General features: G+C 41.7%; 1 protein-coding gene across 2 annotated transcripts; it reads right to left on the reverse strand.

Moving 5' to 3' along the window:
* Window positions 1-20,079: 20,079 nt before the first annotated feature.
* Window positions 20,080-52,400, reverse strand: WASF3 (WASP family member 3). Of its 2 annotated transcripts, none has more exons than XM_065421171.1 (8): window positions 52,268-52,400; window positions 39,944-40,078; window positions 36,461-36,614; window positions 34,376-34,493; window positions 25,225-25,391; window positions 24,079-24,342; window positions 21,651-22,030; window positions 20,080-20,237 (listed from the first exon to the last, which is right to left on the reverse strand). In XM_065421171.1, exons 1-8 carry the CDS (start codon window positions 52,398-52,400, stop codon window positions 20,080-20,082), a joined length of 1,509 nt encoding a protein of 502 aa, XP_065277243.1. The 2 variants fall into 2 exon arrangements, with proteins under 2 accessions (XP_065277243.1, XP_065277235.1); XM_065421163.1 differs by lacking the exon at window positions 25,225-25,391 and adding an exon at window positions 28,274-28,449.
* Window positions 52,401-72,089: the final 19,689 nt, after the last annotated feature.

Genomic DNA, 72,089 nt, shown 5'->3' on the forward strand with positions numbered 1-72,089 from the left:
CAGTTTCTCCCTCTTTGTCCTCTTGGAGGGGCTGTTGGGAATGCTCCCCGCTCAATCACACTTTAATAGTTGAAGGTTTCCTACTTCAGAGCTGTTTGTGCATTCAGAGCTATTTGTTTCCAGGGATAATCCTTCAGGATGAAAGATGCTATATAGATATTATTTCACAAGAACATTTAAAGATTTTAAGCACATTGGAGTCATATTAAGTTGTGTAGGAACAAATATTTCCAATTAGATGGTGTGTCTTGTGTCATGGAAGAAGAACTTGGTAGTGCCTGAGCTGTTGGTTGCATGTATGACCATGGCCTCATCTCTGCCGTGCACTGCTGCTCTACTCTGGGCCTAACAAACAGCTAAATTTTGATTCTGAATAAACTACTATAATTGCCCCATCTGGCCACTGGAGGTCAGTGTCTTTCCATTGAAACACAGCTCCTTTTACCTGTTGTGTTTGCAGACAAGTCTTTAATCCTCTCAGGCCAGCGCTCAGATTTTCTGGTACTGGAACTTTTTAAGGCTGCAATCTCAATGCAGTGAAGACAGCAGACAGCAGTTTTTGGAGATGGCCTCCACTACAGGGACTGCAGTGGGATGGATTCCAGCTGCAATCTTTCTCCTTCAGTTTAAGGACCTGTACTTGCAGACTGGACTCATCTGAGCAGTATCATTCAGTGCGACTCAGTACTCACGTGAGTAAGAGCTGCAGAATTGGGCCCCACATTTGTCCTATTCCCCCAGCTGTCCCATAATAAATAGAAACTTCCAATCAGAATTCCACAGACAGCTGTGTCGTTCCCCATCCCCCACCCCACGCTTTCCTAGTTTTATTTCTATTTTTTAACATTTCAAATGTCTAGTCATCCCAACCCACCCCCACCCCGCCATCCCCCCCGTGTCTCTTGAGACGTGACATCTAGTGTGGCAGAGGATTCCATGGCGTGGTGAACATATGTTCACAAATGTTTTTCATGCTTCCTGTAATACTTATCCTCATGAGTATTTTCAATCAAATAATGTTGTAATTACTAGATCCTTGATGCTTCCCAGCTTCAGTCTAATTAATCCTGCTTGGCTCATTTTCTAGGATTAGCTGCTGAGAAGCTGCCTGCTTAGGTGGCTACACAAGATGTGTACGACAGCATTGCTCCACTTCTAGAAACACTTTTTAATATTACTATTGTTTACTCGCTGAGTGTCAAAAGTGTGCTAAGAACATATAGCAAATACACGGTCCATGCCCCAAACAGCTTACAGTTTAAATGATGCAATGGGGAGACAAAATAAAAGGTGGGGCAGGAGGAACAGTAATACAACAGCAAGATTACACAGTTACTCAGCAAAGCCAAGTGGACAGTAAGGTTGAATCATTATTTTAAATTACCACCAGACCTCACCATTACTGGCACAGAACTTATACTTAGCTCTACAATAACACTTTTCATCTCAAGATCTCAAATCAATTGGGATCAGAGGGCAAGCATCATTACCTCTGTTTTACAGATGGGGAAACCGAGGCACAGACCACTGGCGTAATTTGCCCAATGTCAACCAGTGGGTTAGTGGCAGAACCTGGAACAGAAGCCAGATTTCCCAAGCCGCAGCCCAGTGTACCATCCACTGTACCATATGGCAACCACACTCCTATTTTATATTTCATTTACTTTTGGTGCTCTCTGTATCCTAGTATTTAAATCTCCAGTCTATTTTCTGATTTAACCCAGGCCCAGTTACATGCTATATTTACAGTACCTTTCAAAATAAACTCAAACCCCAACACATCAAGCTTAGAACCTAACTCAGATTTTGTATGCTCCCAAATTGTATATAGTTGATACTTAGTTTTGAACGGTTTATAGCCTTTATTTGTGTTACCCTCTTAACTCTGTCCTGCATTGTTTGACAACGTATTGACAAAACAACCTGGGACTTTCTTTCCTTCTCATCCCTGATTAAAAAATTGAAGGTAATTTGCCTAATTCTGTTCTGACCTACACTGATGTAAGCTGAGATTTACTCAACATAGATGCATCGATTTGAGGCCAGAAGGGACAATTATGAGCATCTCATCAGACTTCTTGCATAACAGATGCCACAGAAATTCAACCAGACATTCCTGCATCAGATCCATAACTCCTGGTTGAGCTAGCACATCTTTTAAAAAGATAGGTTTCAGAGTAGCAGCCGTGTTAGTCTGTATCTGCAAAAAGAACAGGAGTACTTGTGGCACCTTAGAGACTAACAAATTTATTTGAGCATAAGCTTTCGTGGGCTACAGCCCACTTCTTCAGATGCATAGAATGGAACATATAGTAAGGAGATATATATACATACAGAACATGAAAAGGATGGAAGTAGCCATATCAACTCTAAGAGGCTAATTAATTAAGATGAGCAATTATCAGCAGGAGAAACAAAACTTTTGTAGTGATAATCAAGATGGCCCATTTCAGACAGTTGACAAGAGGTGTGAGGAACTTAACATGGGGAAATAGATTCAATCTGTGTAATGACTCAGCCATTCCCAGTCTCTATTCAAGCCTAAGTTAATGGTATCTAGTTTGCATATTAATTCAAGTTCAGCAGTTTCTCATTGGAGTCTGTTTTTGAAGCTTTTCTGTTGCAAAATTGCCACCTTTAAGTCTGTTACTGAGTGACCAGAGAGGTGTAAGTGTTCTCCTACTGGTTTTTGAATGTTATGATTCCTGATGTCAGATTTAGTCCATTTATTCTTTTGCGTAGAGACTGTCCGGTTTGGCCAATGTACATGGCTGAGGGGCATTGCTGGCACATGATGGCATATATCACATTGGTAGATGTGCAGGTGAACGAGCCCCTGATGGCATGGTGAAATTTTATTTGAAGAGTTCAAGAGGGGAAACCGAGGCAGGCTGCCTGTAGTGTGACCCTAGGCCACGAGGGAGCACATAGGAGATGGCTGGCCTGATGTCAACTTCATGTCTATAAAATCCCCTCTCCATAAAGAAAGTGCTTAATATTTTTGTCTTATTCTCCAATCTACATGATTTTTTTCTTAATGCAGCCACACGCTCTATGATATCACACAAAGGAGCTCCATTTTTTAAACATTGCTATAGTTCCGAAGCAAAAGAAGAGAAGTCTTTATTCGGAGTTATTGTGGAGATTTGGCCTGGCGTTAGTGCACTGCAACATGGCACAACCACAATTAGGAGGAAGATCCAGACTCCAGTTCTAGGTGTCTGGAGATCTAGCATTCCAAGCGGACTTTCCTTGGCCCCTGCACTAACAAATTCATGCTGTTGGCAGTAACTTTAGTGCTGTCCTGCCAAACAGATCGGTTCTGGGGTTAGCTTGCCTCATGGCTTCCCAGTACATGCCATCTTCTCTATTACATGAGAAGTTCTTTGAGGCAGTGAATGGCTTCATTCTGTGTCCTGTACACCGGGGAATTTATTGTCAGCACTTGACAAATAAATAATAGATGGAGAAGGATAAATAGTGTCTCAGAATAAGAGGGGGAAGAATGCCAATGTAAGGTTGGGAGCTAGAGCAACTGCAGTAAAACTCACCCTTGGAAGCTTTAAAAATAGCTTTCCTTTATGAATTCAGAGCATTTTCCCTCTGTTCCTGAAATGACAGACATTCCTGGACGCCCATATTCTGACAATTTTTCCATGAGAGAATCTGCCCAGATTACTACACTCTCCTCTTTAAAATTCATGACTTAAAAAAATTGATGAGGTATTTCTTTTTAATGTCATCTTTAAAACTGCATGTCCCAATGGGGTAGCAAGGCCAGCAGTTACTGCCAATGCTATTTGCCCTCTCATACATCTCAGCTGATTGATGAGAGAAATAACAGCTGAAAGAGGCAGATGGGTGAACAGGGAGGAAAAAATCATTAAGTACTGAAACAGATCAAGCAGACAGAATAAAAAGGGGAAGGTGATCTTCAAGAAAGAAGGTTTAACAAATTAAGGTTATCACTTAAAGGGCAGAGTTTCTCAGCATGTAATAAAATATACATGAAATAAAACGAAAACATATGAATACACTGTTCACTCTGATGTCCTTACGGTCCTTAGCATAGCATGAAGCCTGGTCTCTCTCTTATTCCCTGCCTCACTCCTTTAATCTCTGCCTAATATGTTTTCCTCTCTCACACTTATTTATTAAACTGACTAAAACCTACATAGTTCCTTTCATCAAATTGCTCAGCAAAGCTGGGTAAGCATTATTCTACCAATCTTATGGATGAGACACTGAGTGGCTAAATGACTTGTCTAAAGTCACCGAGTGAGTCAGAAGCAAAATTCTAAGGAGACCCCCTTATATCCTGTGTGTGTTCATTCCAATACTTCACAGGTGCCTGACAGTTCTCTATATTGTACCTGGATCTGAAGCTCCCCAGGGCTAGGGGCATTCTTCTATTTTTCTGCAGAGCACCAAGCACATCTCTGGTGCCATGTGAATAATTAATATGAATTCCAGAAGCGTAGCAAAGAATATGGCGCGACTAGAAGCACCCGGGCGATCTCTTCCTTTGTTTAAAAAGCACGCTGCTGTGGGAGCCAAAATCAGTCTCTGAGACAGACTATTTAAATAAACTGAAAAATGGAAAGTGAGCAGATGGTAAAGGGATGGTTTGGAATAAAACTCAAACAGGAGTCTTTGAAGGGAATCGAGATAGGCTAGAAGTACTGTGGCTCAAAATGGATTACAAGAAGAGAGAAAGTCAGTACTACGAATTTTCCTTACACAATCCAGTTAGAAGAGATATGAGACAATTGGAGTAACATTTAAAAAAAAAAGGTGGAAAAAATACTAGTGAGAACAGGAGATTTCAGCAACCAGGACAAACCAGGGACCCACTGTGTCAACATGGACAGGTGACAAGAATTGATTCAAGAAAACAAATTCAATTGAAAATCCTGCTAAAGTGCTGCTCATAGAAAGGAAAAATCTTTGGCAGGTAACATGGAAACTGAGGCCCTTGGAGGGCTAAAGGTCTGTCTACACTGCAATTAGACACCCGCAGCTGGTCTGTGCCAGCTGCTCAGGCTTGTAGGGCTAACGAGGGGTTTCATTATGGTGTAGATGTTTGGGCTTGGGCTGCAGCCTGAGCTCTGGGATCCTCCCATCTCGCAGGGTCCTAGAGCCCAAACGTCTACACTGCAATTAAACAGCCCCTTAGCCCAAGCCTGGTGTGCCTGAGTCAACTGGCATGGGCCAGCTGTGAGTTTTTAATTGCAGTGTAGACAGACCCTAAGAGGAAATATAAAGAACTAAGAGTCCAGTCTCCAGCTGGTATAAATCACATAGTTCCATTGACTTCAACAGTGTTACTCCACTTTATACCAGATGAGGAGCTGGCCAAAATACCTGAAAGCTTAGAAGTAGGATGTGGACCCAGTCAGTCCACCACATTATAAAAGGGACCAAGATGATGATGGTGGTGGTGGTAAGGAGATTGCTGGGAAGTTAAATGCACTGGCAGAAATGGAAACATTAAAAATGTGATTGAATGTTAAAGAGTTGTCAGGACTGGTTGGCATTCAGAGACTTTCAAATCACAGGCAAGAGACTGAAAAGACCTAATTAAATCTTTTCAGCCATTTTCCCATATAGCTACTGGGAGTAGTGTAGGATTAATCCTTACTATCTATTTTTTCATCCTTTGCTTACCCTAGCGTAGCTATAAATGTCTCAAGCAATGATTCTTCCCTCAGTTCTCTTGGAAAATAAATCCAAAGATCACCTAGAGATCAGCTGCTCCTGGGATAATGTTGGGGTTCATAGACTGGTTAATATTTGTTACCATTAGGCTGATGTGTTCCCATTTTCCCATGCTCCCATTTAGCATCTAAGATGAGAGGCAACTGTGACCACTGAAGGGGTCAGAAAAACATGCCAATGGCTTGCCCTCTGAGTTCAAGTCACTTGTTTTTGACCATTACCAAGCACTCTGGCACACCAGGTATTTTTATCTCAGTAACCTGCCCAAGACCTCAGATCCTCAGCTTCCAATTTCAACTCTCCAGCATACTTTTTACATGGCCTCTGACTCAAGATCCAAGCACAAACGTATTCCAGACCACAGCTAATCAGGTAAGTATTTCTGTATTTAACTATAACAAAGAATTAATCCTCCAAGAGACTTTTCTGTATTTAACTAAGAATCCCGTAAAGGCTACTTGCTTTCTTAGGTAACTGAACAAAAAATCCAATGCAATGTGAATACGTGAGAATTCCCTTTATGTGTACAATAATCACAAGTGTTATCCATAGACAGGCACACTTGTTTCTCCACTACTCTTTCATTGTTACAGAACACATGGGCTTTCCTCAGTAAAGTCAACAGCAATCCTCTCCTCCTACTCAAGCAAGGTTATTAAAACACACCTTTTAGATCATGAACACTCGTGGATTCCCTTCTCCAATTCCTTTCTCCATAGTACATTTCCCCACACTGCTGTCCATGCATGGAACACCCCTTCCATTCATCCCAGTTCTCTAAGCCACCGTTATCTCTTCATTCAAGTCCTTCAAAAGACCTCACATCTTCCACAAGGCCCACAAGAGCTGAGTTATCCTTAAACAAACCTCTAAAATAATCACATCCTTGATTTCCCAGTGCCTCCCATCTTCTGTGCTCCTCTAAGGTCTTCAGGCCGGGACTGCCCCTATTTTTGTGTACTGTACATCATCTGTGCTAAACAAATAATAAACAAATTCCAAGTCTTGCACAAATCCAAGGATTCAAACTGTTTGGTGTTTGTAACCAATATCCCAGAAAAAGCTGTTTCCATTCCTGCTCTGTCAGAGGAATCTAAAGTGATGTTAGAGACTCTCATCATGCGCTCAGAGTGTAAGCTCTCTGGTGCAGGGACTGTCTCTGTTGTACCTGTGTACAGGGCATAGTAGAATGGGGCCCTGATCCCTGACTGGGGTCTCTAGGCACTATTACAGTATCACTAGTATGAATAATAATGTTCAGGGTCACAAATTCTCTAGCACGTATTAGTTGAGGAACAAATAAAAACTGTTGTTTGTGTGTCCTTTGCAGGCTTTTCTGTTACTCGCTGCAGTTTGGCTGGGGATTGCCAATGCTATTTGGAATCTTTACATACCTTGTGACAGAAGCGGCTTGTGCCCTACAATATTGCGATCTGGGTTGTGCAGACCATCACAATGGGTCCCCATGACATGTCCCAGTGCAGCTCCTTCCTCATGCTCATCAGCTTTCCTGATAAAATATATATTTTATTTTCTTAAAAAACAGAAAACAAACAACATAAGAATGCACTTACCAATAACCTAAAAACCATACATTAGGTGAATCAAGTAAAACTATCAAGAGCTACACTACAAACATTATTAGAAACAAAAGAAAGAACAACTAAGCTCAAATGTAGGTCCCACATAGTCTTAAATGTCTCTGAATGACCTTAGAGAGGCAAAGGGGGTGAGGTAGTAGCTTCTGTGGGACCAACTTCTGTTGGTGACAGATACAAGCTTTTGCGCTTACCCAGAGCTCTTCTTCAGGTGGATGACCTGGGCATTGATTAGTAATTTGTTCTAACATGATGCGTGCATTCATACCCTTAATCCAGTCTGACCTTGAGGGAAATGTCCTTTGTCCACTAAATCATTATGCATGTTCTTGCTAGTGCCAATACTTGTCCCATACATTTCTTTGATGCCTGTTTAGCAGGACTTCTAAATGATTCAGAATGCATACATCTGGATTAAATAAATAAGAACCATCCAGTAAACCTGCCTGGCTCTGACTTTTCTTTTTTTCTGGTATTTTCTCAGGTGCCTGGCAAATTCTCTCATGGTTCATTGTACAGGCTATGTTACTGCTTTCATGGCTAGATAAGGCCTCATTTCCCCCCATAGGACACAAAATTGATTCCCTGAAATAGCTTCCCTTTGGGGTATCTGTTTTTTACCCCAGAGACCAACATAAGGGACCCTTCATGCTCAGATCTATTCTTGACAGAGAAAACAAGAAATCAAGCATCTTCACAGTGTTATCGACAGGAGAGATCTCGACAAGCCGCACACATCTGTCTGAGGCTGTCTTGAGTTGCCTCTGGAGCCCCTCTGCATTGAGGAACCCTCCCTCCTCTGAAAGGATGGCTTGTGGCAGAGGAATTTCTGATACTCTGATGCCAGTGGAGTCACACTGGCCAAGAGCTGGAGGGAGAAGCAGCAGAGCCCGTAGCTAAGGCAGAGTTCCCATCTTCCTTAATTCATTTGCATGTTGCAAATTTATTTCACTTTGAGGGCTTGTTATTTTTTAAAAAGAGAATACACATCTCCTCCTAAGAAAGTCAGATTCGATCCCTTCGTTTATCCAGTTCAGATGAGAACCGCTGGAGTTGTTTGATGCCTGTTAAAACAGACAGACATGTCAACATAATCATGTTGGATTGGATCCCCAAATATTCAAAAAAACTAGAGGCTAACATTGAAAATGGAGGAAACAACATGGCATGTGGACGTGGGCATCCGTACTAATCAGCCGTCCTAACTCCAAACCACAGCTGATTTACACAGCTTATGTTGTTGCTGAGAGGACACCAGCCCGATTGTATTAAAACAGCCTTTAAGTGCCCAGAAAAGCCTAGTTTATTAGGTAAGTTTGCATTTAGAATAGGTGTCTTTGTCCTAAATTATTTGAATTCAGTTTAAATCAGGCATGGAGAGGGTTAACCGAATAAAAGTAAAACCAGAGCTGCGTGCCAGAAGGGCAGGAATTGTCAGGGGAACAGACCTGAGATGAATTAATTTTCCCAGTATGTTATAAAGCCTTGTCTACACTACATAAATAATCCCACTTAATCACAGTTGGGCCACAATCACTTTTCACAGACTGTTTTATGAGATGCATTCTTCTTTCCAGAAAAAAAGCAAAAGACCTATTACCATATCAGGGAATAAGGTTTTAGCCTAGGGCTTGGAGCTCTGCCATGCTTTACGACCATGTTTATTTAAACATGAGTTTTGCTAATGCAGCTAGGCATGCGGGGTTCATGATCTGGGAAGCTGTTTCTGGCTGCCATTAATAACCACACCCTTCCCTAGAGAAAAGGCTTTTGCAGCTAGTAATTTCATCCCCTTTACACAAATGTTGGCTGCAGAAAGCCACTTTTTTTGTTTAGTTTATTTAAATATTAAGGAATCTTTGGCTGAAAGATTAGAAAGGGCTCTGAAAAGAGCTACCAGAATGATTCAAGGGCTGTAAAATGCCTTATAGTGGGAGACTTAAGTATCTCATTGATGTCGTTTGTCCGACAGAAGGGTAAGAGCTGACTTAATCACAGTCTGCAAGTACCTACCTGGGGAAGATTTCGGATAGTAGAGACTGATCTTTAATCTAGCAGAAATAGGCATAACAAGATGCAATGGTTGGAAGCTGAAACTAGACAAAAGTCAGATTATAAATAAGACACAGTTTTAACAGCGAGGGTAATTAAAGCATTGGCTGGCTATGCCAGAATAAGGACACAAGACACTGGATGTGGTGTAATTAGGCCACAACTTTATTCCTAAATATCTGGGGGTGGGGAGGACCCAGCAGATAAAAGTGTATATTGCAGGTAATTCCACAATCATTTACATATATCCAGGGGGAGAGGGTATTGTCAGTTCTCCCCCTTTACCCATCTTGGTCCCCAGCCAACCCAAGGCTGGGAGACCCCCCTTGAATGAGGCTTCGGGGGGAGGGGTGGATTGGCTCCCTGCTGTACCAGTCATAGAAGCCCCGGACACAGTTTCCATGCCTTCAAAGAATACCTCCTTTAAATTCTTTACCAATCCATTTTATCTGATCACCATATTCCTGCCCTAGGTAGTACCTGCACTGGACAAGGAGACACCAACAAATAGCTTGGCTGCCTCCCCTCCACACCTAGCCAGATTCCCAGACATCTACTAATGCCCTCTTTAATATTGGCCAAAAAAGTGTCAGTTCCCATGTCTGACAGGTGGACTCCATCCTCTGAATAATTCTGGTGCCCCATATGCTATGTCCAGAGGAGAAATTGCCAACCCTGCTATGCCACCTATGAATTTGGCCACCTCCCTATTCATATGTCTCCTACCATTGTCAACCCAAGGGAGCTTCACAGCTCTCTGCCACACCCTGCCCAATACACGCTCTGATCATTAATTCCACCCTTTACACGTTCCCAAATCATTTCCCCCAAGGTGAACCATAATCATGTCATACCCTGACATTATCATCAAAGAGGCTGATAAAGGAGGTGCTGTTGTCATCATGAACAGGTCTGACTACCAGAAGGAGGCTGCCAGACAACTCTCCAATACCAAATTCTACAGGCCACTTTCCTCAGATCCCACTGAGGAATACACTAAGAAACTGTACCATCTACTCAGGACACTCTCTACACTAACACAGGAACAAATCAACATACCCTTAGAGCCCCGACCGGGGTTATTCTATCTACTACCCAAGATCCACAAACCTGGAAATCCTGGACGCCCCATCATCTCGGGCATTGGCACTCTCACTGAAGGACTGTCTGGATATGTGGACTCCCTACTCAGACCCTACGCCACCAGCACTCCCAACTATCTCCGTGACACCATTGATTTCCTGAGAAAACTACAATGCATTGGTGACCTCCCAGAAAACACCATCCTAGCCATCATGGATGTAGAGGCTCTCTACACAAACATCCCACACACAGATGGAATACAAGCTGTCAGGAACAGTATCCCTGATTATGAAACAGCACAACTTGTTGCTGAGCTCTGTGACTTTATTCTCACGCACAATTATTTCAAATTTGGTGACAATATATACCTCCAGACCAGTGGCACCGCCATGGGCACCCACATGGCCCCACAATATGCCAACATTTTTATGGCTGACCTGGAACAACGCTTCCTCAGCTCTCGTCCACTCACGCCCCTTCTCTACCTATGCTACATTGATGACATCTTCATCATCTGGACCCATGGGAAGGAGACCTTGGAAGAATTCCACCATGATTTCAACAGCTTCCACCCCACCATTAACCTCAGCCTGGACCAATCTACATGGGAGGTCCACTTCCTAGACACCACAGTACAAATAAGCGATGGCCACGTTAACACCACCCTATACCGAAAACCCACCGACCGCTACGCCTACCTTCATGCCTCCAGCTTCCACCCCGGACACACCACACGATCCATCATCTACAGCCAAGTGCTGAGGTACAACCGCATCTGCTCCAACCCCTCAGACAGAGACCAACACCTACAAGAGCTTCACCAAGCATTCTCAAAACTACGATACCCACACAAGGAAATAAAGAAACAAATCAACAGAGCCAGACGTGTACCCAGAAGCCTCCTGCTACAAGACAAGCCCAAAAAAGAAACCAACAGAACTCCACTGGCCATCACCTACAGTCCTCAGCTTAAACCTCTCCAACGCATCATCAGTGATCTACAACCCATCCTGGACAATGATCCCTCACTTTCACAGACCTTGGGAGGCAGGCCAGTCCTCGCCCACAGACAACCCGCCAACCTTAAGCATATTCTCACCAGCAACCATGCACCGCATCATAACAACTCTAACTCAGGAACCAACCCATGCAACAAACCTCGATGCCAACTCTGCCCACATATCTACACCAGCAACACCATCACAGGACCTAACCAGATCAGCTACATCATCACCGGCTCATTCAGCTGCACGTCCACCAATGTTATATATGCCATCATGTGCCAGCAATGCCCCTCTGCTATGTACATTGGCCAAACTGGACAGTCACTACGCAAGAGGATAAATGGACACAAGTCAGATATCAGGAATGGCAATATACAAAAACCTGTAGGAGAACACTTCAACCTCCCTGGCCACACAATAGCAGATGTAAAGGTAGCCATCTTACAGCAAAAAAACTTCAGGACCAGACTCCAAAGAGAAACTGCTGAGCTCCAGTTCATTTGCAATTTTGACACCATCAGATCAGGATTAAACAAAGACTGTGAATGGCTATCCAACTACAGAAGCAGTTTCTCCTCCCTTGGTGTTCACACCTCAACTGCTAGCAGAGCACCTCACCCTCCCTGATTGAACTAACCTCGTTATCTCCATACTGATTTATACCTGCCTCTGGAAATTTCCATTACTTGCGTCTGATGAAGTGGGCATTCACCCACGAAAGCTTATGCTCCAATACTTCTGTTAGTCTTAAAGTGCCACAGGACCCTCTGTTGCTTTTTACATAATCATATCTGGTGCCTTCTCACGGGCCACCAGGGTGTACAGAAGGAGCATCTGTTAGTCCCGTAATATGCCCCTCCTCTCATGCCAGCTCAGGACTGCTTCATGACTAAGGCCCAGCGGCAAAACTCCAGACAAACTGGAAGCCTGCCTATGTGCCCAGTAAACAATACTGCGCCTGAAGATCCACACCACCTTCTGCCAGGCCTGTCTGCCAGCATCTGGAACGCAAACACAAACACGGATTCTCCAGCAGGGTTCTCCCGTACGTTCTGTGTGCTCCAGAATGCCAACATCCAACTGCCTGAATTGTGCTAGGCCTCAGACCCAGCTGGGCCGCACCTTTTGCCCCCCGATCCTGAATGAGTGGGAACCAAATTCACGTGCTGAAAGCCCCAACTTCATCAGTCCCAGTCTTAAAATGGTAACAAACTGCTATGTTGTGAGGAGACTCCTGTCACCATCAATCCAGAGGAACCCATCCCTCCCTGGCCTTTTTGCCATGTATGCCCTCACAGCCTCCACAGGGCAGCTCCTGGGCTCGCCACCCACCAGTAGAATAATGGATTCACCCTGGCCTCTGATCCGTTTTGACCTCCTCAAGATTGATGTCACCGATCGCCCCTCCCAATGTATATCCCTTAATTCCAAAGCCTGTCCAGAAGAGTCCCTACAGGACCCAGGTATTAGTCTGCTTATCCTAAAAGCTCCAAAAAACGCTTCCAGAAATGCTGCCCTTAACAAGGCCACCCTTGTCACAATGACATATGGTCTCTAGGATCCACACCAGATCCATAAGCGTATTAACATCAGTGGGATGACGTGCATCTTCCATATGGTGCTTTGAGACCACCCAGCTAGAAACCTCAAACTAAAAACCTGAAACATTCCCCTCCTAAAGTATATGCTGCCTGAGTATAGCCATACATCTGAACCATGCTGGGCTTCTCTCTGGGTAAGGCTCTGCAATAACGCTTGCATAGATCAGGAAAATGGCTTCCCAATTTTCCCATGTTCCAGCCACCCATAGCCACTTGGGCATTTCATTGTCCAGCTGGTTCTGTCCCAGATTACTCTCTGTCAGCACCTCCCCTGTGCAGCAATGAGAACATCTATATAGTCACCTCTCAATATTATATCTTTAGTAGTACTGAACAGGTGAACTCCCATCGGGTCAGCCACCCCAGAGTGACTGACCACTGGGGCACCCTCAGGGCCCTGTTGCTCCCAGCTACTACCAGACCACAAATTCTAGCCCATGACTTCACATTACCCATCAGTTGGTGAGGTGCAGCATGCTCATAAATCACCCCCACCTCCATTAAGGGTTCCCGCCCCCAGACAAGGGGTCTGCCCTGCTTAGCACCTGTCTCCCAAACTTGAGCCCATGCTGGGTTTCCATTATTTCCACTTCCTGATCCCCACACTCCTGGAAGATCCCAGCTGCTGCAACTAAAGGTTGGCATTACACAGCTGTTGCAAGCTATTAGCTTCTCTAGGCATGAGTAACCCAGTCATCCCTGACGCAGCCCCTAGGACACCAGAGCCCTCCATAGCCTATATGCTAGTTCTGCTATTGCAACAGGTTCAATGTCTCCTCCCCTCCAGGCCCGGGGGAGGGTAAGTGACCACCTCTTCCTCCCCCACTTAAGTCCCCCGAGAACTAAAGTGAGCAAGTTACCTGAACTCCACCAAGGACCCCCCCTACAAACATCCATTGCAGCACTGGATGGAAGGGACACACTTGCACCCCCTGTCCATGCAACCTCCATCTGGCACTGGTCACACTCACCCTGGCCAGCCATGTTGCTCTCCTCTTCTTCAACCTGTTTGTTCAAACGTCCTGGCTCTGGGCTACCCACTACACTTTGTAAGCCTTGTAGTGCTGTGGGAACAATTTTGGAAGCAACTTCCCAGACTTAGGGTTACCAGTTTTGATTGGATGCATTCCTGGAGGTTTCATCACATGACAATCTTTAATTCCTGGAGACCCCAGGACAATCCTGAAGGGTTGGCAACCCTACTCAGGCTACTTGAATCAATTCTCTGTTGGCTCCCCCCACCCCCAAACGCAGCTAGTTCACCACTGGGAGCATTTGCTTCCTCAGGATCCATGCTACTTCCCAGTAGGGGGGAATCCATTTGGTAGAGAGGCAGACCATACTGGGATCTGCCCATCCCAGTCCTGGGTCCAACCCCTTGCCTGTGTGGCTAGGATCCTAGCCCTTTATCTCCCATGGCCCCTCAAGCCCCACTCCATCCACCCTGAGCTGGGTTTGGAATTCCCAGCCAGATTTGCTTTCCCACAACTGGTATGGCCAGCTGGCAGGGGGGTGGGCGGGGACATCTCCCACCTCCTGTTTTCACCAGCCTGCTACAGCCCCACCCCTGATGAGTTTGAAACTCCCTCTCCTTCTGCTACCAAATGCCAGAAAGGAAGGAGGGGGGGGAGGGCTCTTTCTCACTGGTCTGCTACCAACTGGTGCCATGGGAGAGCAAAGCTTCCTGTGCTGCTGTTCCTATTGCTCTGCCAGGCGCAGGTAAAAGTGGGCTTTTCCTGCACCAGCATGGCCTTAAATAGCCCCCCTTCTCTTCCAGTCACGTGCAGGGGGATGGGTCAGTGTCCCTGCTGATGCTACCACACTGAGTCACTCTGGCTCTCTAGTCCTTAAAGGGACTACACACCTTTTCCTATAAGCTAGACGGTCCCCACCATTCAATGCGCGGTGAGTTCATTGGAACAAGTTACCTTGGGATGTGGTGGATTCTCCATCACTTGAAGTCTTCAGAAAGACACACTATAGCTCAGACATCATGGGCTTGATGTACAAGTTACTGGATGAGGTTCTAGGGCCTTTGGTTATGGAGGAAGCCAAACTAGATCATAATGGTCTTAAAAACCTATGAATCTATATTCTAAGCTCTAAGTTTCAAACCTGAACTACTGGAAGTTTGTTAGGTTTAACCACGTTCTGAAAAACCCCAAAACTTTGGACAATTGAACTCTTAGGCCTTGTCTACACTGGCAAGTTACTGCTCAGTAAAGCAGCTTTCTGTGGTGTAACTCCCGAGGTGTACACACTGCCAAGCCACGTAGTGTGCAGAAACTCCACAGTTGCAGCGTTGCAAAAACACCACCTCAACGAGAGTTGTAACCCTTAAAGTGCAGAGGCTCCAGCGCTGTATTGGCAGTGTAAACACATTACAGTGCAGAAAGCAATCAATTGGCCTCCGGAAGTGTCCCATAATCCCTCAAGTGGCCGCTCTGCTCATTGTTTTGGACTCCGCTGCCCTGGAGACATGCGCTCCTCCCCTTTCAAAGCTCTGTTTCTGACAGCCTTTGCATGCTGGGCTGATCTGCTCTGGGACACAAAGCAAACCATTAATGTGGAATGCTTGTGCTGTTGAACACACAGGCAGAGGGGTGTGTGTGTGTGTGTGTGTGTGTGTGTGTGTGATTGCTGTGCAGAGAGCTGGGGAGGGAGCTGATGTCTGGCCTCAGGACTGGTTGGTTCCTGCCGCTGTCTGAACTTACAAGACAGCATGCTGACACACTTTGCCCCCCAAAACACGTCTCTCTCCCCCCTCCATACACACACACACACACACACACATTCCCTGTCACACACTCTGGCCCGCCCCACACTTCAGTTGAAAAGGAGCTGGCGATGAAGTAGGATGCCCATGAAACTATGGGATTGAGAAACCTGCATCATGTGACACTGTGCCTGCCCCATGAGACACTGCAAACCCTTCCCAAAGCACCTGTGGCTAGTTGCACAGTGGGATAACTACCACAATGCACTGCTCTCTTTGCCATTGCAAGAGCTGCTAATGTGGATGTGCTCCACTGTCACAAGGAGCACAGTGTGAACACACAAGAGTGGTTTATTTCCAACGCTTTAATAAAAGTAGTATAACTTGTTGCACAGAAACTTGCCAGTGTGGACATACCCTTAGATGACAAATATTAAATTGCCATCCAATGAGAGTTTGGCTGACCTGTCCCGGAACAGAATGTTTTGGTACATTAACTTACCCTTTTGTAAATTACTTATGTGCCACCTGAAATGTTTTAGAGAGTCCTGTGGCACCTTTAAGACTAACAGATGTATTGGAGCATAAGCTTTCGTGGGTGAATGCCCACTTCGTCGGATGCATCCGGATGCATCCGACGAAGTGGGCATTCACCCACGAAAGCTTATGCTCCAATACATCTGTTAGTCTTAAAGGTGCCACAGGACTCTCTGTTGCTTTTTACAGATCCAGACTAACACGGCTACCCCTCTGATACTGAAATGTTTTGAAATCTCCCTAAGAAGCATCGGGTGTTTCTATTTTGCAATTTATCCAATAATGCATAATCTTTACGTAAGGCAGTAGAGTAAGGAAGGTATTTTCTCATGTGGGCAACCTGAAGTCCAGATATATATTGTAGCCTGGCAGCAGGTGGCTAAAGGAAAGCTCTGTAAAGAAGGGATATTCTGAAAATCAAGTTCCCATTATTTGAAATGAAAGTTTGGGAAGTGAGGCAGAAGTGCCACCAAGGAAGACGACATTAGCTGGTGTGTGAACAGACAACTTGTTCCTGCTGCTGCTTGAATCAGGGTGGCAAGAGAAACAACAGCCCGGGAATTCCCCCTGCAGGCTAGTAGAAGCAGTTGTCCCAACAAGAGTCTGGTTTCACAGGAGGAATGGCACTCATTACAGAGAGACCCCTCCCCCAACCAGTACACCCAACTCCTGACAGTGGTGTTTTCTGGGCTGTGGAAGAAGCTTGTAACAGTACAATATACCTATTGCTTCCTTCACCCAATATGATCACTGATTAGAATTACAAGTCAAAATGATTTAGCAGACTATCTACATTGTGTGTGTGCACAAATTTTTGAATGTCTTCTTTGAAACTAATGTCAAAGGGCATCTTTCTTACTATGCTAATTATTAACTCAGTTAGAAAGCAATTTTCCTCTGCAATAAAGATACCCCAAGCCAGTTGCATTCTTTAGTATTTGTTATTAATTAAATTATACTTTTTTGGCAACTGGAAAACACAACTGAGTAGCTATTTGTATAGGACAAGTTGGTGGAAACAAAAATACTATAAAACGGATGAACAAGTATCCCGATTAGTCCATCTTTACAAGAAAGTGAGGCAGGAGGAAAAATTAAAGGGGTATAATAGGAGCATAACTATTACATAGTAGTTAACCTGATACTTTTGATCAGTGATGCTATTATTTAGCAAACCAAAAAACTAATCAAGCTAAAAATAAATTAGCAGCAAAACTCATGCAATGTATTCCAAGAAAAGAAACACAAAGGCGCAAAAGTGATACTTTATTCATATTTGTTACTTTTACATAACCCAGAGTAAGATATACAAACAGATAAAAATGACCTACGAGTGAGTTAGTTTACACATCACTAAATTCAATTTAAATTTGTATTGATAAAATACTGAACGGAGATGTCAAAATACTCCAAGTTCAGAAAAACAGATTGGCTACTATGGCTGAAAAATTCCAGTTATCTTTAACTGATCACAAATTATCACTTGTTTTATATTTTATCATTTAAAACTAACTGATGCACATTACAAAATTCCCAAGGTACACTCAGTCTCTGTGCTCATAAAATATATTTTAGTCATATCAAATTTCATTACAATGGAAAGAATTATTTGTGATGTCAGAATATTTCACCTCAACACAAATCAAAAGAATATTGAAAGTACCTCTCTCACCCATATAGCGACACTGGATAATACTGCAGTATTCGCTGGACTTTTATCCATTTTATTTGCTCACCCACAGAATCATTTTGGTGCATTCTGCAAACTACTGTATAACACTTATATCCTTATGACCAACACAAACAATGTCTCTCTCATGTTAATGAGGAACCACCAGACCAGAAGTAGAATTTAGCCCCGTGTTTTAAGGCAAAAACAATCCTATAAGGTGCCGAGTGCCCTCCTTTCCCATTGGCTAACCATCGTTCAGCACCTCACAGGATAAGGCCCTTAATGGGCAGTAAAACACAAACAGGGAGGCAAAGGCATTTTTGCCACACTGCTATAAATCATAGTCGAATCAGAAACTCACATGCAGATTAAACAGTAATAAAGTAGCCAATAATGTAATACGTGAATATTGTGACAGGCTGAATATTATTTTCTTTGGACAAAAATACAAACTGCTGTGATTGGACAGGAAGGGAAGTTCAGAGTGAATGAGGATAAAGGCTAGATGCATGTTCTTCCCTTCCTTCTTAAGAACAGAAGGGCCTTGCAGAACAAAAGAGCTTTACCAAATATTTGACCTGGAATTATACAGATCTCTTCTGTTACAAAGATTAAAATTGTAATCTGGGAAGGAAAAAAAAGACCAACCCTTCCCACTCTCACACACACCATAAAAAAAGCTTTATTAGGCAAGGAAGCAGTCTGAGTCGCAGTGTACAAAAGAAAAATATATATGCAAATTTCAATATTGTATTGAATAAAGTATGAATTATTTTTAAAGGGAATAGAGAAAGAGCAAAAGCAGACTGTATGGTAGCCTTCTTTTCTAGAAGAAGCTGAAAATATATACAGCATGGTAACTAAACACCAATTAAGCCATTTTAATTGTCAGTGTTATATAAATGAGATATACTGGGATAGAAATACATTCAAAAATCAAGGGCCTTTAATGAGTGAGTTATAAGAAACTGAAATGACATTCATGACTACACACATTCCATATAAGCAAAAGTCTATCCACATATATTTATATCTACATGAATAAAAAACTAAGTTTAGTACTTGTGAAATGTATCCAATTGCTAGCACTGAACTGACGCCATTCCATTCATCCACATAACAGACATAGTATTACCAGTAGTCGAGTAAGCGTCCCACTCTGTACTGACAAAGTGGCTCCACTCAGGTATCTAAAAACTATTCCTGAGTGTAACAGGGCATTTCAAACTTCAAGTATAGTCAATCCATGTCCAGAGACTGCCAAAAAGAGTGTCAATTCCAATTGTGGTTTCTGTAACATGAACATGTGTCTACTACATACTGAACTGAGACCATCCTGTTATTTTACTATCAAACCACCAGCCAGCAACCTCCTGTTACTGACTGAGTCATCCAGTCCTCTCAAAAATAACTAGTAAATCCTGTGAACTGACTCTTCAAACTTACATTTCATTTGTGATTTTTCAATGGCCAGAATGTGTAAAGGAGATTAAAATAATACAAGCAACTAAATCAAGAAATTACTTAAAATAGTGTAGTAAGAAGACATTTAGTTGCTGTCTGTTTGTTATATTTTAAGGTTACATGATTAATTTCTGAAAAATGCTAAAAAGATGACATTTAAGGACCTGAAGACATTGCCCAGTCATGTATCATTGACTCTCCTCAAAGACCTACATGACTAACAGCCAGACAGTTTCACGAGTATCTAGATTGCAACATTATAAAGAATAAGATGTAAAGTAAAAGTATAGTTATACCTTCATGATCAAGAAAGTAAAACAAAATGCTGGTTTTGTAACAGTGCAACAACTGCAGCTTACTTTGCGTGCAGCACACGATTTGCTACATTTAGTGGCACTTATGTATTATGCAGTAAATATTGAAAATAAGACTGAATTTTTGGATCTGCATCAGCATAATCACATTATTACTACAAGAGTTGCTAAGCTACAGCATTCTGAATACCACCAATTCATTTTTAGTACTTAGATCGCTAGTTTTAATACATTTCAACACCCTGCCGTCTGTCCTGCTAATGGTGTAATTATTGGAGCAAAGCATTTCATGAATTCTGCTTCTGCACTTGGATCAGGTCTCAGTCTGACCAATCATTTTCATCAAATTCTGAATCATCATCAGAATCACTGTACTCCACAGCAATGCGCCTTGAAAGAATAGTTGCCACATCATTTCCAACAGGTTCTCGCTTTGCTTCTTGTTCACGTTGCTCTTGTACCTTTTTCAGCTGAATTCCTATAGACAGGTAGACAAGTCTATTCACAAACAGTTCTTTACACCTAAAATATAATTTACAGTTGTTGCTGCATTTTATACTTTAACTAAAGTTGAGAGGCATTTCCAACAGGCGAAGGAAAAAAGACAGATTGGAAGTCATGAAAACTTTCTTGATCAAGAAAGACAGACACACACACAAAGTGGACTGACATCAGTCTTTCCAAGAGCACATGCCTGTAACTTTCTGGCTGGTCTACACTAACCCCCCCAATTCGAACTAAGGTACGCAACTTCAGCTACGTGAATAACGTAGCTGAAGTCGACGTACCTTAGTTCGAACTTACCGTGGTCCAGACGCGGGAGGCAGGCTCCCCCGTCGACTCCGCGTACTCCTTGCGCCGAGCAGGATTACCGGAGTCGACGGCGAGCACTTCTGGGTTCGATTTATCGCGTCCAGACAAGACGCGATAAATTGAACCCAGAAGTTCGATTGCCTGCCGCTGAACCAGCGCGTAAGTATAGACAAGCCCTCTCAAAATAGCCTGCTATGGTTTAAATTAAAGTTCTAAATGACTATAGGACACTTTCAGTAGGAGTGATGTCAAAATTCTGTCTGGAAGCATTTTAAAGGGTTATGCTTTTTAAAGCAAGCATAACTGAATGAAGGCTGCAGCACCTGATTACAAAATATTTTCAACTGTTAAAAAAAGCCAAATCAAATGCACTGGAGTCAATGTTTGGATTTCACAGCTGTTGCAAGGGACCCCATGGAACCTGCACACTTTTTAAAAGGATACTTCATATACTGAAGATGAGTAAAAGTTTTCATTTGACTTCATTCAAACAAGCACCTGAATTCATCTTAAATCAGTTGTAAGCCTTGGACCGTATGACTTGGTGTACAGACCCCACCCCAAGCGTTGCAAGGAGGTTAACACCCTGAGGGCTTGTATTCACTACCAGGGTAAGTCGACCTAAGTTACGCTACTCCAGCTACATGAATAACATAGCTGGAGTCGACAGAGCTTAGGTCTTCACTGCACTGAGTTGACAGGAGATGCTCTCTGGTTGACTTCCCTTACTCTTCTCGGAGAGCTGGAGTACTGGGGTCAACCGGAGAGTGCTCTGCCATCGATTTAACGGGTCTTCACTAGACCCGCTAAATCGATCCCTGCTGAATCGATTGCAGCGGCATCGATCTCCCCGTAGTGGAGACCAACCCTCTGTCAAGGCATACCAAAAACGCATGTCCAAAGAGCAGGGACTGTCAAGATACCTAGGCTGGGCCAATTGTAGTGAAGTATTTCTCTCAGCAAATTATGAAGATGAAATTGTGGGTTGTGGTTAACAGCAGCCATGAACACAAATCATAGGAGACACTGTAGTCTCACTGTGTAAAAGGAATAGCTCTTAAACTCTGTGTTCACTTACCCATTCGAATAGCAGCAAGAAGATCACTTCGAGCATCACTGATCGGCGGCTGTGTGGATTCATGTCGTTTTGCCTCAGGAACTGTAAAAGCATGCATCGGGGAGGACGTGAGAGATGAACCTGCAGCAGGAGGACCTGGTGGGGGAGGAGGTGGGCCAGGGGGAGGGGAAGCTGTAACAACAAGCCCAGAAGGAGGAGGAGGAGAAGGAGCAGCAGCAGCAGCATAGATAGATCCAGTCACTAGTCCAGAATGGGAAGGTGGCACAGGAAGTTGAAGAGGACTAACAAAAGCAGTTTGTGCTGAAGGAATCATAGGGGGAAGAGGATTGGGGGGAGGTCCAGTAGGATTATAATAATCCACCATCTGAGTTGGGAGCATCCTACATAAAAAAGAACAAAAATAACTTTAAAGAACTGAAATATTTGTCAGTAAGAAGAGTGCTTTTCTGAAATGACTGAAATATTTAAACACTTAGCACTTACACAGTGGTCACCCTTTAAAATGTGCTCATTTTGCCTCAGGTACCATTAACTCACTCTGCAGCTTTCCCCAGCCAATTCCTTAGATTTTCATATAGGAATATTGCAAATACTGAGGGGTAGTGTTATATTGTTATCCAAGGCAGTTAAAATATTTAAGGGCAAGCAGTATATAGGGCTTTTCATATTCAAAGTGCTTTTACAAACACGGTCTGAATCTACCTTAATTCTCAATACGTCTGTGAGATAGACAGATAGATGTATTTGTTTCTAAAGAATCATTTTAACCTCTCACATATGTAATGTGGGAAATTTCAATATATGCATCTACTTCTATTGTTTTCTTGCAGTTTTCAATATTTTTTGGCGCACTACCCTGCGGCTATTGTTCCTCATGTACAAGAAAATCTTGCCACTATCCCTTTGTTCGGCAATGCATTGAAAGCTTTTCACATTTTACAGACATATCAATTGTCATGTTACACCCCATATTCTTTATGGAAATATGCTTATGATATGGATATGGCATAACAAATATATTTTATGCAAGATGGGTCTTGTAAGGTATCTTCAGAAAGGTTATAATTTACTGAATGTGAGTATCCAATTTGTATGCATGTATCATTTCTGTATCTAAAGTTAGGAATATTGACTATGTAACAATTACAACTGTGTGTATTTGGAAGACACCCACCAGACAACAGGCCATCAGGCTTGATGGGCCATTAGGAAGAAACAATAAGACTGTGAAGATACTAATCTTTCTCCTTCCTGAGAGGCATCCTGGGACATAGCTGTGACACTACTAGGTCAGGTGGTCCTGTCACCTGGTACTAAACACCATCTTGGACTTCTAGTAATTTTCCACTAAAAGGAGGGGGAGGTCAAGACTGGGAAACAAAAGATTCCCACCTTATGTAAACCTTATTTAAGGCTGGGGATTAAGGCAAACAGGACTCTTCTCCATTGCCTTCCTCCCCAAGAAGGAAGAATGCTGAAAGTACCTGAAGAGACAAAGGAACTGAGCGGTGGGAAAGGCAAGGGCTGAGTCCAGCCTAAGACAGGAGTCTAGTCTGTAAAGAGAAATAACTGGAATTCTAAGCTACAGAAACTCTGCAACTTGCCTAAAACAGCATTTAGGGTGAGAAATTATTTCTTGAAGCCAGTCTCTAAGATTTTAAACTTAGTATATGTGTTTTGTTTTATTTGCTTGGTAATCTGCTTTGTTCTGTTGACTATCTCTTATAATCACTTAAAATCTGCCTTTTATAGTTAATAAACTTGTTTTTGTTTATTATTAAACCTAGTTTGTGCAATTTATAACTGGGGGGGGGGGCAAGAAGTTGTGCATATCTTCCTTCACATTGAGGGAGGGGGCGAATTTATGAGTTTACGTTGTATAGATTTCTCTACACAAGACAATATTATTTTGGCTTTTATTATTATTACTTTCCAGAGGGGAGCTGAACTTGAGTGCTGGGCAATTTCCTAGCTGAGTCTTCTCATAGACAGCTGTTTGCAGACTATGTGATTCTATAGCCGGTGCATCCCTTCCTGTGTGTGTGTGCTGCCAGAGGCCGGAGAGCCTAATTCAGCATAACGGGGACAGGGAGCCCAGGCTAGTGAAGCAGGCAGGCTCAGTGAAATCCCAGTATGTCAGGTGGCATCCCAGAAGGGGAGTCCAACCCGTCACATCAATGTTATTAAATACATTGTTCTGTATTTCCGTTTTTGACATTTCCCCACCTCCATTTAGTTCACACTGTTAAATATACTTTGCAAATTAGCAAATTTCCTACCTACCTAACTGAAGTGTTAACAGGATTAGTTAAGTTTGTACAGAGTTCTGAACATGTAAAACAAGTCCTAAGTATTGTATTATGATGATGAAAAATCCACATCCTATTGGTCTTTCCAAGAGCCCACACCAGTAAATCAGAAGTTTTACCCATAGTCTGCTGGTACCAAAGGTACAGAGCTGTGTGGGCCATCTGAGGCCTGGGGTGGAGGTGGAGGTGGTTGTTGAGGTCTGTTTAAGGTAGCATGCCGCACTGTGGTAGCAGATGGTCTATATTCATGTTCAAGTCCCTGGTTTACACCCATATACTGTGGTCCATCTCCTGTTCCATATGAAGACATTACTGGCTGCTGGTGGAGGGAATGATTCGGAGTAGCAGGATAAGAATAATCGGTAACATCGGATGCATGGGACCTAAAATTAAAGTAAATGGGATAGGGTGGAACAGAACACACGAGTGCAGCAGAACACTGTCTCCACTGCTAAGCAGTAAGGCTAATGACTGCATTGGGAATGACTTGTGATGGGTTTCCCTATTTTCATTATCAAGCATTTGTCAGACCATGGAAACTACAACAGCAGCAATATAATTATTAAGGCAACAGCCAGCCCCTGTTCAGATTCATGTAACTTCAAAATGAATTAATCTGACAAACTAGAGTACACAGAGACTAAATCTTAATCTGCAGGGCTTGCATCTTTTCAATATTTTGGCATATTAACTCTGTGACAGAATACTGTAGAATAAATCAAATTAAATTAAAAAAGCAAAACCAATAACAGCTTTTTTTTCAGTCCTCTCCTAGTTGCAAGGAAACACTGATTTTTTTTTTTGACAACACACAATTAATAACTGTGGGCAACCAGCTAAGTATTAACAATGAAAGCAGAAAGAGAAAGCAAGAATGGAAGCAGTCAGTTATACAGAAAAACATATTTTACCAAAGCAGAGAGAACTAATTTCAAAAGCTTAATCTTTAAAGGCTTTCTTGCTTTCTTTGCATAAGTAGTTTGGTTGGAAAGGCTGAGAGATATTGAAAAATGCAAATATTATTAGTTGAGCAGAGAGTTCATAAAGATGCAAAGTCTATGATGCTTTGTCAAATAAGCCCAAGAGAGGGAGCAAAAGGATCTCTTCATCCCATAACTGCACAGAGCTGTACTGCATTAGTAACAGTCGTGCGGCCTGTCACTTGGTTAAAACAGATAGTCAGTAAAATGATGCACGTCATCTCTAAGACTGGAAACAAGGCAAGCAACAAAAAGCCAGGGGTTTAGTAAAACAAAATGACACACCCTTTGGGCATTTTGTCCTTTTTCATACTTCCTGCCTGCTCCAGTTTCTTTGCGTCACTCATGAACTCAATGCCCATTTTCCTTCTTTCCCACTCTTCTTTTCTTGTTCTTACTTTTCTCACATTTATTTGCTGGTTTCTATTTGGATTCAGCTTGTGTCTCTCTCTCTGAAGCACAACAGGTGTAACATAAATGCATTGTAATAAGTAGACACAGTCTGGAAACTTGGATTTCAAACTTTATGGATTTGACTGGGACAGCATAAAAACAAAGGCTTTTAAATCACCTAAGCTCTGTATTAAAATATAACAAGATACTATGAATACAACCACATCTTTGTATGAGTTAGTTTATATATAGGCACTCTATTTATAGGCATTTCTATTTGCACTCATCACCATAAGACAACTTTTGTGAGAACTGGACTGTCTTCTACATTTACTTTTATAGCTTCATTCCCACAATGTTCGCAAGGTAGATCAAGGATAAAAGGGTGCATTATACAAATTACTAAAGCTCTTCCTCACCCTACCACAGTCCCAAAACTAACCCACAGTTGAAGTGGAGATTTCTGCAATGCAGCATTGTTGAAGCCATGTTCAGTTCCAGGATATTAGAGACAAGGTGGGTGAGATAAAATCTTTTATTGGATCAATTTCTGTTGGTGAGAGAGACAAGCTTTCAAGCTACACAGAGCTCTTCTTCAGGTCTGGGGAAGGTACTAAGAGTGTCACAGCTAAATACAAGATCAAACAGACAGAATGTGCGCTAACTACTTATGCTAAACTAACTTGTATTTACCTGTGACACACTTGGTACCTTTCCCAGGCCTGAAGAAGAACTCTGTGTAGCTTGAAAGCTTGTCTCTCTCACCAACAGAAGTTGGTCCAATAAAAGATATTACCTCACCCACCTTGTCTCTCTAGACTTCGCAATAGAGGCAGGTATTTCATTCATGCAAAATTCATAATTCACATTGCTATAAGCATTTCAAAATCTGTAATAAGAAAGGGATAGTACAATGTCATAACCAACTTGATACCACAAATAATCCTCCTTCCTCCACCCACACCAAAATACCCCAGATCCTAGTGGAGGGTCTTTACAGTTCCTCCTTGGGGAAAGCTACATATTGCAACTATTTCCCAGAGCTTGCTTTCTTCACATTATAAAAATCTGAACACAAAGTGTGATGAACACATGTTTTGACATAACAGGGAAATAAAGGGAAAAAAGGGTAAATTAAATGTGACTCTTTAATCTCAAGGTCCCTGGAAGCCACGTGATAGGTGTGTTGAAGGAAAAAAACATAGAGATGCAATAAATCTATATCTTGCAGTTGAGTAATGGGCACTGAGCTCATCCCATCAGTTCAATCAGGCCTGGATTAACCAATGTGCTCTTGGTAAACTTGCACAGGGTCCCCATCTCAGGCCCCCCTCCTCCCTCCAAAAACACTATGGGGTGTGAAAAGCTACATACACACACACACACACACACACACACACACACACACACAAAAACACCAGTGCTGGGAAGAAGGTGGGGTGGGGTGAGGGCCCTGTCTGCATGCTGTGGCAAGAGCCAACGGGCCAAAGCTGGGAGGCAGATCAGCCCCATGGCACAGGAGCTGCAGCAGGGTGAATGCAGGACAAGCTCACTCTAGAATACCCTCCCTGTCCCGGGGCCTCCCACCCAGGAAGGTGGGAGCCCCCCCATTGCCATAGTGCACAAGGCACCAAAATTCTTTTATCTGGCACTAAATTCAAGCAAGATTCAGATCAACATTTTGAAAATACTAACTTAAAAGAACTTTGCATAAAAAGAAAAATTAGAGTGATTAGCAGGACACATTTTTGGCAGTAGAAATTATGGTAAACTAAAATAAACTGGTAAAAAAAATAGACAAGGGAAAAAGTCTGAACACAAACTCTTGAAACTTAACATTGATGGAAAGAGAAGAAACAAAATAAAACTCTGGCTGGTTTCCAAAGAGTCGTCATCTGGCAGAAGACTACAACACACACAAAAATTCAACGTTGAAGAAACAAAGTTCTGAGCAGATTCCCCTTCATTAATCACAACTATCCAGTGAACTGAAAACATCAATCCCACTCCTGCTCAGTGGCTGTTGCCCAATGGCCACAGCAAGTAAACAACCTAAACACTTACTGGAATTGTGAAATAGTTTGGCTTTCCACTAGATTCCAATTATTTCCTATGTTTCTTCTGCCTATCAATTAAATACGACACATAGAACAAACGTTTAGGGGGAAATTCTCTACCTAGACCCACTTGATGAACAGCCTCAGATGTCTGGCTCTCCCTTTGCATACAGATCTCCTACTGAGCTCAAAGGGAGTTTCATACACATGGTGGGAGCAGAATACTGAAGATGAGCTCTGTTGCGTGCACCTGAGAGAAGATTTTTGTTCAAAGTGACTTGTTTTAAGCTATAACGATGCAGCTGGTTTTGTAGCTTGCTTTTGTAAAAAAGCAGAATGACAATAAAGAACTGTTCCCCAATTATAGCATCCCACTAAAGGCAAAATTATATACATCACCAGGTATTTAAAATATTTCTCACTTAAATAGAAAAACACTTGAAGAGCTCACAGATGACTAGATCCTGAAATGATTAACAGTCATCTTGCACAGAAAAACAACATTACTGTCAGTAGCAATAAAATGTATCAAGGTCAAAATGAAGGAAGAGACACTGGAACTAACAATTATATACAGATCTAAATCTTTCTTCAATTATACCTGTTCAAAATGCAAAAATAAAATATGAAGCAAACACCATCACACGAGTTAAATACAATGACTGACGTTCAGTCAACAAAAACATATGGAGTGGATGTACAGAAATTTCAAGTAATTAGTACATATTTCTTAAATTTCACAGTACTTTACAAGCATTTTTGAGAACAAGTTTAAAATGTTTATGGTGTCTTTTGTATACTAACTGCTACATTCTCAATCTAAGGCTATTCAGAATCTCTGAACATGTAACTGTGATATAGCAAAGGGCTTGTTGTAAACAGACCTAGTATCTGGGGACAGTGATCCCTCTGAAGATGCTCCATGGTACACATTTTGAGACAACCTGTTGTCAGGTCTAAGCTCTTTGTCATATGCCATCATATTCCACTCCTGGCGCCTGTTCCTGGCTTTTCTAACCTTTTTCACCTCACGGGTTGTGCCATCTATACGCTTTTGCTCCTTATGTTCAAAGGAGAGAAAGCAAGCATGCAAAAGAGAGAGAAAAGGAAAGGAAAAGAGCAGGTTAAAATGCAGTTAGCGTGCACAGAAATAAGACTAGAATTACAGATAAAGCCAAGTCTACATAAAATTCCTCTGCAGTAACAATGACAATGAAAGAGTTAAATATCTCCTTATACTCTGGACCTGACAGAAGGTAATGTTATTTATTACTGTACTATTACTGTTTCTTTGACATACTTTTGTAGAAAATTTTAATTTAAGTAATGATCTTCACCTATTTCCCCACCCCCAGTAAACACAGAATAATTGTCATTGTTAAAAAGATACATTTTTTAAAATCTTTCCTCACAATACATGGTAATGATGTATTCAGACAATTCTGAAATGCATCCGATAACACTTCTTAGATCTACAAATAATATAAATGTGTGTGTAAAACATAATCAGAATGAATTGCATATAAACACCAATGGTTTTGCATGCCTATAAAGCACCTAGAGTTTTGAAAGAAATATGGAAAAGTGGTAATTCTTTCCAGCTGCTATTACATGCCACGATTTGAGATTTCCTTTTGTAACTTGTTTGTCCTTTCATGTCTGAATAACAAATAAGAAAAAGAACAAAATTCCTCCCGCTCTCTCCTCACTCTCATTTCACATGATCTTATAGGAAATGAGTCATATTAATCATATTTGCAACACGTCAGTATTCAGTTCAGTAATTTATTTTATCACAAAGCTATGAGTCTGTTTCATATAAACCTCTACTTCGATATAACGCTGTCCTCGGCAGCCAAAAAATCTTACCGCGTTATAGGTGAAACCGCGTTATATTGAACTTGCTTTGATCCACCGGAGTGCGCAGCTCTGCCCCCCCCGGAGCACTGCTTTACCGCGTTATATCCGAATTCGTGTTATATCGGGTTGCGTTATATTGAGGTAGCGGTGTACTTGAGATTTTGGTGTAAAACTCCAAGTACTTTCAGTGAATTCTTTCTTTCTTCCTCTCTTTCCAGTGCTATTTTAGTGCTTTCACAAACATCCACAACCCCAATGGTAGCTATCCTGCCCAACCAACATGATGAATACATTTTTAAAAAAACTTAGAAATTAAAAAAACCAAACAGATTTATTAGAGGGTCAAGTTTAGGTTGTCTAGTTGTTCCAGATTATTTAAGATTTGTACCTTTATTGAATGAGCACTGGACTCTAGACTTGGATAACATTTACCTCTAACTTTCTTGATTTACTGGTTCACTTTAAATCTAGAGACTTCTCCAAAACATTTAATTTCAGTCAAAAGGATTGGGAAGGCTTGTTACAAAACAGAACTATATCTGCATATAGGGCAGTTTTATTTTTATCCTACATCAATAGTGACATTTCTTTTTATTAGCACGCAAATATCCAGCAAATAATTCCACTGCAGCTCTGATGATGGGTATGCGGGGTGATGAATGCAGAATTCTAGAGGATATTACTACTTTCAAAGAGAGTGGTGTCTCTCTCTCTCTCTTTAAATAAAATGTATAGAGCCCTGCGTAGATACATTTGTATACACATCCGATCCGCAAAAATGGGCCGTGGATAAAAAGCAGATTTCCGTGGATTTGCAGGGCTCTAAAAATGTAGAAGAAGCCATGTAAACAAGTAGGTGCTATAGATTAAAGATAGGGAAGGAGTGTATAGTCTGACTTTCAGAAAATAAGTGCTTCAACAAACATGGCAAACGTATTGTTAGAGACCGGAAATAATTAACTTCAGCATAACACTTGCATTAAAAAGGTTAGCAAAAATTATGCACAAAAAGCAGCTGCAATGAAGTGATAGGGGTTATATAAGGAAATAGCTTCAGCATGTATCTGCAGTACTTTGAAGAAATTTAAAAAGTTCACCAATAGTTAATATATTAACTTGAGTTTACCAATTGACAGCATAATATCACATCAGAGATCACTGACTGACTTCTTAAATACAACTGTAGAAAAATCACTTAAACACCTTATAGTCTTAAAATTATTAGTTAAAATGAGGTACATCATTCTTCAGGGGGAATACAGAGGAAAAAACAGAAAGTGGGGGGGAAAAGATCGCATAATTTTTTCCTCAAAAACCTGTGAATGACCACTAATTAATGCTCATCAAAATTCATTTGATTCACATTTTTGATTGTAGGTTTAAAAATGGTAAAGCAAAAATTTTGACAAATTCAAGTACACTAAACTCTAGTTCATTACCCTACTTTGTGTGCAAAGCATAACAGTGCACAATAGGAGACCTTATAGTAGTTTTTAAACGCATGGAGGATTTTAAAAAAATGACACTTTTGTTCGGAGAGAACACTGTCATTTGAAAGAACCATCATATTAAATGTTCATGCATGCCTCCATGAGTTTCCTAATCCTGTAAAAATAGGGTCAACAATGAATAATAGGTATCAAGAACTTCCTATGGCCAATACCTCAACCACTTAAGGCAACTGCCCCACAGATACTCTGAAAACCTGAATCTGTGCGTGATGATCACTTTTTATCTCTCACTGATTGCAATGGAAGTTGAGGCAAAGAACCTCACAGGATTAGACCCTAAATTAGCATTCTATTTGAATGTCTGGTTTTTAGCAGACTACACAGTACTACACATAGTTCTCATTTAGAAGACTTGTAGAGATTTTACTCTGATAAGATACAAGTCATTTGTGGAATTCTCTCGTACTGAATTCTATGTGGCATTTCAGCTAAAAAAATGTAAATTGTTGTCATTGCCACTTGACTAAATACACTCAAATACATCTAAAAAGAATCAGAGTAGCAGCCGTGTTAGTCTGTATCCGCAAAAATAACAGGAGTACTTGTGGCACCTTAGAGACTAACAAATTTATTAGAGCATAAGCTTAAAGCTTAAAGCTTATGCTCTAATAAATTTGTTAGTCTCTAAGGTGCCACAAGTACTCCTGTTATCTAAAAAGTTGCCATTCTGTGAAGTAGTTAAGTATGCCTACGCTGTCTTTAAAACTGCAAGTGCTATGTTAATAAGATTTGTAACAGAGATCTCAATATTCCCAAACTTTGTTTTTATTCAACGTACAGTATTTAAGATAAACAAAAAATATTCAATCTGAATTACAATTTTTTTTTCTTAGTCTACATAGGGTCTATTTTTGATCAACAAGTTAGTTTAAGAAGACAGCATCATTCTTAAAGTGCATGGGTATTCAATAGGGATGGATAATTTGTCTTAAATACATATGGCGTGTAAAGCACTAAGACCTGAAAGGAAATCATATATAAAAAGGGATATAAGTAACTAATTTAAGAAATATTCTCTAGTGGAATTCAAGACACAAAATACAATTCTTCAGCTAACAAAACAAAATCTTGTTATCTTCTTTCCAACAACATTCTAAGGGTCTAGGACAGTTTCTCTCAAACTTTTGTATTGGTGACCCCTTTCACACAGCAAACCTATGAGTGCCACTTATACATTAAAAACACTTTTTTTTTTTTGTATTTAACAAAGTGGGGTTTAGGGGTGGAGGCTGACAGCTCGTGACCCCCCCCCCACGTAATAACCTTGTGACCCCCTGAAGGGTCACGACCCCCAGTTTGAGATCCCCTGGTCTAGGATGATTTAAAATGCATGTCTTCACACTGGCATCAGGAGAGCTGTTCGATATGTTTCTGTCAATCATCTGAGGTAATGCCTTATTCCTCATAGCAGCTTTATATTTTTCCTTTTTCAATTTCGTTTACTCAATTCAAGTGCCTCATAAGGTAAAATTGTGAAGGTATATAGATTGTATTTTTGGAAGTTTACTATATTACCCTTACCAGGAATACATTACATCATAACTTCGGTATTGTGGCTCTCCTAAGAAAACAGTTAAAATCTGCACCCGCAGGCACAAAATAAAACATAATGAATGAATTAAATTATCTAAAAATGTGCCCCAGAAATGTGTTTATGAGAATTATCACATTTATAGAAGACTCTCTGTAGAATGGGTTAAAATTTTCCAAATGAAAATTATTTTTCATAGAATGATGGCCTTTATAAAAATTAGACGCATTTGTGAACAAATTGTTTTTTCTAAATTATTTTTTGAAAAAACTGGAAAATGAAAAATTTACTTGATTTTTCCAGTTGATAGATTTTCCTGTCCTTCCCATTTTTCAAAAGTATAATGTAAAAAAAAAAAAAAAAAAAAAAAAAAAAAGAAGGGACAAAAGGATTGGAAAAGAAAAAAATCAAAATCAAAAGATGCAGTAAATAATTTTCTATAAAAATGTTAATGAAAAATATGAAAGAAATTAAATTATTCCTTTTCTAACCTGAAGAATGAAAATTATTTCTAAGTTTGTCACAAAAGTATTTTCCATTTTTCAATAAGCTCTAATTCTCTAATTTGCAAGCATTTTCTATCAGTAAATCCCCCCCTCCCCCCAACACACTCATCAAAATATCTTCAATAATGATATTTGTACATCTATTTAATGTCCTTTTCTATCTCAGATGAATTGGGCCTTCTACAAATTCTTGTTTCAGAGTGGTAGCCGTGTTAGTCTGTATCAGCAAAAGCAACGAGGAGTCCTTGTGGCACCTTAGAGACTAACAAATTTATTTGGGTATAAGCTTTTGTGGGCAAGAACCCACTTCATCAGATGCATGGAGTGGAAAATACAGGAGCAGGTATAAATACATGAAAAGATGGGAGTTGCCTTACCAAGTGTGAGGTCAGTCTAACTCAGGCTCTATGAGCAGCAATGGGAACAGCAGTTCCACTTTACGTTATGTTCACAGACCTGGTGAATGTTCTATGTGATTTATGATGCTGAGAATCCAGTGGGGTCAGAAGGACTTTCTGAATTTGGAGGAGTGAAGTTTCACTATGGTGACTCTTCACTTTGATTTAGAGGCAGGTGACATATGTGCATTCTAAGTTTTAACATGTGACTCTCCAAATCAGCAGTCTGATAGTCCTTACTTGGAGCTCTTTTCTTCTGGAATCCTTTAGACCAATTAGGCCCCTTCCCTGGTATCCAGGAGGGCATCATGTTGGATAAGACAGGCAACTGTTGCTTAATCTACCTTTTCTTCTCACTCTCCTTTCTTGGGACTGCATGAAGAATCTTATGGCCCTTCCAGAGCTTCCTCAAACCAATCAGGAGCAAAGCGGCAACATGAATAAGCATCCACTAAACTCTTCATCCCATGCAAGCTAAAAACAAACACTTAAAAAAATATATATGTGTACATCTTCATGATAGATGATGCACATGCCTCTGACCTGTGCTAGTCAAATACCTGAACACATTAGTAAAAATTTGGAAGATTCTTCTCTATGAAGAACTTTAATTTTTTTTGGCTTTGAGGGGGAGCAGGAGTATCATTCCTAATACACATCCACTCTAGTTGCTGATCCATGAAATATCTGTGCTACCTTACTCACCAAGTCTTCCAATAAAAGCAGAAAAGTGAAGTCACAATTAAAGAATATAAAGAAATAGGGTAATTATCTGAAATTTGTGTTTTCCTGTGGGTGTGGGGTAGCTGGATAAAGAACCCCTAATAATGAATATAAAGATAAAGAAACATTATAAAACATTACAATTTAAACTTCATTCCTATCAAGGCATATACTGTTCCCAATGAAGCAAAGATGGTTGATTTCCTGTATACTAAAAAGCAGATAATAGTAAGGATTTAAAGAAAACTATAGCTCTGTTTCATTCCATTTCCAAGCCTCTTAAATTAAAAAGAATAAACTGTAATCAAAATTCTAATGCGAAACCTACTATTTCAGTCATATCTAAGTAGCAAAAGACTTTAGATATATACATAAGCTAAGCACAACCTAGCCTGGACAAGTGCACATGCATAAATTCTGTATATATATTCTACACATTTATTATACCGCTATTTACCTTTTGTCTCCTCTTCTCTTTTCGTTTGTCTTCTGTATCTTGTAACATTTTTTCTTTCCAAAGATCAAAAAAATAGGAGGGATCAGTGTAGAACTTCAAACCATCTTTCTTATCATCTCTGTAAACACAATGGAAGAAAAGCTTAGCAAATGTCAACAATACGTTATTTAAAACTCAAGAGGCTCAGTTTTGAGGTTTGTTGGTTTAAGCTTAGTCCCCGTCTATCGTTTAACTGTAGTAAGCTAAATAAAGTACAGTGCACGTAATTTTAGTTCAACATCTATAAAAGATCTCCAGAGCAATGTCATCTGTGTAAATGAACTACACTACCACTCTGAAACGAAAATATATCTAACAGAATTAAAAGAAGTCTTTGAATCATTATTTGAGGACTTGAGTAACTCAGACAGATGTTATGGATCTATTACAGGAGTGGATGGATGAAGTTCTGTGGCCTGCCTTTCTGGCCTTAAGGTCTATGAGTACAGTAAAGCAAAATCTCTCAGTTACACTTCTATACAGTACACTGTCACCAACGTATAATTATGCAGCACAAACAGATACGCAAAATACTTCATCATTCAGCTATTTATGAGCACTGGATTAATAAAATTTTAATTTAATTTTTAAATATTCAGCAATTAAAATTATCTACAATTATACCTTCAAGGTAATGATACTAAAAATATGCTGCAATCACTCTGATATATGTTATTTATATAGAGCTTTTTCAGAGAAGTTACTGAAGCACAAGCGTGTACTTTTTGCAGAAATATTGTACAATCAGAAATCACAAGGCATCCTGTTATAAGCACTAGTTATATTTAACAATCACTCATATTTAAGCAATCTAATACCCAAGACATTTTAAGGAAAGAAATGATAACGTATTACCCAGAATACCCAGAAAAAGACTTAAAAATGAGATTCTTTAAACAGACTATTATAAATCTAATGGAAACCAGAGAATGAAGTCCTGTTTACTACTGCTTACAGTACCTGTCTATTTGCCAGGAAAAAGTCAGGTAATGCAAACAAACAGCAACAGCACCCAAAACTCAAGATAAACAGAATAAAATGGCAATTACTATATTCTTCCTTTTCTTTACAGTATTTATATACTCAATGACAACCTCAATTTCGTGGTACCAATCAGGTTCAGATTTACATTATTCTGAAATGGGATGATTTCAACCAGAGTGCAGGAATGGAGTACAATTATTCATCATAACCGTATGGTAGCTTACAATTATTTTACAGTATGAAAATCCAGTTGTCCATTCAGTACAATCCACAAAACTCACCATATTGTATGTCCATGGAAAAATTACCCATCTCCACTTCTTAGGTTCACTTTCAGATATTAATTTTTTGAGAGAAGAAACTATCTGCACTCGACAGGTATGCATAAAGTGTCCCTTTTCCACTGCACCAAGGCAGGGCTGCTGCTCTCTATCTAGGTATTTATGCCACCACATTCATTGGTTGAAAGTCATCTGGTATGGCAATAACTTACAACACTCCTTTGCACATGGATAAATTAAAATAGAGATTAAGTGACTTATCTAAAGCTATAGAGGAAATTAGTCTAAGAATGAGGTTTAGAAATTGGGTGCGTCTGGCTCACAGTTCTGTGCTCAGACTGTGTATCTTTAATATAATAATTTCTATCGCTGCTTCCATGTACAAAGCACTGCAAAACCAAATTATATTACATTATATCCAATGAGCCATTTTTCACATTCATAGAAAGCCAATTTATGAAACTAATAATATGGTTTACTTTTCAAATACTAAAAATATTAACACCTAGAAATTAATAAATTGTTACCGTTCAGTCTGACGAGGCCTTGCATTATTTATATTTATTCCGTTTGTTAATATTGTATCATCTTGCAATGTGCAAAGGGTGACTCAAACTATTACCTCGTAAAACCTGAGGATACACCTGAAACCCTGTGTTCAGAAATGCATCTGTACTGTATAGTTACCTACCCATTCTCCTCTATACTGCTCAGAATGTATCTAGCATTAAATGAGATGAATAGCACCGTACAAGAATTTAGGCACTGACTGTATCCATACCTATACGGTGTAAGAATATTCAATGGAGGTGGTTTGTCACTCTGATTGTAGATGTCAGCCACTGGATTAGGAATGCTGTTCTTTGAAACAACTTGCTGGTCCTGTATGGTCGAACTTTTGAATGCTTTTTTCATGTTGATATCCTGTAATGATACTATTAGAGAGGAAAAGAAGATATTTAATTGTGGATATTTTCTAATATTACTACAGACCAAAAATCAGATCTAATTTTTGCAACATTAAAGAGTTCTTTATTTGAAAATATTTCAACGAACTTTTCAGTACTCATATGTAGTAGCAAAACTGAAGTAATATTTATATATTTAATTTGTATAGTAAATCATGTCAATGTATCACGTGAGAACATAGGAATTACCATATTGAATCGGACCAAAGATCAATGTACAGTAACTGCTCACTTAACGTTGTAGTTATGGTCCTGAAAAATGCAACTTTAAGTGAAACGATGTTAAACGAATCCAATTTTCCCATAAAATTTAATGTAAATGCGGAGGGTGAGGTTCCAAGGAAATTTTTTTGGGGCAGACAAAAGGCATTATATACTGTACAGTACTGTACTGTGCTGTGGTTGGGAAGTGCCCCGGCTTACCTCACACAGGCACAGCCCGCTGCAGGCAAGGACGCTAGGAAGCACCTTCGCAGCAGCAGCAACAACAGCTTCCCCGGGAAGAACAGGCGCCGATTTTGCCGGGGGGATGCGCAGGCCCGCCTCTTTCTGTCCCCGCTCCACTCCAGACCCACCTCTTCCCACCCCCACTCCACCTCCTCTCCGGAGCATGCCACATCCCCACTCTCTCCCCCCCCCCCGAAAGTCCTAAGCACCGCCAAACAGCTGTTTGGCGGTGCTTAGGACTTTCTGGGAGGGAGGGGGAGGAGCGGAGACACGGCGCTTCCCCGCTCTTCTCCCTCCCTCCCAGAAAGTCCTAAACCCTTTGCCATGATAAGAATTGACCACCTAATCCAAATCTTTGCTCCGTCTCCCACCTCATTTTTGAGCAATATTTAGCCTCTCACTCCATGACTACCTAGCTTTTTTGGTAACTTCTAAGGAGATGGAGGATTTAGGAATAAAACCTTGAAACTTCAAGTCCCTCTTCACCTGGCCAGCACATGTGGGTACGCAAACATTTGTTTTTGACACTCAATTCTTTTTTAAACCTATTTGAATGTGAAATGATATGATCAGAATTACAGGCAGCTTTTTCAATCAAAATATTATCCTCAGCAATTAGCTATCCCATTCACTATGGTGTTTCCAACAACGACATTAGGATGAAATCTTCCTAAAAAACATTTTTCTACTGATATTAAACCAATTGGGAGTATTATGGTGCTTTCAAAACTGTGTCTGATTAATAACTGATTTTACTGAAGTGAATTTTAGGAATTAAAATAGTTTGTGTGTGGCTCATTAATTTGAAAGATCATTAGCAGCGTCGGGGTAACTACAGAAAGTACTTCTGAGTGGAGTCTCCTGTGACCCTCAGATCTAGTCAATCATGAACATCAAAACAAAAGCTGCTCTGAGTGTCTCTTTACAGCTTCACAGGCTGACCAGAAACTATCCATAATGGAATAAATGGGCTGATGTTTTTAAAAAAAATTTAAAACTAGTTAAGTGAATTTAGTGCTCCTGAAATGTACCAGATAGAAAGACCTGAAGATTGAGGTCCTCCAATTTATCAAAGAACAGGTTCAATATGGACATGAGTAGTGCTAGTTTCCTCACATTTTACCATAGCAATGATTGGTGCCTCAAACCTAAGATGCAGGAGGCACCTGAAGATAGCTCAGTTTCTCAGACTTAGTTCTTGACCTCTCTCCTGAGATGGCCAAAAAGTGTTAAGGCCAATTCTGGGATTTTGCAAAGCAGGTGTCTGTTAACTAGCAACTGGACTGAGATAAGCAACTCTTTACATACAGCAGGCAAAACAGCCATCCCATATAAGAACTTTGAGTCACTAGCAATCTAGATGTGAAAAGTTTCATATTTTTCCAATCTCCTGAGCCATCTAAAAGTTTGCAAAATTATTTGCTAATTTTAGGGAACCGTAATTTACAGGGAGATATTGATAAGACTTCCATAGTACGTTGCCATACTCTTCCAGTAAAGGGAGCATGTTCAGCAGCTGCTTCAAACTCTCATGTGCTTTGTGGCCTGAATGAGGAGTTGGCAATTTGTCCTGCCAGCTTGATGGGCTCCAGTTGACTCCACTCAGTGACGGCATTAGAGGCGAGCAATCAGGGCGATTGCCTTGAGCGCCATATTAACACATCTGTGAAGAGAGGGGCCAAATTCTTCTGTTTTGTTTTGCTGGGGGGTTAGGAGGCAAAATACCTAGGGCTGGCCCTGACTAGGCTGCCTCAGACATGGTCTGCCTCAGTAATACCCTCACTGAAGACTCGCAAAAGACTGATTTATATTTCACACTAGATTCTTCTGGCAAATCCAGTTGCAAGATATGAGGAACAGTACAATTCCTGAAAGCAAGCATGTGATTACAGTTGCATATTCACAGTGTGTGAGTTCCTTTAATTCAACTTGAAGGTATCCTTTGTACCTGAATGCCATTTCTGGTGTACAAGTGAAACATAAATCCTAATATAGCCCTAATTTTTTTAATCACTGAAGTCAGCAGCTTCTTTAAAGAGATCCATTTTTATACTTACACAGTTGGCATTACAATTCTAGTAAAAACCAGCATCAAATTATACAGAGCCTTTGAATTGTTTCATTTTAAAAAAACCAAGCTTTTCAATGTTAGGAAATTGAACTTGCAAGCAAGTTTGCACATTTCAGCTTTTTTTGTTAAGGTAGGACATAGGAATATGTTTTTAAAATTATTTAATGCAATTTCCTCAAGTTTCTAATGCATAATGTGGTCATTCATTTGTAATTATATACATAAACAAGTGATGCTGTAATTTTGGTGTTGATCCAAGGATGTGTAGTCTCTGGTGATTCGAACTTTGTATCATATTAGCTAGCTGATATTACATAAATCTCCATTTTCTTTAGGGAAAGAAGATTATAACAGCATTGATTAGAGCCAGTCATACTAGAGACACATTGATAATGAACGTCAACGCTAAGCTGCAACACCCCCTTTTAAAATGAGAGGGCCAAATGCCCTAAACCTTTTAATGGTTTTACGATTTGGAAAAATTTCACTGATGACTAAATTAAATAACTTCTGATTTATTAAGATGACCTAGATCATGAGTGTAAGAGCTATGTCTCCTGTCCTGAAAGGCAAGGATTGTATCACAAAGTCCTCAAGAGGTTCAAAATATTTTTCTCCAATTAACCTAATCTGATTTTTTCCAGCAAGCCCTCCTAGTAAACATGATGAACTATCAGTTCAGCATTATTCCAAAGGAAAAGCAGTGATTGTTGTGTAATTAATTACTGTGACCTTGTCAACATCACTTCTGGTTCAGTGCTTTTATGCAATTACCTACCCTCTTCCACTGTTGAATCCAGCTGGGTAACTTTGACAGCAAGGCGATCAATTCTGTCTTGAAGAGAATTTGCTCTGATGTAGAAGTTGTTGGCCTCATTAAACAACTCACCAAATATGTCTTCAGCATGCTTGCCTGTAGAGAAAAATAGAGAATGCCATCTGTTAAAGACTTATAAAACACAGGAAACACTGCTTCAACAGCATGATATTACAGTTAAACACTCATAATAGAATTACAATATACAGACGTACTATGCACTTTAGCAATGCAGTATTACATCCAGAACAGTTAAATACAATGCAAATGGTCAGACAGATCAAAATAAACTTAAACCATCTCCTTAAGTAGCTGAGCTGCTAACAAAAACATGTAATCATTAAAATCCACTTCTGTGCCGAAAACTCCATGGTAGCCAATGTTATTGCTATCTTTTAAAAGGTTCCAGAGTCAATCCTGGGAATAGTAGTGAGCCACAGTAAGTCAGGTGTAATTTAATATATTTATTAATCGTCTAAACAAGAGTGAGCAGCACAAAGTGGCAGAATTATGTTAAAGTTTTAAGTTGTGCCCTATAACCAGGCTTCACTGTACACATGGTTAATTAAGGACATTCCAAAAATGCCCTTCAGCACTGTGTATTGACTGCTGGGTTGTTCAATGAAATCCTTTTGGCTGTTTCGGAATCTATTGCTGGAGAGTGAAAAATGTCCACATTCTAGAACCCTGGAGGAGCCTCCCCTTTCCTGGATCCTTTATTTGGAAAAGATAGTCTATTAATTTAACAGTGACAAGTGATGCTCACAGAATAGTGATGAAGGAAAATTTACAATATTCTGATTTTATTTTCTCTCTTTTCTGAGTGGGGGAGTTTCCCAGTAGTAGAACCTCCACTAAATGTGGTGTCAAAATCTGTAGATAACATGATGAGCTAGATCCTGAGGTGCGCCCAAGCTCTGCTTAGTGCACCTATGGGGAGATAGACATGGCATTGTGCCACCTTTCTGCCCTCCACCTCCCGCACCCAAAAAAGTCTAGGGGACAGCTGACAAACAGTCATAAGGACCAGAAAAAAAAGGGAAACAAACTTTTAGCAATGCCTCTATTTAAATGTTCATCTTCAGGCTTCAGAATTAACTTTCCATTAAAATGAATGGTCTGTTTGCAGCTCAGAGTTATTGTTTCAGTGTACTTGTAGATTTAATAAGATAACACTGCATCTGTTCACATTCAGAAGATTATCTTTACAACCAGAAGAGATAGGAAAAAATATGTTAAAAGTCTGCATTTTGCAGAAGCTATCTATATGGGAGAAACTGCTCCACTACCCTTCCCCAGGCCCTTTACTGGCTTTCACCGATTTCCTCTGATGTGGCTAAATCAAAAGCTAAAGTTTACAAAGTGCTTTAAAAAAGGAAAAACAATATATAAGTGTCAGTTACCTTAAAGGAGGTAAAAGAGATTATTAAAGATCTGCTTGTGAATAATTTTCTCTTTTGAACATTGAAAAATATTTTTCAACGGTACTCACTGCTCTAAAAATGAATGGTGAATGGAACACTAACTTCCTGCTGACAACAACAACAATCTGGTAAAACAACAGTGTAACAGATAACTCAAATGAACATGGTCGCAAACCATTTCTTAGACACACTTAGCTTTTCTAGCTGCTCAGAACATTACTTTTTAAATTAGATTTTTTAATAATACATGTAGTTGATAAATTGGAAAGCTGAGAACTTGAAAGCTGTCTAAAGTTAGGAGGATCATAGCTTCCATATTAAAAACTGATTGTGCTATAAAAGCCAACCATTTAAAAACAGTATTACATAGCTTCTGGAAAAGCTAATTATTAATTTGCAAAAAAGAAAAAAAATAGTTACTTCACTTTCAAAAACAGCCGGAAATCTATGCATAAGACATTCCAAAAGTCAAACTGCAATCACCCACTACTATTTCTGGATCAGTGTTTTTACAAGCAGAGGTGATCTGTTAATCCTTAATTTTAAAAGCTCCTCTCCAGCCACCCCAAGTAGATAAATAAATTGAAACTCCTCTCCACTTCACGCAAAAAAAACCTTTCAATCTCGGTTTCCTTATAGTTACTGTAATATCTGACAGCACAAGGCAGTTCCTCCCTGCAGTTCCAAGTATCATCCTCGTACTACTCCATATTAGACTCTTCTTGATACAGTGGCTTGCAAAATATACTTAAGTCTTTTGAGAAGATCACTACTACTTTTCATCAAATAATATGCATCATGATATTTCTCTCCAATGTCTGCAGTAAATAACTTGTGGGACATTTGTCTACAAAATTTTCATACATCTGTAGTTGATCTCTGGTAGCAATCTCTGCAAAAATCAATTGCAATTAATTCCCTACAAAAATCTGTATTAACATATTGAAAAAGATGTCTCTGAAGTTACCTTCTGAAATAAATGAAAATGATTAATGCTGGTTACAGAAAAGAAACAAATCAATGATGCAGATGAGCCTGAGAAGCAAAAACCTATCAGTGTTAATTACAGAGACTATCTTCTTGTAAGCTTATTAATGAAAGTATCTGAGACTGAAAAAAATAGTATTTCTTTCTTGTGCTTGAGGCCGCTAATATGCTTCTAGTATGTAAGGCAGGGTGGGCAAACTACGGCCTGCGGGCCACATCCAGCCCGTCAGACCTTTTACTCCACCCCTCAAGCTCCCACCAGGGAGCAGGAGTGGGGGCTTCAGCCAGGGGATGGGGTCCGGGGCTTTCCCCATTCCGTGCGTGCCGTGGCTCCGGAAGCAGGGGCAGCCAGGGGGCTCCAATGCTGCCCCCACCCCAAGTGCCGGCTCTGCAGCTCCCATTGGCCAGCAACCACAGCCAATGGGAGCTGCGGGGGCAGTGCCTGCGGATGGGGCATGCTTCCGGGAACTGCTTGAGTTAAGCGCCGCCTGGAGCCTGCACCCCTGAGCGCCCCAACCCCCTACCCCAGCCCAGATCCCCCTCCAAACCCTTTGATCCCAGCCCGGAGCACCCTCCTGCAGCCCAAACCCCTCATTCCCAGCCCAACCCCAGAGCCCGCACCCCCAGGCACAGCCCTCACCTCCTTCCACACCCCAACCGCCAATTTCGTGAGCATTCATGGCCCGCCATACAATTTCCATACCGAGATGTGGCCCTCAGGCCAAAAAATATGCCCACCCCTGATGTAAGGTGACCTCAAAGTAAGAGGGTTTCAATGCATTAACTGAACAACTATTTATCTAACTGTGAAAGCCTATTACTAAAGATAGGTGGTAAGCAATGGGGGAAGGGCAGCAAAGGAATCTAAACATATGAGAGAACACAACATTTTAAAAAATGATAAAAAGGAAAAATGAATGTAGAAGAACTAGCAATTTAGTTTAGTACATTAATGAATTTATAAACTAAATTCAACTTACGAAGTATCCAATGCAAAGATTACCAAGGGCTTTTTATATTTACATTTCAGATATAATCAGCAGTGGACAGCAACTATTCTCCCTTCTCTGTGTATAAACATGGATAAAATCAGAGATCAAAAGAATCTGTTCCCCATAATGACTCTTGTCTGGCATATACAGTAGAAAAAAATATATAAACTCCTTATCAGCTGTGTTATAGAGACAGGTGGAAGAGAATTTTCATAATCAATCAATGAACCTCACTTAATTCTTGGTGGTCTCGTTCAACACTTCAACTAAATGGATCCCCCAAAGAAGCATTTGACCACTATACAAAAGGGCCAAGAACATGAATGTAGCTGAAAGTTTTCGTCTTGCATAGCCAAAACTATTGAGAGGCTGACAGGTTATGAGCTAAAAGAAGAGTCCTTAACTATTTGTGTAAGTAACAACAGTATCATTAAAGGAAAACAGTATGATCCAGTGAATAAGCAAAGAGTCATCTGCCCCAGACTTCGACTTTCCTACTGGCTTAAGTCCTGCTATCACACTGAACTCCACTAATCTGAGGTGATGAATTTCCATCTAAGAAATTAGATAATTATCAAACAGGTGAGAAGAAGGATGCAGAAGGGCGGAAGGATTCATTCCAAGATCTCGAGAGCTTCATCAACATTTCTTTTTTGAAGATGCAGCTTGTGAGTAAGACAGACATACTAGAAACAGGATGTTTAAGACCTATAGCCAACACTGAAGTTTTTTCAATATCATCAAGCCTTTGTTAACTGTTGATCTTCAAGATCCCCACATGTATCTTTAAAGCCTTCCCCAATATGACTTGGTCAACTGAATCGAATGCAGTCTTCAGATCGACATACACTACATACAGGGGCTTCTTGAGCTCGTGGTGTATCTCCAATAACAAGCGAAGGGCCCAAATGGTGTTTAATATGGACTTGTTAGTCGTAAAGCCTGACTGTTGGGGATGACGCTTCCGATGTAGCGAGGACTCCAAACGTACCAGCAGAATATATGCAAACACATTCCCTGGCATGGGCAACAAGGTGATCAGTTTGTAGCTCTTACATTCACCGTGTGGTCCCTTGCCCTTATAAAGTCAGTTCACAATACTGTCCCTCCAGGTAGTTGGCAAGGTTCCAGTTCTTCACACCAGGCAAAAGATGACCAGAAGTGATTCCGCTATAGGGTCAAAAGAACATTTTAGCAGCTATAAGGAGATGCCATCAGTGCCAGATGCACGTCTCTTTTTCAGTTTGCAAATGGCACGCTTCACTTCATCCAAAGTTAGTGCATCTGTACAAGCATCTGGGTCCGAAATCACAGTGACTGCCAAATGATTCAGCTCTGGGCAAGCAGTGGCTGGAGGGTGTTTCAGAGCACTGTGATAATGTTCCACCCAGCATGAGAGGATGTCATCATCTGATTTACATGGATGGCCTTGGCTATCATTCAGGATGCCGTTTGTAGCGACTACCTCTTGACCGCTGAGGTTGCAGATCACACGGAATGTCAGCTTTAAGTCTCTCCTGGCTAAGCAGAGTTCAACTTCATCTGCCATTTGGTTAGAATATGCCTCGCGATTGTGAAGTGCCAGGGCATTGAACTTTCGCTTCAGCTAATTATGACCGTGCCTATCGCTTTGCTGGTGGGCTGTGGCTTTCAATTTAATTGTCTGAAAGGCCTCCTCTGTTAGCCACGGTTGAAGAGCTGGACATCTATAGCTGATTGGTGGAGGATGGAGGTGAACAGAGACCAAGTGCCCTCAACCTCATCTGGCCGTCAGCTAGAGACAAGAATCTATTGCTGATGTCGATATAAAACCTGTTACCTAAACCTCGCATGCAGAGAAGTGCGCCAATGTCAACCTTCTTCAACTGGGAGTTGAAAAATCTGGATTCTGTGTACCCATCCACAAGTCATTTAATCACTCTGTGCCTCAGTTTCCCAATATTCAAATAGGGATGGATGTTACTTTATTTTGTAAAGCACTTCCATAATAGTGCTTTTTAAAGAGCCAAGTATTATCATGTGTTTTTAATATTTCATGAAGTTTTTTTTTTTAAATCTTGTTTTGTTTATTTCATCCCTGTCATATCTTTCATAGCCATTGTAATTTTCATGCAATTGTACTTTTTGTTTAAGATTATTTCTGTTACACTTTTCCAATTTTATTTTCTGTGTGATCTTATTTATTTGCTCCACTTTCTCCACACGTTTGCCCACGTTGTTGCAGTTGTGCCTAAATAATCCCCTTTCTTCAACTTGGCAAGCCCTCTCACAACCTTTCAGTCTGACAGGATTTTGTTTTTCCTCACCAAGTTCCACTAGTGTTACTACCAACCTATATTTCTCTGCCTCCTCATCTCCCTTGTGAGCACCTCTGCTTCTCAGCCAGGCAGAATTATCTAAACATTAGTTGACTGATTCCCCTGTCAAGCCATATTAGGGAACACTTGACTGGTGACTCCAATGTGGGAATCTGGGAAACACCCTGAAACCATGGAAAATACAGGAATTCCTATATATGTCATGACTGCTAACAGAGCTGCAAATTAGAACTACTGGCAAATATATATTTTCTTTTTGACTAAACATTGGTTTTATTTTAAATTTGTAATGAATACTAAATTAAGATGGCATTTGCTACTATTGAGGTGTCCGTCACAAGGATGAAAAAATGACACTACAATGTTTAAGTAGCTACAATTAGCACAACATTAACCTCAGTTAAGAAGTAATGTAAAAGCAAGCATGATGGCACAGGATAGGATATAAGAGTTCACAGGGCAGCAATCTGAGAAAGTGAAAAGAGACTTGCAATATATTAATACTACTACTATAAAAGTAGGGTTGGCAGAATTTGATTTTTTTTATAGTTTTGACTGATAAAAACTGCTTAAAAATAAACATTTTTATCTATTTAAATTTTCACAATTGTGGGAAATTATGGGAGGGTCCGACAATTATTTAATAAGAGTAGATTATAAGATTCAAAATGTTGAAGTTTTATAACTGTTACAAAACAAATTGTCAACACCACATGCAAAATATACAAATAAAATATTCTTAAATCAAACCCTAGTAAGTTCTCAAGCAGCATTTATATTTTTCCATCAGTGTCTGTGTGTGCCCTGAACAGGGCCGGCCTTTGGGGTCGGCGGCCAGGGCGGTTACCCGGGGCAGCTTCCCAGGGCAGCCCGCCAAAGAAGGCGCCGTGTGCTGGCCCAGCCCAGCGCTATACACCTCTACCTCGATATAACGCGACCCAATATAACACGAATTTGGACATAACGTGGTAAAGCAGTGCTCCGGGTGGGGCGGGGCTGCACACTCCAGTGGATCAAAGCAAGTTCGATATAACACGGTTTCACCTATAACGCGGTAAGATTTTTTGGCTCCCGAGGACAGCATTCTATCAAGGTAGAGGTGTACTTGCATGCTGCGGCCAAGGGGCTGCGGCGCTGGTTCCTCTCCACCCGGCCCAGCCCCAAACCCCCACTTCTCTCTGCTGGAGCCGGGTGGAGAGGAGCCCTCAGCCGCTGCGGCTCTGCTCTGGCCCCACCTCCTCCCCCAGGAGGGTGGTGCGAGCGGGCGGGGGAGAGGGGACGCTCAGTGACAGGCCAGGGTCAGGGTTTCTGGCTGCCCCAATTTCAGGCAAAAATTTAATTCAAGCCCTGGTAGTTCATATGAGAAATGTGAAGGATGAAATAGTGTGATGGTTCCCTTTTAGTGGGAGCAGCACATGGCTGATGTTTTGGCCAGCTTTGGCTTTTATTAGCTGTATTTACACACACACACACACACACACACACACACACACACACACACACACACACACACACACACACACACACACACACACACACCCTCTTCCTCACACTGTCCCTCCCCCCCAACACACACACCAGAGCTCCCTGCATCCAGGTCACTTTCCCCACCTATGCTGTGCTGTGAGGCCTCAGCAGCTGCTGCTCTCGTTCCCTCTCCTTACGCAGCCCAGGCAGGGAAAATGACCTGGATGCAGAGAGCCCTGATGTTGCTCCTCACTCTCCCCTAGGGGTGTGCAGGACAGAGTAGCAACAGTCCCGAGGGGAGCGAGCAGCAATGCCAGCTGCTTCGTGCATCCAGGTCAGTTTCCCCACATGGGTGCAGGAGGGGGATGCAGGGGTTAGGAGTGAAGGGGGTTATGGGATTAGGGGTGCAGGAAGGGGAGCAGGCCTTTGGGGTGAAGGGAGGGTGGGAAGCCTGGGGAGCCCATGGGGGCCAGGGGCACCAAAATGCAAGTTTGCCCAGTGTGCCATTTTCCCTAAGGCTGGCCCTGAAATCAACATTTACCAATCAAAATCTAATCCTTCCAAGCCTATATAAAAGTATCCAAGATGGAGAGTTAGCAGCCAGCATTTTGTATGCACAAAGCTCAAGGAAGAGGTCTGAATCTTACTGGGGTCTTGTCTACACTTAAAAAGCAGCTGCGCCACTGTAGCACTTCAGTGAAGACGCTACCTATGCACACTGCACTGAGAAAGCCTGAGAGCTGTCAGAGCAGAGGGAGAGGGGATAGAGCTGGATCAGGCCACACCACCATTAACCCCATTCCTCCCCAGACCCAGCAAACGGCACCAGTAGCCCTTCCCCAATACCCCTCTGGGGGCACCACATGGGGCAGAAGCTCCTTTGACCTCCCAGGGATGGAGGAGAATAGATGGAGAGAGACAGCGCGCACACAAGCTAGGTTAGTCTTCCACTAGCCATCCCTGGGCCTAGCAGTCCATGCCCCATTCCGGGATAACAGCTTTCTCCTAAATCCTGACGCTCAGGTGGTAAGAGTCTGTGCTGTGGTGCTAAAGGTTCAGGACTCACACCTGACCGATAATACATGATGGGAGGAAGTTGTTACAGTTGAACATAATATAATGGTTTTTTACCATTTTCTTTTTTAAAAAACTAGGAAGTTACTTACAAAAACCTACATTAAGAATATTATTCAGGTTGTATAATCAAGCATTTGACAGGCAGACTTATGTTTCCCTATCTTCTTCTTCTTCAGTATGGCTTGGGTAGCTAGCAATGATTACAAATTTATAGCTAGATTTGATAGCTAGCACATTGCCGCAGCATTGAGCTGGTGAATGTCCTTCAGGCCCCTGGCAAAAGAATGAAGGGGACACTCAGATATGATGTGCTCCATCGTTTGTGCTGGTGACCACAGTTGCATACAGGTATTTGCCTCATTTTCCATTTAAAGAGGGGTTGTCCACATCTCTGATGAGATGTCATGATGCGATTCAATCAGCACCAGTCTTTCCAACATAAATCAAAACCTGGTGGTTCCTCGGTAGGGTCAATGACGAGCTGTTTGCTCTGAGCCATCAAAATGCTCCATGTGGCTCTCCACTGAGCCTCAGCATCGAAGTTGAGTGTAAGGGTCTTGATGCAGTTCCAAAGAGGATTGCAGGATTTTCATCTCGTCTTTGGTGGGTTCTGCAGGTCATCATGCAACAGATCCTCGTGTTTGCATTGACATGATTGAGATAGCAAGAAGTCTCAGCAGCTCTTCTAATCTGGGGAGGCTGGATATGCGACAGGACCAGGAGCCAATCAACTGGAATCAATTTGAGTGTCCCTGACACTATGGGCATGGCGTTATTGAGTTGTGTATCAAGGAGTTTAGTGTGACTGCTGTGAGACAACACTGGCGCACAGCATTCGGCTGCAGAATATACCCAGGCAATTGTTGCAGTTCATAGGGTCCATGGACTGAAGCCCCATGATGTTCTGGCCAGTTTTCTGATAAGCATGACACAAGACCTGACCTTATCACAAGTGTTCTTGAGGTGTTGTCGAAAGGTCAAACTCCGGTCCAGTGTAACATCGAGATATTTTGGGTTAACCTCATGGCTGATGTTCTTACCGTAGAACTGCATATCGAGTTTGGTATTAGACATTTTATTGTTCAGATGGAAAGTGGTCACCATAGTTTTTTTCGGGTTAGGCCTAAATTTCCCACGTTGGAAATAATCTGTCACTGTGCTAAAATCTTGGGTCGGGGTGCAGTTGACGGTATGGAGGCTTGTGTGCTGAACAGCTAGGGCAATGATATCTGCATACATGAATTTCCTCGACTCTGTCGCTGGCATATCCACGGTGCATAGATTAAAAAATATCGGGGCCATGCAGCATAGTTGCCTGTGAAACTTTAATTCTGCCCCCTTCTGCATATATATTATGAAACAGTTTTTAGTTACATAATCACATAGTTACCTAATCACATACTGCTTTTTCTACAGGACCCCAGTGTCACTAATTTATTATTGCCTACTGGGCCAGGATGATCTCACCACCACAGAAACTAAGGAAGCGGGGGGAGTGAGAAAGAAAATGGACAACATAGCAATACTTAAAACAAAGGGATATCATATTTATTTTAATAGAGTTTTACACCCATTCTACTTTCAGTTCCAAATATCTTTAAGGTCTACATGCTCCATGATTCTCAAGTACAGTTACAATCTTTTATTCCTTTTGGGAACCCGAAGTTTGAGTCTTTTAAGGGAAGCAGGCTCAGTCTGTCTCTAAACTCTTCTTGGTTCAGTACCTTCCTTTCCAAGGGTCTGTCATAGATTCATAGACTCCAAGGCCCAAAGGGACCATTGTGATAATCTAGTCTGACCTCCTGTAGAACACAGGGCACAGAACTTCCCCAAAGTAAATCCTAGAGCATCTCTTTTAGAAAAACAGCTTATATGAGTGAGGTCCTGCAATGGGCACTTGTCAGAAGTTGCAACAACTACATGACTCTGACATAAGTCCAAATTGTTACCTCTGGAATTCACCCCTGCCCAGTCTCAGGTTGTCCAAAACCAAATCCCTAGGTTTTTCTGTGAGGAGGGCAAAAAAAACCCAAGCAGTCTCAGCCAATCTGGTGGCTTGGGGAAAAATTCCTTCTCAGCTCTGCAGTGGCAACTAGCACAGCCCACAGCAACCTAGCACAGGAAGGGAGGGTGGGTTCACTGCTGGTAACCAGCAAACAGGAAGTGACTGAGCACACTGCTCTCATCATGGCTCCAAATCTTGTGCCAAATCCTGCAAGACCTTATGGCTCCAAATCACAAGCCAAATCTCACGAGACCTCAAGCCCAGCCCAGAAGTCCTGTCGAGGCTGGAAATCGCTCAAGACCTGGCCCATCTTGTCCTTTTTACCCTCTTCCATTGCAGGAGCCACCAAAACATGCCCCTCACTGGACTCAGGGCCCTCTTTTGGATGGAGGATACATTCTTGGTGTATGGGATAAAAGCCAGTATTGTACTACTTCCTGAAGTGTTCAGAAATAACAATCAAAATTTTGAATAAATTAAGCTTTATGCTTTCTTTTGAGAATAAACATGTTGATGTTCTCTACTAGCCAACCCTTGCACATAAGGATTCAGATATGATCCTAATAAACGGAGAGGCATCTGTTTCGGGAAATACAGCTGAGCAAGATGCACATATTTGAACCCCAGCAGGGTTCGGGACCTGACAGCCTTGGGGTTAACTTGAGGCCGAATGGCTCCCAACTACACTTTCCTGAACAATATAGTTGTAATAGAACACTGGAGGAAAAACAAGCTTATGGATAAGAGAGGCAGTTCTGTTAGCTCTCAGCAGCAGTGGCATGCACTCTCTTGTACAGATGGAGCCAATGACAAGCACCAGCATAAGAGCACTCCTGTACCCCTCCCAACAGACAAGTTTTTGATGCAGTTCCATAGCTTGATACCACAGGTGCCAAATCCTGTAAGTGGAAATGCACAGAGGCCCTCAATATAGAGCACCTGCTTTGAGTGCAAAACAGAACAGGACACCATCTTAACATCAGCATCACAATAGCTGCCATAATATATATAGAAATAGAATCCTGAGGACATTCCCCATGAGATTCACTCACATTAAACAACATTTAGAACTGTAGTCAGATATTTAAACATGATACTTTTCTTGGACACAGTTTAGTACAGGGTGGATTAGTCAGAGCTCACTGCTCTCTAAACAAGTTCAGTAGACTCAAACTTTCCTAATAAATGTAAGCTCAAAAGAATAATATCTAGTGCCATTATCTTACGGAGTTGGAAACCTAATGAAGTCACATAACAGACTTTTTAATTAAGAGCTTTACCTGTATAAATTACTTCATGAAACCATTTTCTGTTCGGTTTCTGGCAGAAAAGAGTCTAAAGTTAAACATATTAAATCTATAGCTAACATAAATATTGTAATTATCTGAATTTCTAAAATACACAAAAATTGAAGCTCTTTCTTGAAATAGATCTAAACAAATCTAGACTTTCTTTCTAATAGTCTCTTAAAGTTACCCTAACTTTCCTCAGTTACTGTTTGTCACTCTGTTTACAAGGGGACAATGGCATCCATTCTCTTCCTGATGTGTGTGCTTACTTCCCATTAGTATTAACAGGTCATGTGCACATAAAGGAAGACCAGATTCTTAAGAAAAAATAAGTTCCTTAAAAGACAACTGAACCAACTTCCTATGGCCATCTAATGCCAAGAAGCAGAGTAGTCTACTGGACTGAGCAAGGGACTGGAAGCCAGGAATTTGTGATGCACGTTCTAATCTTAGCTTTTACGTTGATTTACGTGGCCTGAGGCAAGTTCACTTAGTCTCTCTGTGCCACACTTTCCACATCTAAACTCTAGATACCTCAGGGAGGTGTTGTTTGCACAGACCTTTGAAGATGTAAAGCAGTATATAAGAGCAGAAGTATTATTATGATACACTTTGCAAATGGCAAAGTCTTAAATTTTAATTTGTCCATTTAAAACAAGCAAACAAAGCCTTTGTGCTACTCAATTTTTCATTAATAAACAAAAGTACAAAACTATAGAGACTTACTCAGACTGCTTAGTTGCCGTATAATAGCAGCAAGGGTACTGTTGGTGACACATTCCAGTTCACTAGTTATTCCTTCAGGAAGAGCTCCACGGCAGAGGTGCCTAGGTTCAATGTTCCTCTTTACTAAAGGCATGGCTCACAATCTGCAATTTACAGAAAAAAAAAAAGTGTTATAGTTCAAGCAAAATAGGAAGTTACAATGTACACTGGACATTTCCCTAATATACCTTAAATAAGTGTTTCCCTTTATTGCTCATTTTAGATCACCCTCAAGTGTTCTAGGCACTGCCCAGAAAACACAAGAATGACAAGCCCCTGCCCTGAAGAGTTTATAGTCTAAGTGGACTTAACAGACAAATTAAGATCTAACATCCAAAAGTAATGTGCTGCGGGAGAGGACACAAGTTACAGAAATAAGATTCCTCAGTTAAGGTCTTATTGGTCGTATAGCTGTTGGTTGTGTGGCTGTTACAAGGTTTGATATTTTGTAACTAAATATACTTGTTTTTCTAAGTGATGTTGTAGAAATATGCTTTTAGGGATGATCTGAATGAGGTAATGATGAAGACTTGACAAACAGATTTTGGAAGACCATTTCAAGTATAAAAGGCAATATGGAATCTGCAGAGACATTTGTTGGAGAAAACAAAAGGGACATCAAGGCTTGTGTCCCTGTAGGGGTTGAGGATGGAGACAGGCAAACATGTGGCAAAACAGAGCAGACTGAAGGGATTGTGAAAGGAGACATGGGCATGGTTGCTGCATAATACAGGTCCGTAAGAAAGTGAAGACAAAAAGTTTGAACTTGATGCAACATTCCATGGGGATACAGTGAAGTGACTCGAAGGTGGAAGTAAAGGTAACAAGTTATTAAAAAAAATTATCAGTTAATAAATCTTTGTAAATTAGCAACTGAAAGGCAAGAAAGATGATTTTGAGATGGGCATTTTGGAACGAACCAAGGGAATGAGGCAAAGAAGATTAGAGAGGAGGAAGTTGCAGTAGTCAAGCAAGGTAATGATCAGCAAGTGAACCAATGATTTTTCTGCAGAGATTGAAAGCTCAGGTATTTTCTTTTTTTTTTTTTAAATGTCTGATGACAACAATAAATGTTTAGCTTTGTAGGATCACAGATATATTCCAGGAGGGCACATTTTTGTACAGAAATCTGGATCTACCTTAGGAAAACTAAGTGGCAAGAGTTTATTTGGAGGCAAATATTGAAGTCTTCCTTTTTGCTGCACTGGAGCAGTAATAAAGTAGTAACCTTTCACCTTTAATTTACTCCTGAGAGAATTCTACGCCACTGTGCAATGCAGAATTTGTGCAGAAGGGGAGATTACTTACATGTTACTGGAGGTTCTTTGAGATGCGTGGTCCCTATCTGTATTCCACTGAGAGTTATGCACATGCGCTGTGTGCTTGGAACTTTTCAAAGTAGGAATGTCCATCAATCCACGCATACGCCCTTGTACTGCCTCATGGTTTCGCCCAAGATGATAAAGGGCAGGGCGGACTGACTGCACCTTCAGTTCCTTCTCTACCACAAATCTAACAAATCTGCAGCAGAGGGAAAGGAGGGCGGGATTGGAATACAGATAGAGACCACACATCACAAAGAGCCCCTAGTTACACGTAAGTAACCTCCCCTTCTTCTTCTTCGAGTGACGGTCCCTATTGTATTCCACTGAAGATGATTAACAAGCAGTATCTAGATAAGAGAAGGGTGCAAGGAAGATGACTGCACCATAGAACAGAGACCGCTGCATCAAATGAGGCATCTGTCAGAGTCTTGCACCAGGGCATAGTGAGAAGAAAAGTTGTGTACCGAACTCCACATGGCCACCTTACATACGTCCATAAGGGACATATTGTGGAGTGCGGCCGTAGTTGATGCTTGTGCTCTCGCGGAATGGGCCTGAATCCCACCTGGTGGGGACTGCCCCAACAACTGATAGAGCGTAATGCACTCTGAGACCCACTTCGAGATTCTCTGGGTGGAAATGGCCTGCCCCTGAATTCTGCCTGCTATGGCAACAAATAGCCTAGGAGACTTCTGGAATGGCCTCATCCTTTGTAGGTAAAAGAGCATAAGAACAAAAAAGCAGCCATACTGGGTCAGACCAAAGGTCCATCTAGCCTAGTAGCCTGTCTTCCAACAGTGGCCAATGCCAGGTGCTCCAGAGGGAATGAACAGAACAGACAACCCTCAAGTGATCCATCCCGTCGCCCATTCCCAGCTTCTGGCAAACAGAGGATAGGGACACCATCCCTGCCCATCCTAGCTAATAGCCATTGATGGACCTATCCTCCTTGAACTTATCTAGTTCTTTTTTGAACCCTGTTATAGTCTTGGCCTTCACAACATCCTCTGGCAAAGACTTCCACAGACTGACTGTGCGTTGTGTGGAAAAAATACTTCCTTTTGTTTGTTTTAAACCTGCTCCCTATTAATTTCATTTGGTGACCCCTAGTTCTTGTGTTACGAAAAGGAGTAAACAACACTTCCTTATTTATTTTTTCCACACCAGTCATGATTTTATAGACCTCCATCATATACCCCCTTAGTCATCTCTTTTCCAAGCTGAAAAGTCCCAGTCTTATTAATCTCTTCTCATATGGAAGCCATTCCATACACCTAATCACTATTGCTGCCCTTTTCTGAACCTTTTTCAATTCCAATACATCTTTTTTGAAATGGGGCGACCACATTTGCACGCAGTATTCAAGACGTGGGTGTACCATGGATTTATATAGAGGCAATATGACATTTTCTGTATTATCTATCCCTTTCTTAATGATTCCCAACATTCTGTTTGCTTTTTTGACTGCCGCTGCACATTGAGTGGATGTTTTCAGAGAACTAGCCACAACGACTGTAAGATTTCTTTCTTGAGTGGTATCAACTAATTTAGACACCATCATTTCATATGTATACAGGAACTCCTCACTTACCGTTGTAGTTATGTTCCTGAAAAATGCGACTTTAAGCGAAACGATGTTAAGTGAATCCAATTTCCCCATAAGGATTAATGTAAATAGGGGAGTTAGGTTCCAGGGAAATTTTTTTCACCACACAAAAGACTATATTATATATACATACACATATATATACATACATATACACACACACACACACACACACACACACACTATAAGTTTTAAACAAATAATTTAATACTGGTACACAGTGATGATGATTGTGAAGCTTGGTTGAGGTGGAGGAGTTAGAGGGTGGGATATTTTCCAGGGAATGCCTCACTGCTAAATGAACTAGCAATTGACTGAGCCCTCAAGGGTTAACTCTCACACTCTAGGAGGCAGCAGGAAAGGAGGGAGGGCAGACAGACACACACCCTGTGTGTGAGAGAAAAAAATGCACATTTCCCCTTTAAGTAGCTGACCTCAGGCTTAAGTACATTGCCCTGTTAATTAAATAAGCTTGCTGAGACCTCCTGAGACTGCAGCTACTGCCTAGAAGCTCCCTCCGTAATGTGTCTCTCCCCCCCCCCCCGCTCTATGGAAGATGGGGTAACCGGGGTGCAGGAGCAGGGGGGAGGGGGAGACACCCTGACATTAGCCCTCCTCTTCCCCCCTCCCCCCGTACAGCAAGCAGGAGTCTCTGGGAGCAGCTCCAAGGCAGAGGGCAGGAGCAGCACATGGCAGTGGGGGGAGGGACACAGCTGAACTGCAGGCAGCTGCTGCACAGGGAACTTAGGGGAGTCGGGAGCTGATAGGGAGGGCTGCTGGTCCACCCTGGTTCCAAGCCCCCACCAGCTAGCTGCAAGGGGCTGCTCTTCCTGCAAGCAGTGGACAAAACAGGCGGCTGCCAAACGACATTAGAAGGGAGCATTTCACAACTTTAAACAAGCATGTTCCCTAATTGATCAGCAACGTTAACCGGGATGACTTTAAGTGAGGAGTATCAGAAAGGTAGCCGTGTTAGTCTGGATCTGTAAAAAGCAACAGAGAGTCCTGTGGCACCTTTAAGACTAACAGATGTATTGGAGCATAAGCTTTCATGGGTGAATACCCACTTCATCAGTGTATGCTCCAATACATCTATTAGTCTTAAAGGTGCCACAGGACTCTCTGTTGCTTTTTAAGTGAGGAGTTACTATAGTGGGGATTATGTTTTCCAATGTGCATTATTTTGCATTTATCAACATTGAATTTCATCTGCCACTTTGTTGCCCAGTCACCCAGTTTTGAGAGATCCTTTTGTAGCTCTTCACAGTCTGCCTGCGTATCTTGAGTAGTTTTGTATCATCTGCAAATTTTGCCACCTCACTGTTTACTCCTTTTTCCAGATCATTTATGAATATGTTGAATAGTATTGGTCCCAATACAGACCCGTGGGGGACACTACTATCTATCTCTCTCCATTCTAAAAACTGACCATTTATTTCTACCCTTTGTTTCCAATCTTTTAACCAGTTACCAATCCATGAGAGGACCTTCCTTCTTATCCCATGACAGCTTACTTTGCTTAAGAGCCTTTGGTGAGGGCCGTTGTCAAAAATTTTCTGAAAATTTAAGTACACAATATCTACTGGATCCCCCTTGTCCACATGCTTGTTGACCCCCTCAAAGAATTCTAGTAGACTGCTGAGGCATGATTTCCCTTTACAGAAAACATGTTGACTCTTCCCCAACAAATTATGTTAATCTGTGTCTGACAATTCTGTTCTTTACTAAAGTTTCAACCAGTTTGCCTGGTACTGAAGTCAGGCTTAGCGACCTGTAATTGCCAGGATCACCTCTGGAGCCCTTTTAAAAAATTGGCGTCACATTAGCTATTCTCCAGTCATTTGGTACAGAAGCTGATTTAAATGATAGATTACAGGCTACAGTTAGTAGTTCTGCAGTTTCACATCTGAGTTCCTTCAGAACTCTTGGGTGAATACTATCTGGTCCTAGTGACTTATTACTGTTTATCAATTTGTTCCAAACGGGGCCGGCTCTGGCTTTTTTGCCTGGGGCGGCAAAAAAGCCTCCGGCCGCCCCCGCCCCTCCCCCCCCGCGGGGGGGGGGGGGGGGGGGAGGGCGGCGAGCCCCGGCGGGGGCTCCGCTCTCCCCCCGGGGGGAGGGCGCCGGGGGGTAGGGCGGCCGGAGCCCTGGGAGGAGGGCAGCCGGAGCCCCGGTGGGGGCTCCGCTCTCCCCCGGCAGCCGGGGGGAGGGCGCCGGGGGGGGAGGGCGGCCGGAGCCCTGGGAGGAGGGCGGCGAGCCCCGGCCGGGGCTCCGCTCTCCCCCCGGTGGCCAGAGCGCCGGGGGGAGGGCGGCAAGCCCCGGCGGGGGCTCCGCTCTCCCCCCGGCGGCCGGGGGGAGGGCACCGGGGGGGAGGGCGGCCGGAGCCCCGGTGGGGGCTCCGCTCTTCCCCCGGCGGCCGGGGGGAGGGCGTCAGGGGGGAGGGCGGCGAGCCCCGGCCGGGGCTCGGCTCTCCCCCCGGCGGCCAGAGCGCCGGGGGCAGGGCGGCGAGCCCCAGCGGGGGCTCCGCTCTCCCCCCGGCGGCCGGGGGGAGGGCGGCCAGAGCGCCGGGGGGAGAGCAGCGAGCCTGGCCGTGGCCCGGCTCTCCCCGGCGGCCGGAGCGCCGCGCCGCCCCCCTCCAGGTGCCGCCCCAAGCACAAGCTTGGTGGGCTGGTGCCTGGAGCCGGCCCTGGTTCCAAAGCCTCCTCTAATGACACCTCAATCTGGGGCAGTTCCTCAGATTTCTCACCTAAAAAGAATGGCTCAGGTTTGGGAATCTCCCTCACATCCTTAGCCATGAAGACCGATGCAAAGAATTGATTTAGTTTCTCCACAACGGCCTTATCATCCTTGAGTGCTCCTTTAGCATCTTGATCGTCCAGTGGCCCCACTGGTTGTTTAGCAGGCTACCTGCTTCTGATATATTTAAAAAAATGTTGCTATTATTTTTTGAGTCTTTAGCTAGCTGTTCTTTAGATTCTTTTTTGGCCTTCATAATTATATTTTTACACTTCATTTGCCAGAGTTTATGCTCCTTTCTATTTTCCTCACTAGGATTTAACTTCCACTTTTTAAAGGATGCCTTTTTGCATGATTTGGAAGCAACCCGAGACTTAACAAGCCAGCAGTTTATTCCATCCCTGATGCAAGAACTTTGCAATTGTTGTATGTATTTGATGCCTTTAGCCAATTTTAACTCTCACCTTTCTTTCTTTTTTATAAATAAACCTTTAGATTTTAGATACTAAAGGATTGGCAACAGCGTGATTATTGGGTAAGATCTGAATTGTATATTGACCTGGGTGTGTGGCTGGTCCTTTGGGATCAGAAGAACATTTTATTTGGTTAAATTAGTTTTACAGAACCACTCATCGTGTTGAATCCAGGATTGGAAGGCCTAAGGAAACTGCTTTTTCTGGACTTCTTATTAGCCAGTGTGGTAAAACGGAAGTTTACTTTTGTTGCTGGTTTGGTAGATCTTATGGGAGAATAACCACTGGTTCGGGGGGGTGTCTGCCCTATTTCTCACCAGTTTGTCCTGAATTTGGTATTCTCAGTTGTGACCCATGGAGGCACAGTGACAGCCTCTCACTGCTTCTTTTACTTTGTTGTTTAGCCACAGTGGCACTTTTTTGGTTCTCTTACTATATTTTTTAATTTGGGGTATACATTTAAGTTGAGCCTCTATTACGGAGTCTTTAAAAAGTTTCAATGCCGCTTGCAGGGATTTCACTTTTGGTGTTGTACTTTTAACTTCTGTTTCACTAACCTCCTCATTTTTGTGTAGTCACCCTTTCGAGTGGGGGTACATGTGGTCTGGGTATGTCACACAGTACATGCCGATTGGAGAATGACATTGTTGATTAGTAGAGCCACTCTGGATGGTACCAATGCATGCAAACAGGGCCGGCTCCAGGCACCAGCCTGGCAAGCAGGTGCTTGGGGCGGCCACTCCGGAGAGGGGCGGCACGTCCAGTTATTCGGCGGCAATTCGGCGGATGGTCCCTCACTCCCGCTCGGAGCGAAGGACCTCCCGCCGAATTGCCGCCGCAGATCACGATCGCGGGTTGTTGGTTTTTTTTTTTTTTTGGGCTGCTTGGGACGGCCAAAACCCTGGAGCCGGCCCTGCATGCAAAATGTCTAACAGTTGGTGCTGACTGTCCTGTACCCCTTCCAACAGGATCTGAACAGCATTAGCTGTTGTTCTTAGCAGCTACTGAAACTGATGATAGTCATCAGGAGGAGAGGAAGGTGTCAACGACACAGCCGCATCTGGGGACGATGAGGGAAGCCTGTCCGGACCCAGAGGTACTGATGGAGCTGGGCTAACTGGTGTATCGTCTGGCCCCGATTCCAAATGTCTACTCAACAAAGGATGGGTCAGTGAAATTGGGGACTCCTCCTGGATGGATTGGGACAGTTCCAAAGGCAGATACTGGCACCACAAGCTCGAATATGGCCAACCTGGTTGATCCTGATACTGTGGTATCAGTGCCCATGGAGTCAGATACCAGTGGCTCCTGAGCTGAGACAATGGAAGGTATTGCCACAGCACTGTCAGAACCTCCGGGTAGTCATGCCTTCAGAACAGAAGCAGCGGACCATGCGTATCATCAGAGTCCACTGACTCAGAGAAACTGGAGTCCTGTACAAGTGGAAGTGCCGACAAAATGGGGTGCATTATAGGAACATGACCAGAAGGCAGCGGATCCGACGTAGGAGGGAGGCCCTCTTAGCAGGCAGAGACCTCATCCCTTCCAGGGCAAACAGTTCATGAGGTCCAGGAGCACATCTGAGCCTTCCTGGAATCAATGGCAGAGACATATGGAACCGGAGCCGGTAAGGGAACCTGTCTCGGTGCATACATGGGGAGCCCCAGCCAAGTGACATTTCTTGAAGCTTTTTTTTATTATCTCTATTGTTACAGACATACTCACTGACAGGTATTTTGAAATAAATTACCAAAATATTTGCAACTGGTGTGATTATATTGTGTTATTTTGACAGATAAAATATGCAGAATTTTTAAGGCACAGAATTCCCCCAGGAGTATATTGAAATCATATTGGTAAAATAGAAATAAAGTCTTTCTGCTTCTGAGACAAAACAATACAACACTTTTAACAACCACTGTTTTTGAAATAAATCTTTAGAATTCACTTGTAGCAAGCTGGGAAGAAAAAAAATATTTTAGAGCAGTCCATTGAGTATTTTGCAAAAAGAGTTCTTTTAACTGAATATTAAACACACAACTTATTTAATTTCAAGAGGTTTTCAAAACAGCATCTTAATAAAAAAATTTTAAAAAACACATAGACTTGAATTTCAATATCTTAGTCCTCCAGAGACAGGAAGCGTTTTTAAATATTTCATGTCTTAAAGCCAGTTCAGTCTGGTGATATTTTGTTTTAAATCTGATGTTTCAGAACGGATACAGGAAACTCATTTTTTATTTAATACAAGACCCACATGACTATTTTTGGTTCCTGTTTGATGTTTTTGTACTCCTCGAGGACTGGATTATTAGTTTTTAAAGCACTATTTAACATGTAAGATTACTCAGTTTTATGATGTTGGCCTAACAAAACACTTCTGGACATTTAGAACTGCTAAAGCATATGCACACTTTATACAGGGTACAGCATACTATTTGTGTAGAACATGAAACTACTTATAAGAAATTATTTAACTGTGTAAGAAAGGGATAAAACTGAAGCTAGTAGGAAGTAAATTAATAGGCCATCATTAGTATAACTGCAGATCCCAAATCTTAAAATTACTTCAATACATAAAATACATCATATAGTTACCTATAACCTATTCGTAGGCAACATTATCATACCGGCTAGTAAAGATTTAAGCACTCTCCATGTCATATACGAGCAAAGTTTCTGAAATTCTAGTGCATGATTAATGAACATTTCACAAAAATATATTTTCTTAGAATTAGTCATTGTGATTTGCAATTTAGCAGTAATGTCCTCTACTTGATAAGTGTGAATATTTTTTTAACCAGGTAAATATAGTGGAATTTGTGTTTTATATATAATTGTGCACAGCTTTCCTTCTTTCAGATGGGCTTTCTTAAATGTTCTGCAGCTCAGTAAAGAAGACACACTAGTTCCAGCTGCAAGTTGTGCTTTTGGGTGTATTTTCTTTGTAGCTTATTTAACATTTATTTAATATGTTTCAATTGGAAGTTAAATTCCAATATGTATGCTCAACAATAATCATTAAAACTATGCACTATGTTAAAAGAATATACTAGTAATTGCTTGTTTTATTTATGCAATAGGGCTCATTTAAGATGAGCACTGAAGATACATTTCTTAAGCAGAGGAGGATCAGAAAAAGGTACTCACTTGAATGTATAATTTCCTCAGAAAATTATATTTCATCTATTTGATTCAATCAAATATGACACCTACAATATGGAGGCACAGAGACCAGATTTTTAAAATAATTTACAGACTTTTCTTAATTAAAGTCAATACATAAGCATAAATTCTAATACCATACTTCATTCAGCTCTGATTAAAAATTAAGACAGCACTTTTTAAAGGAACAATTTTCTGCTTGATCTGGTATCAATTCATTAACATAAGGATCTTTTCAATTAAGTGTCTCTTGCTTTACTAATTATCCTAGAACTTTCCAGTGCTACAAACTTTTGTATACAGCTAGTAAAATATATATCTATTCTTCATCCCATTTTATTCACTACCATACATGTTTTAACAAATGTAACATGTATTTCTTTGTGAATATATAACCCTTCTATCATTTTCTTATCACTACTCTGCATCTCACACACACTTTCCAAGCTAAGTAAACAAGTTAGAAAAATCTTATGGGTTCACAGCAGCAACGTGGCTAAATTCTTTTTCAATAGATGTTAACAGCAAGTAGGAGTAGGAGATGAAATATGTCTCTGCATTACTAGGGCACAATTCAGACTGAGCAAAAGCATTGCCAGGTGCAGATTTTTTTTACATTAACTTATTATTTTTTTAAAAGATATATACACAAAAACAAACATAAAATATACATTAACGTCTCATAATACATAAATTCTCATATACATAAACTTCTCAATATATTAACCATTTGCTACCTAACCTTAGCAATACTTTAAACATTTAATTATATATAACATGAGTGGTTAAAATATAAAGCAATTTGCTTATAAAAATCCAACCAGTTAAAGAAAAATTATTAACATTAGAAAGAATAGAAGCAAAATTCAGAGGAGAGGAATAGAGATTGGAAGGAAAGGAAGTGGGTAGAGAAGAGTGGGAGGTCAGAAAGGGCCATGCATTTAATAGGATCATTCAGATACTTGTAAGCTTGGCCACCACAGAAAGAATTGTATACAGTAACAGAAATACCCAATGTGCAGATGGTTTTCACAAAACAGAAAGAGTGCTTCAAGTGATCTTTTGACGAATTACATTCTCTAGAAAATGCTAAGTCCTTTTATAAATATGCTTTTAGTATAACACACAACCATCCTCACTCTCAAATGGAACCATCTGAGAGGAGACTAAGGCTCAAAGAAAAGAGATCATTTTTCTATAGCTCTATCCTATTGTATGACCAGATGCTGCAAGATTTGTATGAAAACTAAAGCTTGCTGGTATTTTTACTATTTTATTGAATTAGTCCACGGAACCAGACTAATATACTGGTGGTTATTCCACAGTGACTACTGTGTTAGGATACATTAGAGAAGATGAGATGCTGTATTTTCAAGAGAACTGAAAACGTATAGAGGAACTTTGTAAAAAGAACTTCTTAGGCAGTTATTAAAAAGAGGTTCTTTTGCAGGAGGTCAGAGAAGGTGACCAGAATGGTCCCTTCTGGCCTTAAAAATCTATGAACTTCCATGTTCTATCTTCATTTTTCCCTCTACATTGCCCTTTCTGCTGTTACAAGTTACTCTCTGTGGCCCCAGAGAGTTGTTCTGCCAGTACAAGTGAAGTTGTGCAGAATGAAGCATACTGCATTCTGGCACAACACAAAGCAAACTGCTTCATTGTTAATTACAGTATTTTTAGCAAACATTTTGTGACAGAGAAGGGAGGAGAATACTTTTTTAATATATTTTTCAGAAACAAGCAGAAACAAAGGACAAAGCAAGTAATGCAGTGAGTTGTAATTTTTTCAGGTAACTAACCAGTTTACCAAAAGTATGACCATCAGTTATACCAGCCACTGACTTACATATCATTCATTCTACATACTCTAGAATTTGGATACAACTGAAGATGATGCAGGACACAGAGACTTATGATAAAGGGAGCGAAAGAAAGGAGGGAATCTTCAAGGTTCTTATCATACTGGCCATGATCTAGGAAATCACATCTTAACTTTAAATAAATTAATTAATTAATGGAGATATCCTATCTCCTAGAACTGGAAGGGACCTTGAAAGGTCATTGAGTCCAGCCCCCTGCCTTCACTAGCAGGACCAAGTACTGTTTTTGCCCCAGATCCCTAAGTGGCCCCCTCAAGGATTGAACTCACAACCCTGGGTTTAACAGGCCAATACTCAAACCACTGAGCTATCCCTCCCCCACCTGCACAAGATTAATCCCACTGAAGTGAACAGGTCTACTCACATGCTTAATGTTTAGACTGTGCTTATGTGCTCTGCTAGATCAGGGCCAAAATGCTTAGCACCTTTCAGGATTGAGCCCTTAGAGTTCAAAGCTTGGTTCTGAGCATATTTTATATTGGTGCCCTATAGTGATGACATCAACAGGAGAGCAGAGAAAGTTAAAAACAGTAAAAAAAATCTTTTATGGGAATACCATTTAAAGGGTACTCTCAAACATGGATTATTTTAGAGTAGTCTGTTTTAAAAAAACGCTATAGTGCAGGGGTGGGCAAACTATGGTCCGGGGGCCACATCCGGGCCTCCAGATGTTTTAATCTGGCCCTTGAGCTCCCGAAAAGCAGCGGCATGTCTTCACTCCAGCTCCTATGCGTAGGGGCAGCCAGGGGGCTCTGCACACTGCCCCCCGCCCCAAGCGCTGTCCCCACATCTCCCATTGGCTGGGAACCACAGCCAATGGGAGCTACAGGGGCGGCACCTGCGGACAGAGCAGTGCATAGAGCTGCCTGACCGCGCCTCCGCGTAAGAGCCGGAGAAGGGACATGCTGCTGCTTCTGGGATTTGCTTGAGGTAAGCACCACCTGGAGCCTGCACCCCTGACCTCCTCCCGTGCCCCAACCCCCCTACCTCAGGCCTGATCTCCCTTCTGCCCTCCGAACCCCTTGGTCCCAGCCCAGAGCACCCTCCTGCACCCCCAACCCAACCCAGAGCCCGCACCCTCACCCCCTCCCGCACCCCAACCCCCAATTTCATGAGCATTCATGGCCCGCCATACAATTTCCATACCCAGATGTGGCCCTTGGGCCAAAAAGTTTGCCCACCCCTGCTGTAGTGTCCTTTTAATAATGTATCTTTAAAATGTGTAGTAATACCACCTGCACAACTTGTTTTAAATTAGAACTTAGTTATTCACCAGTTATTTGAAACAGAAGAACAACAAGAGGTAACTGGTAATTTTTTCCCAATGCTTTTCCAGCTGTTTCAGCACTGTGTTGTTTCAACTCAGTTCAAGAACATGTCCCTGTAGTAAAGAGGATAATTGCAAACTTCAAGGAACGGTTACTGCATGTAAAAAGACTGCCACGCTGCCATAGCAAGACAGACTTAAAATTCATCCAGAAAGCAGATGGAAAGTAACAGGCATGAAAGACTCCAAACACAATGCACAATCCTTCTGAATAACACCAGAGTGTGGCTATTCTAAGAGACGAGTTGAAGCTTCTAATTCTAAACAGTTTGGAGGTCTTTCGACAACTGGCAAGAACTCAAACCAACAGCTGTTACTAAAACCAACATCCTTATTCCTCGCACTCTCTCTAAGAATGAGAATACATTGTACTTTAAAAACAAATAAATGCAACTGGGAGTTTCAGGAATCTAGACAGATTTTGTGCTCATTAAAAGGTAAAATATTTTTTTTCATACATTCATAGAAGTTAGAGTTTGGAAAAAAGCCTATTCAATCATCCAATTCATCTCCCTGCAAATGAAAGATTGTTTCCTATGATACTTTATTTAGGCTATGTCTAAATAGAGAGCTTACAGTGGCACAGCTGTACCGATCCAGCTGTGCCACTGTAAGATCTCTCATGTAGCTGACATGACATCTCTATGCTGATATGAGAGCCCTCCCGGCGATAGAATTAAACCACCCCCAACAAGCAGCAGTAGTTATGCCAGCAGGAGAAGCTCTCCCACCGACACAACTCTGTCCACCCAGGTGCTTATGTCGGTGTAACTTATGTCACTCAGGGGTGTGGTTTTTTCAGACCCTTGAGGGACACAAGTTATACCAACATACATGGTAAATAGCCGAAGTGTTATTTTCCCTTTGTAAGTTTCATCACTATCAGTTAGGTGTTATACAGAGCTCCTCATTCCTAGATCGCAAAGCATCTTACAAAGGAGAGTAACTGTCAAAATCCTCACTTTATGGAAAAAGAAAATAAAAGGACATATAGATTAGGTGATCACCCAATGGTCACACAGTAGGTCAATAGCAAAGCCAGGAAAATAATGTAGGTCTCCTTACTTCTAGTTCCCTAACCTACCCACTGGACTACAGTACTTCCTCTAGTGATGGCTCTTCATCTTTGATATTTACAACTTTTAGATAATTGGAGACAGTTACATAGGCACCAAAAAATGGTAGGTGCTCAGCACCCACTTACAGCCCTGCAGATCAGTGCCTCTCCCTCCCCCCAGCGCCTCCCGCCAGCTCCACCAATCAGCTCTTCCCCCTCCCTCCCAGCGCCTCCCGTCCACTGCGTATCAGCTGTTTAGAGGCATACAGGGGGGAGGGGGAGAAGTGAGGGCAGGGCGCTCAGGGGAGGGGGCAGAATGGGGCTGAGCAGGGGCAGGAAGAGGTGGGGAAGGGGCTTGGGGGAAGGGATGGAGTGGGGGGTCAGCCCTGGGGCGGAGTGGGGGTCGAGTACCCCCCTGGCATATTAGGAAGTTGGTGCCTCTGGACAGTTATGTCTTTCCTATATCCACCTTTGTCGTCCCACTTCGCCAAGGCTTCCTCAAATCAAGTCCTCTGATAATTCTCATTTCCTTTTCCTGAACTGCATTCAATTTGTTAGTATTTCCTACTCAGGTTAATTTTCTCTAGGTCTCTTTGCACTGGAGTAATTTGACTCCAAAATTGGCGGGGGGGGAATGAAGTGAGGAGGTAGGAATATAAATCATCAAGGCCCCATCAACTCTGCATATTTTTCTACCCTTTTCCATCAATTCCCTTCCTCCTTCCTTCCAAACCTAGCAAATCCTCCAGCCCCACACTCTTTCCGGGTGTCCTTTTAAGGTCCCCTTATCCTTCCTCCCCCCCATGCTCTCTCTGTCTGCCTGCTTCTCTGCTGGAGTTCCCCCAACCTCAATCTGGTTCTCATCTTCCCCCTCAAGTTCCTCCTGGTCCCCCACCTCATATTTCCTACCACCAAACCTCTCCCCAGTATCTTTTCAAGGAACAGCCTTCTTCCACCGCCCCACCTGCTGAGAGTAAGATTCTCCACCGTCCACAGCAGCCTGGAGGAAAGCAGTCACCTTTTCTCTGATCCTCCTCCTATCCCTCTGCGAGCAGACTAGCTGTCTCTGTGCTGCTGTTCTGAGATGTCTCCAGTGAGCCATGGATTTTCAGTGGTATGGTAAATGTGTTCATAATAGCCTAGAGAAGTCACATCTTCCAAAGCATATGTACAAATTGTTGCCAAAAAAGCAAACAACATTCTGGAATGTATTTGCAGGACTGTTGTAAGCAAGACATGAGAAGTAATTCTTCCGCTCTATTCCACGCTGATAAGGCCTCAACTGGAGTATTGTGTTCAGTTCTGGATGCCACGTTTCAGGAAAGATGTGGGCGAATTGGAGAAAATCCAGAGAAGAGCAACAAAAATAACTAAAGGTCTAGAAAACATGACCTTTGAGGGACGATTTAAAAACTGAGTTGGTTTAATATGGAGCAGAGAAGGCAGAGGGGACATGATAACAGGTTTCAGGTACATAATAGGTTGTTACAAGGAGGAGGGAGACCTCTGAGGATAGGACAAGCAACGGGCTTTAACTGCAGCAAGGGCGGTTTAGGTTGGACATTAGGAAAAACTTCCTGTCAGGGTGGTTAAGCACTGGAATAAATTGCCTAGGGAGGTTGTGGAATCTCCGTCATTGGAGATTTTTAAGAGCAGGTTAGACATGGACATGGTCTAGATAATACTTAATCCTGCCTTGAGTGAACTGAACTAGACCACCTCTGAAGGTCCCTTCCAGTCCAACGATTCTATGAAATTTTCCAAGTAGTACCTTACCTGCTCTTTATCAAATTATTTCTGTACGTCTTCCTTTCTTACTAACTCTACAACCTTCTAGCTGGGAAAGGAGTGCATGATAGTAGGGTTTGATCAAAATAGTTTGTTCCTCTTAGCATCAGGCTTTCATTTTTGATCTTCTCATGCTAAATCTGTCTGCACACTAGACAGCCGTGAAACTGGTTCAGATATCCCTAAAGCAATTTTGTTTCTTTGTTAAAAGCTTTTCTTTTTTCTTTCTTTTTTTTTTTTTGCTCTTCTATTGAGAGGAATTTTTCTTATCTGCAGCTTCACAAGCTCAGGGTTTTTTTGCTCACTTCTTTGGGTCAGATTTGACGGTCCATTGATATCATAAAGGAGGTCAAAACAATAAATGACATGGGGGGAACAGGCTCTAGCTGGAATGTGTGTAGGCCTCAAGGCTTTCACCTCAGGTGTTCTCAACCAACCTCCATGGGTCCACAAATCACCTAAGCACAAGCCTAATTAAAAGTATATAAAGAGTGCCTTTGACTTAAATAAATAAATAAAACATAAATAGTGGAATTACTTCAGTGGAATTACTTGTGCTTAAAAGTTTATTATGTCCTTTAGTACCCCTCTGAATCAGGATAATTAAGGGGAAGTTTATTTTTTTTATATTATTTTTGTTTTCTCTTCAAATACAGATTAGATGATACAGTGGTTCGGGCAATCTTGACATAAAACGTTGTAGAGGAGCAAGGTTGTGTTCCCAGGAATTCCCAGGGAGACAAGCCTAAATGTCATTAGTGTTTTTATAAACAGATTGTGGTGAAAATTTCTCCCTTTTGTAAGTGTAAGTGTTGTAAGTTATCAAACAAATAGGAACATCTGATTCTGATCAACTGGCAACATTAATCAAAAGTAAAGTAAAGCAAACGCAATTAGTAAAATAATCTATTTCTTTCCAGGTACAATTAAGTAAACAGATGGGTAATTAGTAATATGACTGGGATGACTACAGTGTTTGCCTTGATTTCCTGAATACTCTGATAGTGTACTTGTTTTCAGACAATGCTGGGATGTATTTATATAACATTTTATTTCTTGTTCTGTTTTGGTCTATTGCAATATTAATGGATTTTTAAATTTATAGTATTTCTGCATTTCACTCCACAGTTAAAGAACTTTACTAGGAGTGTTTATATAAGCAAACTGAAAACAAAAGAGCAAGGTTTTTCTTTTTTGTGGCTTAAATCGCTATACTTTCTAAAATGATTTCTTTTCTAATATTACAATGCAAGTATTTTGTATTGATTTTCTTGTTGAAGAAAAGGTTTTTTAAAAAGGAATTCTGTTTCCTTGCCATTCCTGAGTCATTAATTTCATTCCTCTACTCATTTATTAAGAGACATTTCCCCTCAGTCCTACTTTTCCTGGTCCATTTGTGAATGCCCCTCAGCTAACATTAACTTATTTCTCTCTCCCCTTTTTTTTTTTTTTGGCTGCACTTATCTTTCCCTTACAAGCTCTCTTTGACTAAAGTAGTCTTTTTTGTTACCTCATTCTCCCCCAACTCATTGCATTATCATTTACAGTATCAGTTTGTTTGGTTTTTTAAGCCTCTGATCTTTGAATACCCTCTTCACATCCACAACACGTAAAATTTTACACCGGATTTCCAGTCTGAATTTTTTTAGCTTCAACTTCCAGCCGTTAGGCCCTGTTATACCTTTCTCTCCTAGTTTGAAGAGACCATTATCAAATATTTGTCCCCCATATAAGTATTTACACACTAATCAAGTCACCCCTTAAACTTCTCTTTGTTAAGCTAAATCAATAGAAATCCTTGAGTCTACCACTATATAAAGGCAGGTTTTCTCATCCCCTCTTTAAATAGTCTTATGGCTCTTCTCTGAACCCTGTCCAATTTTTCAACATCCTTCTCAAATTGTGGGCAGAGTATTCCAGCAGCAGTTGTACCAGGCATAAATACAGAATTAAAATACTCTCTCTACTCCTACTGGAGTTATCCCCGTTTATGCATTCAAGAATTACATTAGCCCCTTTGGCACAGCATCACACTGGGAGCTCATTTTTAGCTGATTATTCCATACCACCCCCAAATCTTTTTCAGAGTCACTGCTTCCCAGGATACAGTCTCCCATCCCAAGTATGGCCTACATTCTTTGTTCCTACATGTACACATTTAGCAATATTAAAACACATATTGTTTGCTTGCATCCAGTTTAACCAAGCAATCCGGAGTGCTCTAAATCAGGGGTCTCAAACTCAAATGACCAGGAGGGCCACATGAGGACTAGTACATTGGCCCGAGGGCCGCATTACTGACACCTCCCCCACGCTGCCCTCGGCCCCGCCCCCATTCCACCCCTTCCATGAAGTCCCGCCCCCATTCCAACCCCTTCCCCGAAATCCCCACCCCAACTCTGCCCCCTTCCTGTTCCCAGGGGGTGCAGGAGGGGTGTGGTGGGGGCTCAGGGCAGGGGGTTCGGCTGCAGGAGAGGTTCGGGGGGCGGGCTCCAGCCCGATGCGCACCGGGGGCAGGGCAGGCTCCCTGCCTGCCTGTCCCCACGCCGCTCCAGGAAGTGGCCAAAACTTGGGGGAGGAGGGGCACAGGGGTCTGTGTGTTGCTGTTGCTTCAGGCACCACCCCCAGCAGCTCCCATTGGCCGGGAATGGGGAACCGCGGCCAATGGGAACTGCTGGGGGTGCTGCCTGAAGCAAGAGCAACACACAGACCCCTGTGCCCCCCTTCCCCATGTTCCGGCTGCTTCCCGGAGCGGCGCGGGGGCAGGACAGGCAGGGAGCTGCCCTGCCCCCGGTACACGTCGGGCTGGAGCCGCTCTAGGTAAACGCTGGGGGGTGGCGGGGGGGCCACAAGGAGCTTGCGGGCCACAGAAAACAACCCCCCGGGCCGCATGTTTGAGACCCCTGCTCTAAATCAATGAACTGTGCTCATCATTATTTACCACTGTCCTAATTTTTCTGTCATCTGCAAACTTTATCAGTGATGATTTTATGTTTTCTTCAGGTCATTAATAAAAATGTTAAATAGGGTAGGGCCAAGAACTGAACCCTGTGCGACCAGATTAGAGAGAGACCATATTAATTTTATTATGTTCTGCTTTTTAATTAAAATGTCACACAGTACCTAGTCAAACAGAAGTGTAAGTATATTACATCAGCACTATTAACTTTATCAACCAAAGTTGTAATCTCACACAAAATATCAAGTTAGTCTGACAGATTCTATTTTCCATAAACCTACGTTGATGGGCATTAGTTATTTTACTCTCCTTTAATTCTTTATTAATCAAGTCCCATATCAGCCACTCCACTATTTTGCCCGGGATCAATATTAGACTGACAGACTTATAATTACTAGGATTCCTCGTTTACCCTTTTTAAAATATTGGCACAACATTAGCTTTCTTCCAGTCTTCTGGAACAACCCCAGTATTCCAAGACTTATTGAAAATCAAAATTAACGATCCAAGGAGCTCCTAAAACTGTGATGCAAGTTATCTGGACCTGCTGATTTTAAAATGTCTAATTTTAGTAGCAAGACAAGATGGGTGAAGCATTATCTTTTATTGGACTGACATCTGTTGGTGAGAGAGACAGAGTTGGTCAAATAAAAGATATTACCTCACTTTGCCTCTAATATCTTGGGACCGACAGGGCTATAACTACACTGTATATAATTTTAGTAACTGCTGTTCAGCAGCCTCCTGAGATACTGGTGGAATGGACCTTGTACAACAACAGTATTTTATTTTTACATTTCCTTTTTTAAGAACTGGCAAAAGTGTATGTAAAGGTAATAAAGAGTTACTAAGATTATTGGAAACCAAACTCTTGAATGAAAAATGGAATTTTGACAATCTCTTAAATTTATTTTGAACATTACATATATTTTTGCAACACTGGGCAACCATACACTGGGTGGGGTCAGATTGAATGAAACATTATAAAGCAGTGGAGGAGAGACTGGAGACCTTAATTCTCTTCTGCAACCCCTCCATTCCTCCCCAATCCCTTATCCCCTTCCAATACCCTGGACCTCCTACACAATATCATAGAATCATAGAAGTATAGGACTGGAACGGACCTCAAGAGGTCATCTAGTCCAGTCCCCTGCACTCAAGGCAGTTTACATAATAACTAGACCATTCCTGACTGGTCTTTGTCTAGCCTGTTCTTAAAAACCTCCCGTGACAGAGATTCCACAATGTCCCTAGGCAATTTCTTACAGTTCTTAACCACCCTGACAGTTAGGAACTTTTTCTTCGTGTCCAATCTAAACCATCCCTGCTGCAATTTAAGCCCATTGCTTCTTGTCCTGTCCTCATAGGTTAAGCAAAACAATTTTTCTCCCTCCTCCTTGTAACAACCTATTATGTACTTGAAAACTGTTTTGTTCCCCCTCAGTCTTCTCTTCTCCAAACCAAAAC

Source organism: Emys orbicularis, chromosome 1 (assembly GCF_028017835.1).
Source record: "Emys orbicularis isolate rEmyOrb1 chromosome 1, rEmyOrb1.hap1, whole genome shotgun sequence".
NCBI lineage: Eukaryota > Metazoa > Chordata > Testudines > Emydidae > Emys > Emys orbicularis.

Coding starts and splice junctions, on each gene's coding strand:
- WASF3 (XM_065421163.1), bottom strand. CDS start 52,400: ATGCCTTTAGTAAAGAGGAACATTGAACCTAGGCACCTCTGCCGTGGA. Junction 28,450..34,375: donor AAGAGAAGAGGAGACAAAAG/GTAAATAGCGGT, acceptor TTTGAACATAAG/GAGCAAAAGCGTATAGATGG. Junction 22,031..24,078: donor TTGGTACCAGCAGACTATGG/GTAAAACTTCTG, acceptor TTTTTTATGTAG/GATGCTCCCAACTCAGATGG.